This window comes from Aplidium turbinatum, chromosome 11 (genome assembly GCF_918807975.1).
Source record: "Aplidium turbinatum chromosome 11, kaAplTurb1.1, whole genome shotgun sequence".
In the NCBI taxonomy this organism is placed as follows: Eukaryota; Metazoa; Chordata; class Ascidiacea; order Aplousobranchia; family Polyclinidae; genus Aplidium; species Aplidium turbinatum.
Genome location: NC_137482.1, coordinates 23,942,860 through 24,014,948, shown reverse-complemented (window position 1 = coordinate 24,014,948; position 72,089 = coordinate 23,942,860). Strand labels below are relative to the sequence as shown.

The window sequence follows — 72,089 nt, the reverse complement described above, 5'->3', positions numbered from 1 at the left end:
GATCGCTAGCCTCCCCGACCCAGCTGGGTGAACCTGCCTCAACGTCTGGCCAGTGCACATCCGTGCTCGCCGAATCAAAGCTTACTCTTCTCCAGTGAGTAGGCCTATGTATTACATTCCCACGTATATTTTTTGTTTCTATTGATTAATCGAGCCTCTGCTCCACATTTTTATTGAATTTCGTCTACCACGAGAGCCAAATTATCCTTAAATAGTTAACTCTCTTCCTCGTGGTAGACCCCAATTTTATCCGCTCTGCCTACTGGCAGACCGGGTATAAGAGTCAAGTACCTGCGCCGAGGTCGCGTGAAGGAGACGTGGGCGCCGCCCGGCGGTCAATTACTGCCTGTTCCAGCGTCCACACGCGACGAGTCGCCCGGCCCGTCGCAGGCCATTCTTCTGGGCTATGCAGAAAGAGCCTGTCTCCTTGGCCCGCTCCGCCATTCTAGATTTGCTGACGGGTCATGTAACGTTTTCGATCCACACTCTCCCTCCACAGGTACCTCGACTCCCCAGCCTGGCCCCCGCGACCTAAGCTGGTGGACTTACCCCTCCGGGTGGATCGTCACCCCTAAATCACGCCGCTCCCCGCCGCCGCGGGGTGTGGCAGGCCGGTTTCCTAAAGTCTTCGACCTAGCTATGTTTGTTTGTGCTCTCTCTCCGTGTCAATCCTTTGTACTCGTGCGCTGTTGATGCAAATAAAACAGTTGAACACTAGTGGTGCGGTACTGATGAGCCAGCCTAATGGGCGAAACACGTGTCTATCGCTGAGTTCCTGCTACACTCGACTGCCGAGAAGTTCATGGGTAGCTGGTACAAAGGTGTGTCTTAACTTTAATCGCTGGGAAGATTCTTGAGATGGGACGCTGAGGTTTGCGTAGAGAAAGTGGTCAGGGTTTTCTGACTTGCGAGCCAGAGGATAATGGCTTGGGACTCATGTTGTCAAACTTCTCGTGGTGAGTCTCGGTAACTGAAAATATCAAGCTAATGACAACAAACCGAGACACGTCAGGGTATTTCTGTGGTGGTAAAAGCATAAACCCTCTTCCCCAGAGATCAAAGAAACAATTTGATAAACACAGATCACTGTCGTAAAGCAAGCGTTTTATAAAAATTATTTATGCCTTCTCGCATTTTTTACACGTCAGAGGGTGGTTGCTTGCTATGTGGTCATCTTGCAGCTTTCTGCTGCTCTTTGTATTGTCACTGTTGTCTATGTATTACACTTTATACTGTGATAGCATAAATAAGCTTGTTTTCCAGTTATATTGTGCTTTGAATTATTATTATGCTGTTCATTGCAATGACAAATAAATATCTACTTGGCCTACCATTATTGGACAGGGAGGCGTGTCCGTTAGGCAAGCTCGGTAGTCACCTTGGGAGCAGCCATCAGGAGAAGATTTGCGTTTTATTTTACCAGTTTTGTAACTTTTCAAAATTAGCTTATTTCTATTTAAACAAAAATAGTTTTGTGCTTCAAATACAGTCGATGTACACGCTTTGTCAAGTGATATCACTATCAGGCCTTGAAACAATATAAAATGGGAAAGTCGAAGTGATACTTTGAAACCATTTAGATACAATTTTGTAAATGTTTATGCCGCTTTGATGGTGTTACGCTTGTAGATACTGCAGAATAGCTACAGAAACTCACAAAAGTAAAGGAATTGAAAAGAGGTCTTAACATGAGTGTATAAGTGACTAATCACTGTGTACTGTGTAGTATAGGTACCAAGTCCTGCTGCAATAATTACAAACTACTCACAGCCACAAGGCGGCACGACGTTATCAAGCGCACGTGACTCAGTGTAATGCACTAACACTAAGGCAATAACCATAACGCAAAACTAACGTTACTGAATTGTATCATTCCTCCCTTTTAAAGAAATAAGACATGACATTCCACCAGTGACGATCGGTGAGGGAAAGCAAGGAAAGCAGTGCTTACCTGAGCGAAAACTATGCAAAATATAATGACTGAATTCTAGGTTTAACTTCTTATTATTTTTATCACGTCTATTTTAACTTGAAAATTACTGTGTTCGTGACTAGAATTACTCGTAACGCTTGTGAGTAGTCTAAGTCCTCACCAAACGGCATGTCTTGCCTATAAATGCCAATTAACGCAAACGCTTCTGTCAGAAACAATCACTGAGGCTCCAGGGAAATCAACTTGCAAAGTTGCTTTCCCCACGTTTAAAAACGTCAAAAAACGCCTTCGTTTTATCCAATTCTCACTCGTTTTGCAAAACGTCACCAGCTGTTTAGCCAATCAGATGTGTTATGGTTAGAGTTGCTTTCCCAGTGACGTCAATGCGTACAAACTATCTCGTCATACGCACAGAATGGCCTCTCGTCACGGTACACAGCACAGCATCATAAAAGCGAAAAGATTGTTGCTGTTTTTTTCATGTCTCCTTGCCATGTACTTTAGCGGTTTAGCCTACTAGCTTTCATAGTCATGCCTTTGCCCTTTTTACAGCGTTGATATAACGTTACTTCGCCAATGAACGTTCAGGTGCGGATGCAATATTTAATTCGTTAAGCTTCTATACGCAGGAGGCAAACTTATCCAGCTTTTTGTACAAATTGCTTGCGGTTGTAATGTTTAGGCCTAAGTGTTAGTTTTTGTAGTGTAGGCCTAACTGAATATCTGAGAATGAACATTCATGACGAATTAAATATTTAGACAACTATTATTCCATGTTTAACTCTGGATTTTGGTCCTGCAACGTTAAAATTAAGATTGTTCATGACTTCTAAACATTAAATGGATGTATGATCACGACATAGGCGAAGCACAATTTGACAGATTTTTATTTTTGATCTGTTTTGGAAATGTTCACAGAGCGCACCAAATTGGAAGTGTTTTTCAAAAATTTCTGGGAGAAGCCCCCCAGACCCCCCGCTGGAAGTGTTGCCTTCGGCAACACGCCTTCGGGCTTTGCCCTACGGTTACGCCCTTCGTGCCTACTACCTTGCTGCAGCATATTTCCAAGTTGCTTTCCCAACGGTTTAAGCCACCGAACGTCACTGCATTCCACCATACGTAGACCTACACGACACACGATCTCGTGTAAAAAACATAACATTACAGCTGAAAGAAGGTGATACTAACTAAGCATTCACAGCTTAATATACACAACAATATATACTGTAGTGCTTTTAACAGATCACTGTAATAATGGTCATATTACAATTAGGGTCAGTGGGTCACAATCAGAAACACATTCGACTTACAAACGTATTGGCTAAGCTTCATAGAAATTAGATTTGCTTCTGTTTCGAACTAGAAAGCGTCTCTGCTTGACAGCTTTACTCTGCCCAGAGTGTTTTGGTATCAATCGGTTCAGACTTTTTTTTAGACTTGGTGCAATCTTATCGTTGCTTGAATCAGAAAATTCATTTTTACTTTCAGTATAAACGTTTTGAAACCTGGTCTAGAGTTGATTTATGTGTCTCTTCCAAACGCCTCGTATCTTTCGTACGTTGTACAGGACACGTACCGGTCTTTTAATTACCGTACCCGGTAGCCACTTCGAACCAGATGCATGGTTTTGAGCATAAACTAATGAACCCTCTTCATAGCTTCGCTTGTTGTGAGATGCAGGTCCTTGTTTTGAATTACTTTTTTCGACTGGCGAGAACAAGGACAATAGCGTTCAATAGAGAACAAGGACAATAGCCCATGAAGAACTTCATCTGGAGTCTTCCAGTCGAGGAATGGGTGAGGTGTGCTTCTGTGCGTCGTAAGTACTAACAGCTGAGCATCTTCCTTGCTCACTTCTCCCTTGCAGTTTTTGTCCATTGTCCTTTTCAAGGTTTGTACGAAGCGTTCTGCTTCGCCATTTGAAGCTGGATGGAACACCAGCGAGGTGATGTGATCTATTCCTAATTCCGAGTAAAATTGCTTGAACTCCCCAGACGTGAACTGACTTCCGTTGTTGGAGACAATCGTGTCTGGGGAACCTTTTATAGTAAAGACCTGTTTTAATGCGTTGATCGTTGCTTTAGACTTAGAGGTTGCCTGTCCGATGTTCTGCATAGAAACCAGGGATATTAGAACACCAGATGTTCTAGATATCCCTGATAGAAACATAAGGATATTTTGAGTGTGCATCAATGCAAATCATCCACATCTTCCCTAAAAAGGTCGAGATGAATCCGCTGCCACGGCTTTGTTGTTCTCGGCCATGCTTGGTACTATTTGTCCGAAGCTTTTGCGACAAGCCTGCAAGGTCCGCATGATTTGACCATCTCTTCAATGCTTTTGTTTCTCCGGCCACAACGTGTATCTGCGTGTCATCTGCTTCCTTCGGGTGATTCCCCAGGAACCTTTATGCAAGAGTTTTAAAACATGCCTGCAAACATTGCGGAATTACTGCTCTTGGAAAACCCTCACGTTGTAAAAGTACTAGATCGTTTTCTACCCACATCGAGTCTTCATACAAAGCATAGCAACGCAATTTATCATTGTCAGGAAGGCTATTCAGGTAATCTTCTTGGCCAACCGTTCGTAGAGCGGCGAGAAAGAGACAGGACGGCTTCTTCGCGACGAATCTCAGCTGATTGGATGCCTGCAAGGACAGGGAGATTGTCCGATGGCGTAAGTCGCAGGCATCCTGTCACGATAGGCAAAGCGTCGTTTATGGCAGGGTCAATTTGATGGCAGTGGGCACTGCGGCTCCAGACAGGTGCACAGTATTCTGCTGGAGCATGAACTAGCGCAATGGTGAAAATGCGCAGGGTGTCAACTCCGGCTCCCCAGCTTGAGCCGACCAGACGCCTTAGCAAGGCTGTGCGAGTGTGCATGTTGAGATCTTTTTACGTAGTGACCCCAAATGTTGGCGGTAAGTGAGTGACCTGTCCAGGACTACCCCTAAATATTAAGGTTCGAGCAGAAGGACAGGATTTTTCCATCGGTGTTGATCTTGAGCTCACGCTTCCATTCCCGGTTGTTTAAATGGAAGGCTGTCGTCACTGTTTTGGTTTTGCTGATCTTCAATCTCTACCTCTGGAGGTATGCCGAATGTGTCGACCTGTCCAGGCTTAGGGTCCCTTCTAATGTTTCCCAATGATTTGACAGGTGTACAATGGCCAAATCATCGGCATATGCATACTTTGCGGATACCGTGTTTGGCAAATCGTGGGTATAGATGTTAAATAGAAGGGGGGCAGGAAAGATCCTTGAGGGACGCCATTTTCAAGGCGTCGTAACCTGCTTGGTTAACCATTTCCGGTACTGAGGGTAAAACTTCTGGTGCAAACGAGCTCCATGGGTTCATCTCCATGGTCCACGCAGAGTATGATATGAGCACAGCAGCACTTCAATATTTTACTGACTTCGATACCAAGGTTTTGCAATAAAACCTCGCAATCGCCACGCGATCTGATATCTAAAAATCGATTTCAGACTTGAGGTTTTCTATTTTGGAATTAGTCAATGCCGCCAAACAGTTCATTTTACATTCCTTTGCTTTAGCTCCATTTGCACCACCGTTAATAATGTTTTTAACATATCCCGTGGCTATGAATCTTCTCTCACCACTAGGTTGGTTCGCTGGTTCGACTCTCGGGTGTGCGCTTGAGCAGCGCACTTTCTGGACTACTCTCCGTTCAGCGGCACCTTGTGAATGGAACAATTCTGTGGCAACAATAACACTTCAACAATCGGAAACTTCACTCTGCCAATCTCGGTGACCGGCTCGCGAAATTTTTTTTCCCACGAGATTTCTGTCATTTGCATATTTTGGTAAAAGTTTGTATTAAAACCGTGTGAATGCAACATTTTCTCGTTAGCACGGTTGGTTCAGTGGTTTCATGCTCTGCCTAGTGTTCGCGAGAACGAGGGTTTTACGCCCGTCGAAGTCGAACTTTTTTTTTCTTTAAATTAATTTTGCGGTGCACAAGAGCTTTTCAAAAAAGTAGGGTTAGGGAAAGCTTATATTTTATTATCATTGCACAATTTCATTGGCAAATAGTTATTTCGCAATCTGAATCAACCAACTCTCAAAACACTTTCGGAAAATCTTACTTTTAGAGTGACTATAGAATCAATGAGACAGAAAGCTCGTGGGAAAAAAAATTCGCGACCGGCCCTGCGTCAAGAGCCTCTGCAAGTATACGAAACTACAAGGAATAACCTATCAAGGCTTTGTCAGTCCGAGGATCAAGATTCAAAAACCAAACCAAAACCAGGTCGTGCTACAGTTATACGATCTGCTACAGTTATACGTCGTAAAAGTGGTGGCCAGCAGCTTTAGTAGCAGCCTATCATCAAGTCCGATCGTAGGCTAATGACTTTATCTTCCTGGTTCAGTATCAACTGAGCCACACGTTCCTAATTCAGGTATGATCCATCTTCCAAGTAGCGCAAGATTGTGCTTCGAGTGGGAAATGTATAAGTCAAGTCAGATTTATGCTTCATATCGGCAGACTCCTCATCGGCTGTCTCTTTCTCGTAGCCTTTCATCTTCTTTTTCTTCTTCTGTTTCATTTTTGAGTTTTTAGTTTTGACGAAAGACTATGTTGGCTACTCTGACGATTACTTTAGCAACTTCGGCAGCAGTGGCCGAGTGGTTAGCGCGTTGGGCTCACAGTCGAATGCCTGTATGTTCGACTCCAGCCACCCGCACTTGCTGTTGTTTCTCTGGGCAAGAAACTTTACGATAATTGCCTCTACCCAGTGATCGATTTCGAATAATGGGAAGTAACCTACCAAATTTAAGTCATAAATAGAGTAGACAACAGGAAACTGACATTGCAGTCGGCTGCAGCGTGAGTCAGGTGTACGTCGGAAGGCGTACACCGATGCATAGCGCTCAAGTCCACTTTCCCGCAATGCAGGATAAAGATAAACAAACAAAACAAAGATTCTATAGTCTCAGCTACACACTGTGCATTGTGCAAAGCACCTCATCAAGTTTTCATTGAAGCTTCTTCTACCGGTTCTTATTTAAATTTCCGGAAGCATGATGCTACTTCCACCCCATGCAGTACCAGAATCTTCATCATCAATCATTGGACGTGTTTTAAGATTACTACTGCAACAAACTTTTACGTGACGTTGTTGGTTCGAACGAAGAATCACCTCGATTGTCTACTACACGTGTGACAAAACTTTTGTCATTTCGAAGCGTCTATATGTCTCTGCTCTGTTCTTTCGGTCGATAGCTATTCGTTTTTTTTCAGCAGATCTTTCTCGAATAGCTTTGCTTTTCGTTTGTTTCGTTCAACCAACTGTCACCGTATTCGTACATATCACCGTGTATGTTCATACACATACATGATATGTTCATAGTTAACCATTGTCGTTGTGAAATTGTTCCTCCTCAATAGTCATCTTCGCTCCACATTCATCGTCAGGCTGCCGTTGATATTCTTTCTGATCAGTTTTAATGTTGTATGCATTTAATGTGAGCATAGCATTAAATTTTCTAGCATTAGCATAACATTCATCACTTTTTACTTTCTCTTTGTATCGTTCATTTTTTCTCAACTGATTAAAACGTTCATAGTCTTGTTTAATTTTTTTCGCCGCAGAATTTTCATCCATGTGCTAGGCATTCTTATTTATCCAATCACGACGTATTTCGCTAGCCATTACTTTACTAGCTTACTCTTTTGCCATAGATTTTTTCTGTTCTTTTAAATCCTTTTTACATAGTTCAAAGGTTCTACCAATCACACTGCACCTAGTGGTAATTTGAAAGTCGGCTGATAGACTGAATGTACTCTGTGAGTTTCACCGAAGAGTTCGTTGCTGATCCCACTACGTGTTCCTTCGTCATTCATGTCTGTAGTTCAGTTAGTTATATAACATAGTTGGTATCATTAATAGCACAAGGCACTGGTTTGGAAGTTTACAATAAATTATCGTAGGCCATGTCAATGGCATATAAACTGTGCAGCTGCGGATTCGTCCAAAGTTTTAGCTGAAATTTATCGTTTTTTTACTGAAAAAGTGTGAAATTTCATTCAAATCTAACTATCCAATTGCACAAGAATGTTTCCAACCGCCTCGTACTTTTTGAGGTCAGCGACCCTGAAAATATGTAAAACGATTCGTATTCGTATAAAACAAGTCGTATAGTTATGAATAATCAAGATGAACCCTGAAAAATACGTCATTTTTGACATCATTTTGAAAAAAGTCACGGAACCGAAACAAAAATTCATTTTGAGTCAAATATGTCATCATATTCGTGCTCAGTGGACAAAATGGTCATAAAAAACACTCGTTTTGAAAAGATGAATTTATTTGCCCAATTTTACTACTGGGTACGATAACGTAACTCTTTAACACCAGAGTATCTTTGACTAGTTAAATAGTTTTTAGACTGCTTAAAGAAATTAAAGTTGATACAAATCACATAAAAATCTAATGAAGATACCGCGTCAAGTTTTACAGATCAGGTATACAGCCAGAGAATATATATATTTTTTATATTCTTCCGATCGCTTAATTGATTTCGTCCGACTTCGTGCACGAAGAAACCTCAAGATCAAACGGCGCTAGTTCGATTCTCGGGGTGTGCGATTGACCAGAGATGGAGGAACCAGTTTAAAAGTAGGTGGACCCAGAGGCGCAGCAGTCAAAGTCAATCCAAACGTTTGAGTTTATTTTCATTATGTTATATTTTTTGTGTGTAATAAAGTATGTTAAACCAGCTAAGGTTACTATGTTTTATTCTCTATGCTTTATAGTGCTGTACAAAATATGGCGATGAACACACAAATAAAAAAGAAACAATACACACACAGTTATAATACCACCTGGGATAAATAATCTGCAGCATTATACAGTAGGCTGTGCGGCGTGCGCGTATGTAACAGCCGCAGCACCAATATGCAAATATAATACTGGCACCAACAATGTACAGCTAATTACCACAAAGTTTCAATACCAGGAGTACCGGTACTGGTATAGACACATACTTAACGGTTAGCAAAGTTATCTGGGAGTAACAGCCTGCAGTGTTATGTGCCTACACAACAACTGCACCACCAATATATAAATATAATAGGCCTACTGGTATCAAACAACAACAAGGTTCCTTCAACTGTCACTATATAGGTGACTGCTACTGTATTACACTTGAAATTTTTTCCAAAAAAAAGTTAATAATACGATCATTGAAAGCAATAAATTCTTGACAAATTGAGGTGAGATCAACCTGATCGATCAAGTTTTTGTGAATGTGTTCAACTGATCATCCTATGGTTCAGGTGCTCTTGGGTTGATCTGCTTTTTAAGTAATTTTTTACCAGTCTGTGGCACGAAAAAGACCTTTTTGCAGTAGCATTAAACATAAGGATTTTCAGGTAAAACTGTATCAGTTTTGATAGATTTATGTCAATGTTTTATCTATTTTAACAGCTTGAGTTCGTTTTCGAGAGATTAACATCAATATCCCCATCTACCCTGGTTGTAGTGCCTTCTTTTAGAGACAAAGTTGTTGCATCCTCTACCCTTGCTGCAGCTGAAATTACTTTCTTTATATCACAAAAAACTGCAGGTTATCTTGGTCAAATCTTTCGCTACCTTTTCAAAAATATTTAGCTTTCAAAAGTGGGTGCTAGGCCAGGCCCACCCAGTAAATAAACTAGGTGGGCCCAAGCCCACAAGGCCCACGTGGTTCCTCCATCCCTGCGCTTGACCAACGTACTTCAAGGACTGCTCTTCATTCAACGACACATAGTGGATGTAATAACCTACTGACAACCAGAAACTTTACTCTGCCGATTTTGTACCGGCATGCGTCAGTGGTTTAAAGCCTCTGGAAGTAGTCTATGCCAAACTGCCAGGAATAACAACTTTGTCAGTTCGATGATAAAGATTCAAAACAGGTACAGTCTGAGAATAGTTTTTTAAGAACACAAAATGTAGACAAGAATTCGACAAGCAGAAGCAATGAACGCAGTTATCTATATTCTTCCGATGTTGCCGTATGGCAACAGGCCGGCGTAGGGTCATCACTGGAAAATTAGAAAAAAGCAAAGTCAGAGTTATATTTCTCGCACCCAATTAAAAATGTTCAACATGATAATTATTCAAGCATATGAAACAAACATTTTCTTAATATGAAAAATGAAATAGTTAGCCTAATGCTCTTTTTGATCAAGTATTTCTCTTAAAATGTATGAAATCGTTGCAAAGTTATAAACGTTGTAAAGCTACGTTTGCTTGTTGGATTGCTGTGAATAAAGGTCCAGTTGAGCACGCGGATATAGAGTTGAAGACTAACGACCCAATTTAAACCTTGGTGCGATACTTTAACGTAAATGTCATCTTGCTTCCTAATTTACCTTAAAGAAATTTCATTGAAGAGAAACCGATCGTTCAATGCACAAGTTTATTTCTAAGCTGTCTTCACAGTTTTGTTAGTGTTTGTGTTGGTGTGAACCAAACATTTTTCGTATAAAAAGCGATAGGCCTACGATACTTTTGCTTTGATGTGGTAAGACCGTAGAGTGACCTACTTGTAGTATTAGCCTAACAATAGAATCCAGTATTTCAGAACGTAGTACGACAATTCGTGAGTCGAAATTTTGCTATGAAGAGTTGTAATTGTTACGGAAAACACTGAGATTTGACGAAAAATTTTTGGAGACACATTGCACTGACAATATTTTAGAATGCTATTGGAGTATTAATTTTTAAAGCGGAAATGACGAAATTTGTTAGACGGCCCTAGCAACAATTGGCACTTGGGCAGACAAGCCGAACCGACAGGTAACCTCCAAATGAATCATCGCGTGCCAGCCACGAACCTCGCTAGAGCACTCCATGAATATTGACACAACACATCGTTTAATACAGAACAACCAAGTCATAAAATAAAACATTTTCACTTCCACCGCTTCTGTTCTTGAGCTGAATATAGACTGGAGTTGTTGAATTGTTTCGATACTGAGTAAGATTCTTCACCACTCAATATCACAAAATATTGATTTATTACAAGATTAACTATTATCATAAGTTTTTGTTGCAAATAACTTTTAACATTGCTCTCGAAATCCTGAGCAGAAAATTAAAAAGCGTTGGAAATAAATATCAGAACATATCCAATTCTACATATAAGCCTAGCTGTTGTGCAATACGTGAAGGTTTGTTTTAAAAAAAATCGAAAGAAAATTATAAGTTGGCTCACCCGTATTTGCAAATAAGAAATGCCCCTTCGCGTCTGCTGTTTATGACATCGACATTTTGTGTTGAAATATTTGACATTAATATTGTCCGCAAGAGGGTGCACAACTGCACAAGTCACGCATACTGAAAATGTTAAAACGTCTTGGACATAGCCTATCAATACGAACACCTTCCTTCTTTTACAAATCCCTCGTTCCACCACTTGTGATATTTCATGCTCGATAGATGCCAAGAAGTTTTTGCAACAAACAATGGCAAAGAATCTGACAAGAAAAATACAAAAACAGACCTAGCTCCCCGCGTGCTGGCGATGCGGTTATGAAGAGGTCTGCCGATCTGGAATTCAGCCAAGACAACCTAAAGTTGCCGAACATTTACGAAAAGCGAATAGTAATAGCCTAGCTTACGAGCCTACAACTGAAATAGCAAGGTCAAAATTCTTCTCAGATAATCCCTGGCACTTCTTATCAGTGAACTGTGAGTTTCGATTTTGTTTATTTTGACACATTCTTATGATCAGGGCGTGGTAACCCCCCCTCCCCGTACCCCAAGCCGGGGCTCACATCTGATTAGGGGCCTAGTCAATTTATTCTTTCTAATGCTTCTTGAATGCATAAAAAATAAAAAAAAATACTACAGAAGCTCGATAATCAATAGTTCATTAAATCATGCAAGGCCGTATTTACTGCTTTTCAAACCCCGGCTGGTGGCCTACCTCTAACTAGGGGCCCACTCATATTTAGTTCGTGCAGCGTTTTTCGGCTTGTAATTATACAATTTTTTTTTTTTTGTAAAAGTTTTTCTCTGGTTTTGCTCGCTCAACCACATTTCGTTCATCTCGGCGATATTGGGCAAGCATTGGGCTCGCAGTCGAGAGCCTGCATGTTCGACTCCAGCCACCCGCACTTGCTGTTGTTTCTCTGGGCAAGAAACTTAACGATAATTGCCTCTACCTAGTGATCGATTTCGAGTAATGGGTAGTACCAAATTTAAGTCATAAGTAGAGTAGACAACCGGAAACTGACATTGCCGTCGGCTGCAGCGTGGGTCAGAGGTATGTCGGAAGGCGTACACCGATGCATAGCGCTCAAGTCCGCTTTCCCGCAATGCAGGATAAAGATAAACAAACAAACAAACAAACAAACATAGTTGAAGATTAAGGGAGTGAAAAGTTTTTTTGTATCTAAACAAAACTAACAAAGTTATGCTATATTTCAAAGTAAATACTGCTCACTCAAACAACTTAGTTAATTAATAATTAAATTGATAATTTCAATGTGAATCGAGATAGGTTATGAAGTGAAATGCTATCAGTGAAAGTGGGAACATCTCAAGAAATAAATTATTAAAATCTTTCTGTGGCTGTGAATAAAACATTTTTGAAATTGTAGGTTAACTTAAATTTTAAACAAAACTTTTATCCCAATTCAGTTTTAATTTGATGAATTTGATTATAGGCTACACAAAATGTGCATCTTGATAAAAATATATACTGCTCCTAAAATGCCTAAAAAGTGACGAAAACAAGATTATATCTGTCAAAATTTTCTGGGGACCCCTACACCCTCTTGCTGTTTCATTTATTTGGAAATTAAGTTTTGCATTGCATTGTTCATTTATGTTATAAATTTTACTTTGTTAAAAGAGCAATCACTAAACATAGGGCCCACTAGTGGATTTCGGGGGAGAAAAGGCCCGAGATGGTGCTCACACGGCCCTGCTTATGATAATACTGATCATTGCAATAAATAGAACATTGTTTTTTCTAAACGCTCAGTCGTTGCATATTCACAATAGTTTCCAATAATAACAAATGAAAAACAATCAAAAATCAAACAAAGTTATCTTTAATCAGAGGTAAAAGATAATGTCTTTCAATGTTTGTGCAGACTTCTCACTAAAAAAACGATAAAAATACAAAAGGATCCATACTTAGATGCAAGGAACGGTCACAGTCATTGAAATCAGCCTTGTTTAGTTACTTGATTCATTTTGATAAACTTTCTACCCTAGTAAAGGCTACTTCCTCAGCAGTCTCTCTGTCAGCAGTCCTCGCCTTCAATGCACAAGTAATGATATAAAACAAACCAATTTACTGCAGTAAAATGTATATTAAAAACAATGATAGGCTAAACCTTTTATAAAGCAAATTAGCATCATTTATAAATGCTGCATAGTTTTTGTCGCAAAAACTACAAGAAAACTGCTTAAAAGTGGTATTTATAACTGAATCAAATTCTTTACAACTATGAAGGAAAATTTTTGCAAAATTATTATAAATATCAATGAAGTTAATTAACTCTGTCAATGAAGTTAATTAACATTTGTTAATTAACAAAATCAATAAATTGTGATAATACTAAATAGAGAAAACAATATTTGAAAAGTCTGAATTTAAGTTGTTGATTTGTTTCGATTTAGTGCTGTCACAATATAGCCTACTAACTTATTTAAAGCAAGTTTTTGTTCTAAATTGCATAAATATAGTCCGCCCCGATAGCTCAGTTGGTTAGCGCGTGATTTCTGGAACGAAGAAGCTTCAAGATCAAGCTGCGCTATTTTGACTCTCGGGGTGTGCGCTTGAGAAACGTACGTTAAGGACTGCTCTCCATTCAGCGGCATCTAATGGATGAAATAATTCCTCGGCAACAACACTTCAGCAATCCAAAACTTCACTCTGTTAATCTCGGTGACCAGGCCTGCGTCAGTGATTCAAAGCTTCTACCAGTATGCGAAACTGCCAGGATTAAGCTTTCAAAGAAGCTTTTCCAATCCGTGGATAAAGATCCAATCAATCAATCAATCAATTAATCAATCAATCATTGCATTTGTCCAGGTCTGGTTCCCAAACAGCTTGGTGATACTTGTCACAATAAATATTACGTGTTTCAATTCTTAATTAAGTTTGCTTTTTAAATAATGTTAAAATTATTCGGACAGTAGTTGATTTTCTTAGTTGTGGTTTATACTACGTATTTATTTACTTGAGAATCCTAGACAGCGAAAAACAGCTTTTGAGGTAACGATAGCAACATCAAAATACATCACAAAAGTTAGAGAACATGACTGAAAGTTATCTTTGTCTTTTGAATGCAATCTCTTCTACCTGTAGGAATTCATTCACTCACTTTGCTCAAACAAGCGAGCTTGGGCATGACAACAAAAACTCGAAGTTACTTTAGTTGAGCTTTATTGGCTCAGAGAGCGTAAGTTGATGGAAAGAATGTCATGCCTCGTCCGATCAATTATTAACTTATCTAATTGGACAAAAGGTAATACAGAATTAACGTATCCAACGCCGAACGAAATGTAAGGAAAATAGAATGATTTAAAAACTCACAAGCCAAGCTGAAAAGTTTCAAGGCTGTTGTCAGTTCTCATATAACAAGTCAGTTTTATTTTAAGTGTTTCTAAGTAGGCTTCAGTTGGGAAATTGTTGTGTTATGTATTCAGAGCCTCATTACCTCAAATCAGCTTTGTAGGCTGAGTTTAGTGTTCTCTCTAACTCTTGAAGCGAACACTCAGACTTTGGCTACAACCTTAAAACTTTCCATCTACCGTAATTCAATAACAATTCTATTGTTATGAGGTAGAAGTTTAGAAAAAGAAAATTTGTAACGTCGTTACATTAAAACCTGGCAATTTAAAGTCGGAAAAATTGCAAACATTCCATAAGAATAACTAAGCTGTTGCAACTCAGAAATAGAACAAGGATCTAAAACAAGACAAATTTACAAAGGTAGCCCAACTAAAATTTACTCTGATAAAAAAAAAATACAACTTTTAAGTCTACGAATGGCCTGAGTAGGCTAATTAAGTAGTAGTTTAATGCAATATAGGCCACATTTTCATTGGACACATGAACGTGTTTAGTAAACAGTTACTCAAATTTGTAGTCAAGTAAGATAAGGAGAGCAGAGAAAGAAATAGATCTGGAGTGAAAGAATATGTATAGGTCATCTGGCAGGATTGTTTAAAACCCTGTAACGCCGGGCGATAAAAACAAATTTTAACCCTTAGAAGGTTGGGCTCTCTGGAGTCTTGCTCAGTTTGGGGGGGGGCTGTCGATTCTTCTTATGCTTTAGGAGTGATATCTCTGTTATTTTTTAAAGCACGGTTTCAAAACTTGGGATTCACTTTGTAAAATTATTCACGCTGAGCATATCCGAAAATTAAAACTATATGAGTTTTAGAACTGCTCATATACGTTGAAATGTTGAGGTGACTTAGGACGTTTGGTTTATTTGGTATTTTTTGGTAGAGTAACGAAGAACATGCATTGCAATGTTGTGATTAATTTTTTTTTACATAATCTCAATTTGAATCATTTGATTAACGAATCATTTGATTAACGAGGCCAAATTAATTACTTTCATCCAGCTGGTGGGAAAAGTTTGATCAATAGAATATGAAATATTTCAGAGGATGTGCTGAGAAATGCCTTATATCTCTCAATTTATAACCTTTATTCGCTCAAAATTTTAGCTCAATAGAGGTGAATAAAAGTTAGGAAAAGTCAAGAAGTCTCATAATCGCAGCCTCAGTGGTTTTAGAGATACAAATATTGATACAAAAAAGTTGAATTGACAGCCCCCCCCCAACCTTCAAAGGGTTAAGAGTTTGATTTTTAAAAGTGTAGTCCAACCAACAGAATATTTAGTAGTACAAATTATTACAACATTGAACTGTAGGCTATGGCTCAATTGAGATGGTTTTTGTTCTATTTTTTTCACAAATGCTCATGTATTTGAACAAAAAATATATTGTTTCTTTTCGATTTTTAAAATCTAGCTTTTTTCAAATCGATTTTTCAAGTTCAATTATAAATTTTATTTCCAGATTTAAATTTTCTGCTTCAAGTTTTGGTCTTGTCAGCAAAAACACCAAAATATTTGAGTTGAGGTTGTAGGCTAGTCCAGTAGCGTAGCCAAGAATTTTGAAAGGGGGGGGTTTTCGCCTAAGACGACACCCAGCGGCGGGGGATCTGGGGGGCCTCCCCCAGAAAATTTTGAAAAATTACATTGAATTTGGTGCATTTTGAGAGCATTTTCAACAAAAATGTGGGTATGAATATTCCTGTAAAATGGTGCTGTCCGGTGGCATAGCAAAAGCATTAGATCATGTTTTTTTTCGGCATTTTTCGGAAATAAAGCTAAGTCTCTATGTTTTCTTGTTGTTACTTCCAGGCTGAGATATTTGAGTGTTTGGTATTGGCAAAACTCGCTCTTTTAATGCAGATTTGTTTAAAATTAGGCAAATTTTTTTTAGACTGAAAGCATCATTCTCAATATCGTGACGTCACACGCGTGCCAAAGGGGGGGTTGTAACCCCCAAAACCCCCCCCTTGGCTACGCCACTGGGCTAGTCCTCATCAGTAGGCTTCTAGTTTGCGACATCGCAAGGACAGACATGAGCTTCCATTATCGGGATCTTAGTTTAACAAAGATTGAAGTCAGGCTTGTTGCAATATAACACTACAAACATCAAACAACTTATGTGGACATGTGATATTCACATCGCAACGAGATTCCACCTTTGAAGGCAATAAAATCAAACTATTACCAAATAAGGCATTTGTGTAATTTGCTTTCGAATCTGATTTGTTTGAGAACAAAGTTCAACCACAGGAAGAGTTCACATATGCAAGGCTCAATTAAACGTCCGGTAATTGGTTTTGTTAATAGAACAACAACCAAACAACGACCAATCATTGCTAAATCATGAGACGAGACTATTATATCTATTATCCAGGTCCATGGTGTAGGTTAACGATTTAGCATACGGGAGGGCAAGGAAGCTAATCGTATTAACATGTCATTGTGCCTTACCAAGACACAGCTGCTTGCTTTCCGTAGGTGTCGAACCTGCGTTCTTATGGAGGGCCTGCAGATTTGCAGAGCCTCATGATTTGCCCATTCAAGTTGCAGCCAAACTGTGGGCCTCAAGAAGATTGAACGACTGATTTTTTAACGCAATGAAGAAACGTTCCGCTTCCATCTGTGAAGAACAAACTTTCTCCCTTTTGCAACGACTCACACTACGCAACAAAACATGCCAATCACTTAAATGGTCTCTATTTTTGTGTGGTAGACGCAGGTGTGTCCTAGCATGGAATAAGAGAGAAGAAAAAGCAATTACATATCCCAGCATCCACTCTGCAATTGCTTCAATTCCCCAATTTGAAGATCTGCCAATGTCTGCGCTACCCATGTTAGAGTCATCGTTTATTGCCTCTACATCTAACTTAACAGAGATGTAGATATCAAGGTACATCAAAATAAGGAACTATGACGTAAGCTTGTTTGAACAACATAACTCAAAGGCAACTCAAATTTCTCGGTCACATCATCAGAAAAGACGAATTCGAAAATCTTTGTCTAAGCGGTCGCTTTCTTGGGAGACGTGCTCGTGGCAGGCAACGAACAACATTTATATTTAATTTTCAACAAAATACATCTATCAGTCAACGAAGAACACTTTGGGACACTGCACGACAAAGGGAACATTGGAAAAATTTACGAACTGAGCATCTAGTTCATCAAAGGCCGCATCGGCTATGATACTGTTGATGAGATATCAATAAAGTCAGTACAACTAAAATGGGAAAAGCCTCATTGTACAATGTAAAAAGGCTAATCTATTTACTAAGCCAGATAGGATGACATCTTTACGCTTTCTCTGCCTTGCATTAAAATGATCCGCATTACATAAACAATTGAGTGATCCCTATAAAACAAAGTAACACCAGGTGCACACAAGTTTTGGTTCAGAGTGAAAATATTTCCTTGTCAATGACGTGGGCTACACAAAGCAAGAGCTTGTAAAGCAGTTCTGAAAGGTGTTGAATTATACAAGAGAAGTTTTCAATTCAAGCATTATCCGTCTACTGTCTAAAAAATTTTGGAAGAAAAAGTATGAAGTGGAGTATCTGCAGCTTAACTGAATAGAAAAATACTTGGATCCAATAAATTAAAACACCAAATGTCGGCTTCAAAAAAAAAAAAAATTTCTTAGCAATCATTTAGAATAATTGTTGTACGTAGTAAATCTTTGTGGTTTTCGAGACAGAAATAGAGGAATGCAGTTTTAAGAAAATCTGTTCGAACTCTCTCTACAAGCATATTGCAAGCTTGGATCCAGTTTGTCACAGAAAATGTATTACTTACATTCACATTTTGATGTTTTCTTACCAAATTGGCAGATGGGAGCTAGGTGCGCTGTAAACTAATTCTCCAAGATGCTTTCAGGTAATTGAGAAAAGATACCAAGAAAGATGGGATGACGCTTTAATGGAAATTATGTGTGAACCTTAACTCGAGATGATAACCAAAATTACAAAAGAAATGGCAATCAAATCTCCACTTTTTGTGGATTATATTGATTACTGTGTGCATTGCTGAACATGTGTTGCAGACTCAAATACTGTATCAATAAAAAATCAACCAGGTTTGGTAACTACAAAAATTTATTGGTAGAGCTTTCGCCGCCGTAAAGGCGGCTTCATCAGTACTCTATAAAAGCACAAATAAAAAGCATTCAAAAAGAATATCTAAAAAATATTATAAAAACAATGAAAACTATTAATACTACAAAAAGTGCTCAATGCCAAGCAAAAAGGCAAAGCAGAGCGAATTAAATCAAATATAGTTATTACTATCTGAAGCCTTTACAAATTGTTTCACCTAACGGATCATCAGAAGGTCTTATTCAATTAGAATCATTTATATAGAATTCTATTTGAATAAGACCTTCTGATGATCCGTTAGGTGAAACAATTTGTAAAGGCTTCAGATAGTAATAACTATATTTGATTTAAAAAATATTATAAAAGTAGCCTACAGGGTAACACTTCAAAAGGTAACGTTTGAACCATAAATAAATAATAATTTAAATTAAATGTAAACAAAGTCTAGGTTTGAAATAATTTTAAGCTGACTTGAAGCTTTCCGTTAACAATTTAAATGCTGTTGTAATACCAATCTTTCTACTACTGTACTGTAACAGCTTAGCAACGTAAAAAAATAACATAAAAATGCAATGGAATAATGACGTCATAAAGTGAATTGTAGTATACAAAAATTTCATTTAATTAAAAAATCGTAAGGAGGGGGAAAGCAATAAAAAGTAAGAAGGAAGTACGTTGAATCAATCAATCAATCAATGTTTTATTTGTCAGTAACATAGGTACATGTTTGAAATATGCAATATACACAATACAAAAGTTACACAAGTTCCCATACCGACAGAACAAAAGATTGAACAAAAGTATAATTAACCTTTCTTATTTAAACCGAATGGTTCAGTGGCGTTGAGGATATTAATCCACCACGTTTCCTTTTCTTTTCTGTAGGTTGTTTTCTTGTATAACTTGTCGATACCAAAGACTTGAAAATTGTGAATACTGTGGTCGGGTTGGTTAAAATGAGCAGCAACGGTGTAATCGACTTTTTTCTTTTTGATACTAAGTATACGTTCTGATATCCTTGTTTTTAATTTACTGCCGGTTTCACCTATGTATTGTTTGCAACATTTCGAACAGGATATTAAATAAACAACATTTTCTGAATTACAAGTGATGTGTTGAAAAATTGAAAATACTTTTGTGTTAATGGAATTGTTGAAGGAGTTTGTAGTGATCGAATATTTGCAAGCGGAGCAGTTTTTTCTGTTACAGTGATAAAATCCATTTGGTTGTGTTGTGTTGAGAAGAGGTTTCAGTTTCGAATTCATCAAAATGTCCCGTAAAGTGGAACATCGTCGATAATAAATTATTGGAAGACTGAAATACTGTAGCCTACATACAAGAGTTGCTATGCTGGTCTATTATGGTTCTTTCAAAATAAACTGAATTGCCAAGTTATTAGCCACCGTAGTTATGGGAATGACGAAAATTTGTTGTTATTTCAAGAAAAAACATTTTGCCGATTACATGAAAATGGCAGACAGTATGAAAAAATTAAGGTCGTTTTCGGACTCAGCGTCCCAAAAATCATTGAAATATGGAAATAAAAATACAAAATCAAAAATTTGTTGCCCAGTGTAATAAGCATGCAAATGAATGCAGTGCCGTAGGCCAGGGCTACTCAACATTTTTCGGTTTGTGATTCCATGTCAGAAAATAATTTTTATGCGACCCATATGCACAAGGGTTTGCATCTACGCTACTGTGGATAATAAACCACCATCACAATACAACTGGACGAAATCATACACGGAATATATTGCCTACCGTACCGTATTGCCTACCGAGTTGAATCTTTCAAGTAAACTGTTATCGCACAGTATTGTTGCAGATTGTTGTTAACTTTTTATTTGGCCAGATGTGTATGTTTATATAGAACTTCTAGAAGAAACTATCAACTTGACATTGAGTGTAGCCTGACAATGGCTAGTAGGCCTACTAGTTTCAACCAATCAGAAGACAGTGGACAGGGAGACGACCTAAAAGATGTTGGTATGTTTTACAAATGGCCATTAGCCTTTGGTTTACAGTCATTCTATTGGGGCTACAGTGCAACCTGGACAACCTTCGAAGGGAGATTCTCAGCTGGAATGCATTCATTAATAATGTTCAATGTTCGATGTTGTTTGGTTTCTTTGACTTAAAATAATTTTGAAGAAACGCAGTTATCGATCACATTTTGCCTTGCGTGAGAGCTGAGGATCTATACCTAACATAAATAACGGTGATGATGGTTGCTATGCTAAATTGTTCATGGATGAGAAATGAAAAGAAAACGTGCTTATAACTTGCTTCATGTAGCCTAATGGAAGCAAAACGAAAACATTTTTTTTGTTATTTTGGCACTAGCACTGTAGCCTACAGTGTTACACTCTACACTGCTTTACTGCTTGCAATGAAGACAATAATTGAAAAATATTATATTCAGTGGTGGATTTCCAGAAGATTAGCTTCTGGAGCGCTAGTTTATTACTTTGCTAGTTTATAGATGGTATAGCGTTGTTCAATGCAAATATTCATATTTTAGTGAAATAATAATACAAAAAATACAAGTTATAGCCTAGAAAAAAAAGAAGAAAAAAATTTGTTTTTAGTTTTTTCCACTTTTGATTTTTGATTTTTCAAGTTATAGCCTACAATTTTTAAGACACTTATCGTATTCAAAATCATAAAACCTCTGGCGACTTCGGGTCTCAATTGCCGGGTTACGTCCATGGCGTAATCAGGATCCAACATACTTCGCTGGTTAAAAATTTCTCAGTGGAAGACGGATCATTCGTATAAAGAGTAAACTTGAAACAGTTATACAGTGTGTAGAAAAGCACGGTCAGATGTCAGTAGCCTATGAGGTTCATTTGTGAAAATCCGCGCTCACACTCGCTCGATGAAATTGGAAGAGATTATAGTGACGTTATCAAATTTTGAAGACTCTGGGATCTTCTTTTCGTAGTTATATATTTACGAAGTCCTCTTACAGCAGTTGCTTCGCGTTCATCTAAACGCAATCTCTCTGCCACTTCAATGATTTCGTTTTCTCCGTGTGTCATTAGGCTACTGTGCCCTCTGGCCAAATAGTTGAATCAAGTATTTTTCAGCTGTTAATAAATGACAAGTCTGTTGAATTCAACAAGCGATCTTGAATGGAATTTCCTAAGTGATTATACACCCTTCTCTGTTGGGTGGAAAATATGGTACCCGGTCATTTGGTCGACAGGACGTTTGGTCGACAGACATTTGGTCGACAGGACGTTTGGTCGACAGGACGTTAGGTCGACAGAACGATTTATTTTAGGGTTAGGGTTAGTTAACTAACCATAACCCTAATCTAACCCTGACTCTAACCCTAACCCTAACCCAAAAATGAATCGTTCTGTCGACCTAACGTCCTGTCGACCAAATGTCTTGTCGACCAAACGTCCTGTCGACCAAATGTCTGTCGACCAAACGACCGTGCACCGAAAATATCACCCTTTGGTAGGGTGGAAATGACCATCTTTCCCAATAGGCTATGGGGTGGGAATGAAAAAGTAGAAGTGGAATTTTTAGACCACCCTTAGAAGTGGTTAAAACTACACTTTTTGATTTACAGTGTAGAAGATGCGGGGATTGATTAGCGGGCTATTTCTGCAATTGTTTACATGTAATTCTACACCTTTGAACTCTAAGTTTTTTTCAGCATCCTTAGCAATGCCATAATGTCGTCCGGGTTCGTTCCTTCGTGTTTCAAATAATTTTGCAAATTATTAATTTTGTTATCTGCATCTCAAATAGTAGCCTACATGCTCTGTTTTACAATTCAAGGCTTAGGCTATTTCGGATAATTCTTGCGAGTATTCGTACATCAAAGCCAAGTCCAACAAGAAATCCCTAGATGTTATCTTCGACAAGAGCCCTTGATATTTCGCACGTTCCCGAGAATCTCTTGTGTCGCTAATAGCGCCCTTTTTGAAAAATTCGACAAGTGCTGGGAATTCATTCCAGACGGCACTAACTGTGCGGAAACTCGAGGCTACCCAACGTGTGTCCAGTACCCTTCCGATTTTCAACAACTGCACTTCAACAGCCGCTGCACATTCATCCATTCCCTGCTATTGTTAGGAGAAGAAGGCTATAGCGTTTGTCTATAAAAGATCGAAATCGATTCAAATTACTGACTGATTTTACAGCATGACGAACCGATAGTTCCAATCTATGGTTGCACAATACCACACCACAATGTCAGGAAATTCATCACGAAGCAATTTTGCTACACCATTTTTGCGACCTATCATCACAGCCGCGCCATCACATAGGTTACAACACCAATCAAACAAGAAGATAAAAATGTTGTAGACATGCCATATGATTTTAGGCAGCTTTTCAGGGAATCATAGATGCCATTTGCTGTAAGAATAGCGAGCTCAACAAGATCTACAAAATTAATACATTCACAGGTTCGCTTCCGTCAAGACTGGTACGAAGGTATATTATCAGAGTAAATAGTATCAGATATTATCAGAGTAAAATAATTGACAAAACGCATGTTAGACAAGTAATTTTAATTTTTAGGGGCTAAGAAAAAGTTCAAACCATTCAAAGCAATACGGCGAATAATACGAGATGGTAAAAAGAACGTTAAGGTGCCTGCTATCTTTAAAGGACAAAGCTTGCCTGAAGAAGACCCTGAATTGTAAGTGTTTTGTGAGCTGTTTCATCCCGTACATAAATGTTATGAATAAGATAGTTAAGCAATTCAACGGTTTGATTTTTTGATTACGTAATGAATGATAGAACTCCTACACAAAATTGTAAGTTTGTTTACAAGTTGTCAAAACACCATCTTTTTGTGGATCAATTTAAATTTACTTCTAGACTAAAATCAGAGTTTTAAACAACTTTTTTTTTTAACTTCAACGAAACAAATACTAAAATCTTTCACCAACTGAACAATTATTTATTAACCAACGATTGTAGTGTTGCTTTTCTTTCACAGCCCACATAGGCCTAAATGTTTCCTCTCCAAGCAGTGCGATGTCCGACCTATAACAACAATAATAGGCTATCGTGATAGAATTAGAAAATAATAAGATTTCAAACCTTAAGAACTTCAGAGCAAAACCTGGATCGACGGATCAGTTTATCCCACGACAGCATATTCAACCCGGACCCAAGCTTACTCGAAACCTCCATTCGCCATGCCCCAAAATCAGCACCGAAATCTATTGTGAAGCCACCCAATAAAAGCACAATTATTGTCTCGGATGATGAACTGCCCTCTCCCAATGCAGTGTTAAGCTTCAAGGTGCTTTGATAGACTTTTGGTAATATTGATGGATTTTACATAGGTAGTGTTACATACGAACATATCTTTGGCCACGTGTAGCCTACTTTAAATGTGATTCTAGTTTTTTAGTCTCAAACGCTGCAGCTCTATAGTTTCCTTCAACATTTGGTCATGCACGACTATAGCCGATCTAGGTCAATAAACACTCGATAAGAACTTTGCTAAACATTTCATACAAAATCAATGTTTTCCTGCTGTTCCATGGTGCGTATCATGTTCATATCCATACCCATATCATAGCCTACTAAAATAATTTCCAAAGTTTTGTCCTTTTTTATCATTTGTTTGATAGTCGTTCTTTTGTTTATCCTGATGATTTTTTTACTTCCTCCTTACTGTACAAACTTGGATCTGCATCTTCCATCTTCTCGTTCGTGCAGAAGATTCTTTTATATTTTTGAGAGTATCGTATTCAGATGAGACTTTTGAAAGCAAACCTATTCGATTTTGTTTGGATATTTGATAGCTCATGGTGTAGAAAGCTTCAACAAGGTCAAAGAATAAAAATGTGATAGTTGTTTCTTTTGATCAGTTAGTTAAAGAGTTTTTATTAAGAACTGGATTTCCGTTTTTCCATTTCTTGATTAGATTTCCATTATCTTTTCACTATTGTAAACTATTTACAACTTGTCAATTAAATATTTTTGTTTGGTGGAGCATCGAAGATAGCTGCAACCTACCAAGTAAAGATAGAAGATATTTGTATAGCCTATCCATCGAAGATAGCTGTGTAAATTGGTCCGTGGATGCATTGAGTTTTTGTTTGCAGTGTGAAATAAATAAAAATAAACTTAAGCTGTTTGATTCTTACAAGCGGCTTAATGCATAACCTGTGAACAAATTATCAAATCTCCTTGTGGTGTGTTTAGGATGAATTAAACAAGAAACTCAATCTAAGTCCTCGAGCAAGATCACCAACCATTCCTGGAGATCATTTGCTCTCCACCAGTGCCCCATCCGGCATCTCCTTCTTTTCTGTGGTTAGTGACGTTTGATCTGGAATATGATTGTTTCTAGCATCGACAAATAAAAGACCAATGGAATAGAAACTAAGAAAGCCTGCGTTGAGTAAATTTAAGATCTTTTTTAGATAAATTTTAGATAACCAAACTTTTTTTCTCTGCATTTCCGAGGTGGTTTCATAAACTGGCTTTCCTTGGCAAATTGATTTGATATTTCTTGGAGGAAAAAATACTTTTTGGACAGAAAATAACTTTCCTCGGATAAAATTAAAAGTTCTTAATGTGGTATTTAAATGACTAAGCAAAATTACTCACGTGTTGTCAAGTAGAAACTTTTGGTGTCAAAGTGGTTGGCAGCTACAGAAGAATGCTGTAAAAAGGTCTAGTTTATGTTACTCTGTCATAGCCTATTGTATTGCTTTGACGTAGGTTTAGTAAAACGTTAAAACTTCAAAGACAATGTTTGTACAAATCTGTAAAGTCATTGACGTTTGGTATTGAAATAAACTATTTGTTCAGAAACCGCGTGTCACCGTGAAGCAAATATCTACAAAAGATCCGCAAAATGAGGCAACGCAATTTCAAATAAATTCTCCTACAGGTAATTGACAGAACGACAACGACTCAAACAGAAAATGGAACGTATTCAAACTAGTCAATCGGCTACAAAGGTGTTGCTTGACGTATTTTGATTAGATCGCTACCATTCGCTACCACCCTTATTGTGTCACTCGTATTCTTTAAAGCGACTGTTGTTGCAAGTTCATTTCTCCAGCTCGGCACACCAGGCGACCACATGGAGATGCTTGCTTTGATAGCTATCCGCCCCGCAGGGCCGTTGACAGGATTTCTCGGGCCCGGTACCCATTTGTTTTCGGGCCCCCTTCATCCACAATGTTATGAATATAATAATATCAGGTTGTGTAGAAACGTTTGTTGATGTACTGTTAAAATGAAGATGACACATGTCGTTCAAAGTAGAAAATTAAGAGGAATGTCATTTATATATTCTCAAAGATTTGTTGTATCCACGAATTTCCCCAACTGTGCAATTACGCATTAGGGATTTCTCCATAAACCGCAAAATCCTTGCTCTCAATCACGATCTTCGTCAGTATGTTTAAAATTGTTGGAGTTTTCGGCTAAAATTAATTCTTTGTAAAGTAGCCCTAGGAGAGTAAAACATTTGGGGGGGGGGCAAACATAATTTGCCCAAATTTTGTCTTGGCGTATATATTTTCAAAAATACTAAATTAGGCTACTCACAATCTCTGAGAGTCATCAACTTGGCCATGTACGAAACACAAGCAAAAAAAAAGTATATACAACAAGGCTGAACTTACTTTAATCTACTTTCATAGACCTGTCTGTGTTTCATTTAAATAAACCATCAAATTAAAACATTCTTGTGTATCATAAAAAAATATTCAATATTAAGCCTAACTGGATTCAAAAAAATTTGAACTGAGACTTCACCAATAACTGGATAACAATAGTTGCTGAATATTCATGTCACCAGATTATATGAAAATCTCCAGACCAACTTCAATAAAAGGCTTGACCAAAAGTAGCTCAATCTTTTTAATTCAAAGATTCAATATTTGTACATTTGCATTGAAAAAAAATAAAATGACAATCCGTTTACTTATCAAACCAGTAACATTACTTAATATCCATGCTGCTTCAAATCCTACAGCCTGAAAAGAATTGGACAGTTTACCATGCTATGTGCATCAAACTTCCACCTTTGAACAAAACTAATTTTGATACCAAAAATATTGATATTATATTACAATGAAATAGTCATAGTCAATGTTTTTTCAGAAGATCATTACAAAGATAATCTTACTTCACAATGAAGCAGCTAGGCCTACTCAAATCACAAGCATTGAAGAAAAATCACTCCCAGATAATAACTTCAAACTCAATTGTTGCCACAAAATACAGACATTACCAAAACATGACACAAAAATAGCACTGTTTACATTGCCTGATATATTAACTGCATAAATTGGATGACAAAATAACATAACATGTGTCTTTATATTTGATTGTTGTTGCTCTAATACTGTGTTATAGATAATAAATAGCTGAGCATATCAACCTTGGGACTGGCAAAGACAAACAGCAGTTTATACAAAAAAATTCAATGCTGAAAACAGTTAAACCATAGCTCACAAAAACATAAAATTAAATACAGGAAAATTCACAAGTTGTTTTCATTTAATATACTTTTTCACTTTGTACATAACTATAGTTAGTGGCCGGGATCAATGCTCACAAAAGTGGTGTATATGTGGCCTCACAACTGTTGATTATTAAAGTTTATAACAAATGCTTATTTTGTATATACAGTATATATATCTAAAAATGATAAGCTATCTTTGTAGTATTTAAGTCAAGTTTTGCGAGCATAGCATAACTCATGGTAAAATTGACTTATCCAATAATTGGATATTTTTACCCAAATAGTTTTACAAACAACTACATTAGTAGGATATAGAGAAAAAACAAAAACTTTATAAGCTCACCAGAACCCAGCAAGGTTTCAAAATTCTACCAATGAAGAAATGTAGGCTAGTGTGATGATATTCTAATGAACATCTGTAATAAGCTTATCTTAGCTTGTCGAAGCATTATTTTCTGCAAATACTGAATTGAAACTTAACATTCTGCCCAAATTTTAATACCAAACATAAAAGTTTTCAAAATTGTCGATACTCTGTTTTACATTCAAAGCAAAATGTTTTTTATACAAAATGCAAAACTATAAAGTTACTAAACTGGTAGAATGTTGAAAACTTATGGTAAGAATTGATTTGTCCAAATAACTAGACATTTTTGCCCAAATGATTTATATAATCAACTACATAAGTAGGATATTGAGAAAAAACAAACAATCGCATAAAGTTACCAGTAACCAGTAGGCTTTTAATTTTTACCCATGAAGAAATGCAGCATACATGTTAGCGAATATCAGTAATAAGCTTACCTCTGTTTCCCAACTGTGCTTTTTTACAGTTCTATTTTACAGTTGTCGAATCGAAACTTATCATTCTGCCCAGATTGCAATACCGCATGCAACAGTTTTCAAAGTCGGTGATAATACATTTACATTCATTGGAAAATATAAATGTATCTCATAAATTACAACAATTATGTAAAGTTTCTAAACAGGTGAGACGTCGAAACATTGTGGTAAGATTGATTTGCCCAAATAACTAGACATTTTTGCCCAAATTTGCGACATTTTTTTTCAGCGGGGGAGCGACTGCCCCCCATCTTCTACGGCTATGAATTGTAGATGCAAGTAGCTAGAAGGGATTACCACCAAAAAATATATATATTCAGAATTAAAGAGTGGGTGAAGAAAAATATTTCGTGTTTTTGAAAAAAAAAAATCGTGGTTAGGGAAATCACTAGGCTATACCCGGAAGGAGGCCCGGTACTTTACCATCTGACGGCTGAAGTGGCTGTTTTAACCTCTGGTCGCAATTCCTTTAGATTTGATTATAGTAAGATCTTGATAATGTTTGAAGTCGCGGGGAATCTTTTAAATCCGGGCCCCCTAAATATTCCGGGCCCGGGTCCAAAAGTACCACCTAGACCCCCCTGTCAACGCTCCTGCCGCCCCGTCAGCTCAGTGGTTACGCGCCGGCTCAAATCAAGTGGCGCTGGTTCAACTCTCTGGGTGTGCTCTTGAGCAACGTATTTCAGGACTGCTCTCCATTCAGCGGCAAGTAGTGAATGGAATAATTCCCCGGTAAAACAACACTTCAACTATCGGAAACTTCACTTTGCTATTCTCGGTAACCGGCCCTGCGTCAAGAGCCTCTACAAGTAAGTTATTCGAAACTACCAGGAATAACTTATCAAGGCTTTGTCAGTCCCAGGATAAAGATTCAAAACCAACCAACTAACCATTGGTCAAAGTATTTGAGAGATTCAAAGTCCTTTACCATATAACTTGGAAAGGAAGGATTGTCTCCGTACCATTTAGAGGGGTCACGGTTGGGTGATTACTTTGCTACAGGCTACATGCAGTAATGCATGGAAACAAGGCAACGACTTTTAATTTTTACGTTTTATGTAAATATTAGAAAAATATGTTTTACAGAAAAAGATGAAGATATTTTGAAGCTGAAGCACAATGCTGCTTATGCTAAAATCGAAGCCAGGCCAAAACATCGCAAACCTCGTCGAAAGTTGAAGTTGTCTAGTGAGATAAACAATGTACGCTATGACTTAAACCTTTTTTTTTTTGACATTTTATCAAACCCATCTTGCCCTTTCTTCCATCTTTTATCTTGGTTGGGCAGTGGAAGTTTCTTCTTTTTCAGACTTTGCTTTTAAAGTAGGCTACTGCCACGTAGACGTTTTCATCCTTTGTGCGAATGTTGACCACAACATTGCCTTGATCGACCTGATTTTATCTGTTGAGAGCCAAAAAAGAGAGAAGGAAATTTTAAATTACCAAATGCAGTGGCGTAACTACCCATTGGATCTTGTGGATAAATCTAGGGGCGGCACGTTGCTGGAGGGCGGCAAAATGTGATAACCTTTTAAACGAACAAAGACAATCACATTAATTTATTCTCAGAGAGACTCAGACTTTAAAAGACGTAAGTTAACACTGATCTAAGTGAAGCTAAAACATTACACAAGTTATGCCTCTAAACTAATTTGCAACTTTTTTTATTGTGACTCACCCTGTGGTATTTTTATACGGTAGGTCTGGTATAATGATACTCATGCTGTTGAAATCATCATGGAATGTCGGTTGTAACTTGTTGTAAGCTATAGCATTGTTAAGTCAATTTAGTTTTGGTAGTTAAGTTTAGATTAGTTTTAAGTTTATTTCACTTTCGCGAGGAGACAGAAAGGAACTGTGAGGTTATCGTGTCAACGGCCACCTTTGCTATCTGTCTGTGGTAGATAGACGGGATTCCTCCATCTTCATGTGTGAAGATAGATTAGGTTTGTAAAAGGTTTATAGTTTCAGGTCTGAAATAGATCACTTAGCTTAACTCAGCAAATTTGCAATTAAGGTTATTGTTTTTTTAACTATGGTGCTGCAGATTCCAGAACAAAATTTAAGTTGCAAAGTTTTTAAGTTACTTTTGCCTATGAAGAGAGTAAAAGAAAGTGGAGCTTTTTTTAGAAAAAAAAATAATTCTAAGCTAGAGAAGAAGAACTAAAAAAGAATAAAGGGGACATTTTGAAGTTTGTAACAATTGCCTCTACTAAAGAAACAGAAGAGCCTGAAGAGGTTAGCAGCCACAGTAAATCGCTACCTCAAGTTGAGACGGAAGAAGAAGTGTACCTCGAGCAAAACAATAACAAAGTGATCATTGAAAGAAGTCAGCCTATGAATGAAACAATTTCAGATAAAGATAGAACAGACAATATCTATTATTCTCATAACGATGTGGCTACTTGGCCAGATACATTTACTCATAACATGAGAGTTGAGATGATCAAATTAGGGCCCAAAAGGTTTCAGAATATAGAAAGGGCATTCAAGCCAGCGATTAGTGTAGCCTACGGTATTAAAGAAGGAGACAAAGAGAAAGAATCTTTCAGCTGTCTGAGTAAGGAGTGGTTTTACTTTGAACTTTTAATAAAATATAACAAACACTGTTTTAATTCTTCTGTTGTGTGAAATTTTAATCAGCTTTTACGACGGTGTCAAGGGAGGGCGGCATTTCGAGAAAAAATCCAAGGGCGGCATATTGCGTTGCTACGCCACTGACCAAATGTATTCAAAGTGAATCAAACATGGTGGAACTGTTTTTGTTCGTAACCTTCTAACCTTCTGTTGATATAAGGCGTATCCTATGATTGAATTTTTGTTTGCAAACATTTTTGGCTGGAGATGAATTTTCGAGAAACGATCGTGATATATTTTTGATATAATCTGATATAGAAGGTCTGGACGTGAACTTGGCTATTCTATCCTTTGCATAAGTAGTTGTGGCTACGTCTGTGCACACGAGTTTGTAAATGAGCGTGTGCATGATTATTTTGCAATTCGTTACTTATTTCAAGAGTTATTTGCTCAAATGCTTGTTGGAGCTTTAAGGTGATTGTGTGTAATGTTTGCGTTATAAACAATGCCATGCTAGGCATGTTGTCGGCAACGTCAAATAGATGTATGACGATGTTATAATCAAGTGACATTGTTGTTTGCTTTAAAGATTTCAGTGACTTGTCCGTTTTTCCGACTGTCAAAAATATGTTGGTGTCCAACAATGTTTATAAAATGAGGTGGGGCACAACAGATATGTTACACCAAATCTAAACGTTACGGACACCATGGCTAAACAATATTGAAAACGAATTGCCCATTGACTTCTTTGCTTGCTCTGTAAGTTCCCCAGACAGCTAAAACAATTTGTATATAACTTATGCATGTTGTAAAGACCCCAAATGGATTTTTGCAAATGAAGTACATTTCTTTTGAAAGCCCTGTTGTTTAATGCTGTAGCGTTGTTAAGAATAAGAGCCTTAGTGCTAAGGCTAAATTGGGCAATTGAGCGTTCATAGTAGCCTAACGTTGGCTAAATCCGTTTCTGTTTTTGCTTTTTTAGCTGTAAATTGTACATGATAAAGAAGTACATATTCTAAAATGCTAACCCAATAATATTTTTACAGCAGAATAACTCGGTGGATCTAGAAGAATCCAAAAATCTACATGAAGTGTCTCCTCTTGAACAAAGTAATGCCAATCAGCATAGTCTAATCCAGACCAGATGTATTAGGTTGAAAATAAAGTTAAAGATTTTGTAATTCAATCATCAAAAAGTTTCACTGTCGGCAATAGTGATTATATAAAGTTAACCGAAACCAGTGTACATACCAAATACTGTATAAGTGTTTTTTTAAAAAAAATTATAGCAACCATTCCTGAAACTCACCATTTGTTAGTCTTTTTGTGGTTTATGTTTTTGCAATCTTGTTTATAGTTATTTTCTGTTATTACTTGTGCTAAAACATTATACGTATATATTTTTGTGTTATTTAAAGGCTGGGTTGCAGCTGACCTTTTGCTGTTATCCTTATTGCGCAAACTACATGTCATTTGTGTTTGCAATGATTGTGAAGCTTCAACAGAAGAAAATAAACTGAACTGAACTATCGACATAATCCATGACGTAGTTAACTTACTTATTGTCTCATTTGTAGACGTCACAGTCACAACAAATCATGAAAACGTAGATCAACCAAAAGAATTCTTCAACAAAGAAGCACACGCTGAAGACAAAGAAGATGTTGGCGAACTGCAGCATTCGATTTCATCAGAAATTCCTACGTCACCGTCTAACGACACTATCTTACCTTCTCAATCTGACGACGCTAACAAACTAAAAAAGTACGCGAGGAGTCACAGCGAAAACGAACCACGGCCGGTCACCAGTGTCAACCAAGGACTGGTGAAAGCTTTTAGTTACGACTCAGACAAACGATCTTCAAAACTGTCAATCAAAAAAGAAAAACCAAAAGATGAAAGTTTTTTTGAAATTTCTTCGAAAACGAGGAATAACCACTCAAAAAAAGAAAGAGAGAAAACTTCGGTAAAAAAATTAAACCCAATTGGACAAGATCAAGTATCATTATCTCAGAACAATGAAGTCTCTGGAATGTCTGATGCAAACGCAAGTGCAGGTTCAAAAGAATCCAATGCAGCGATTTACCGGCAAAACTTAAAGAAAACTAATAGCATTTACGCTTCAAATAAATGCGAAGTAAAAGATGATGATACATTAGATTCGTCAACCAAAGCCCATGTCACAGCCGACCCTTTATTGAAAGGAGTGATGCAACAATTGAGATCTCCCAACCGAGGATCTGAGATGGATGAAAACAAACTAAACAACAGATCTCTTTCTCACATCGCTGAGGAAACATCTAAAAGTGGAGTGAATATTCTAAGTAATTCAAAACAAGGAAGCGTCCTGAAAAAACAACGAAACTTGAATCAAGTCGACACGGAAAACCAAAATTATGCTGAAGGAAAAAGCAAGTCAAGAGTAGGGAAAAGTTCTACTAAAATTGTGACAAATTCAATACATGAAGAAAAAGTCTCTGCAAACAAGGACCCCTCTGCTGAAGAGAACAGTCCAAAGACAGCAATGTTGAAAGAGAATATGAACGTACAACTTCAATCAATGCCACCTGCAAAACTTCGAAAGAAGGGCCCTAAGAAGCAATTGGCTGTTCACAATACAAATTACAACGAAGAAATGACACAAGAAAGCGTTAAGCAAAAAATAAACCAAACAAGTTCCAATACAGTTGAGTATAAAGCTGCGTTATGTAATTTCTCTAATATAGAAATAAACCAAAATAAAAACAATACGACCATAACATTTTCATTCAGGTATCTTATTGGAAAGAGATGAGCAAAAACAACAACAACAGATACTCTGATTTCTTTGACCCGAGAATCAACGCTTTGCCGGATTCTCCTACCATGAAGCAACCGACAGTAACAAGGTCTGCATCTACCAACGTCGAACACAAGAGCCTGTCTGTGGCGAAAGATATTCATTCTGACGGTAAATACATCCAAAAAAAGTGTAGCCTATATTGTAATTTTTGTGGCAAGAAATGGCCTCAGTTTGATTGAAATGATCAAAAGCTGTGGCCTACCTACTATCGGCCATTAATCAAACAACTTTGAAACTTTAACCTGTAAAACCTGTTTTATTAATCGATGCGCGTTTACATCCTAGTGGTTGACGAATACGAGGAAGCTATTGTTCAATAGCCAACTCTTTGCTCCCCTATCCAGAGCTGCCAGACTCCATCAAGTAGATTGAAAATGATCACCGAAATTTGGAATGCGATTGCAACAATATTTAACTTTATTTCAGAGAAAGATGAATCTTTGCTTAATCCTTCAGCACCATCATGGGTTTCATTGGCAAGAACGCGATCAAAGAAGTGGGGACAACTTGGCGCGTCTAATGGCAGCGTAAGCTCTATGCCATGCTTTCTTTCTGCTTTAGCCTACATTATGACAACAATTAGTTAGTTATTAGCAGGGAGTCGAACCGTTTGATTTTTCCGGTTCGGGTCCGGTTCTGGTTCAAAGATTGTTTCAAAATTGGGTTCAGTTCCGGTTCAGGTTTGAAGAAACTTAAAACCGGTTTTATAAGTTCCGGTTCGGGTCCGATAAAATTAGGCCTAGGCCTACTATTGCCCAACTACAAACTAGCCCAATTGGGCGTGAAAACCGCAAGGTTGGCAACACTGATCTCAACACTGCTTTGCTCAATTAACTTGCCTTTGTTGTTTGTTGCACAAGTTACAATCAAACTATATTGTCTATGAAGTCACAGAACAGAAGTTGTTTACCTCAAAATTCCTCTCCAAAGCATCGATGATAGGGGATCGTGTGTTACGGAATAGGCTATAATTCATCCGTACAATGTGGCCTCCAAGATAACAACATGCTACGTACAACTTCACTTACCACAATGCGAACAATGACGTAATGCTGGAGTGAACCGCTTTTTTCAACCGGTTCGGGTTCGGTTAGGGTTTAAGCTAACTCAAATTTTTGGTTCAGTTCCGGTTAAGGTTCAGACAAAATCGCACCAAAACCGGTTTACAAAAATCCGGTGCGGGTTCGGTTGGACTCCCTGGTTATTAGACCTATAGGCCTACAGCTAGTCTAGCCGTTGTTGAAACGTACATAGGCTAAGTGTTGTTTTATTGCTTTATAGCTTTAAGGATTGCCCAGCCACCAAAATCAGTGGCGGATATGGAGCAGTACACGCATGTGGTGACATTTTCTAACAATGGTGCAAGCGCCAAAGACACTGCATACGAGATGTGCACACCAAACGACTCTACTACTATTGCTTTATATGATGTAGGTTGTGCTTTGTTCTTGTAAATGCTGATGAAAAATTGAAAATATATAACTTTGTTTTTTAGATTGAAGAAACTGGAGAATCGAAAAAAGCAAACTATACCCCATTGTCAAAAAGTGCGGCATCAGGTGACAGTTCTACGGCTTCTCTTTCGTTAAAAAGAAATAAAAATTTTCAAGCAGCGAACTTTCGTAATACCGGCGAAACTCCAGAAGAAAGATCCCCAACTTCAAATAAATATCGCGGCATCTCGGGAAAAGACCAAATCGAAAAGCAACTCCTTGAACAAAGAGATGACCCACCTTGGCTAGCTGTAGCCATGGCAAAGCAGAAGAGGTGGTCCTATGGGGAGACAGTGTGACTGTTTAATTTTTTTTTTGTAGTAATAGGCTATCGCAAAAGCAGTAAGTTAACTTTCAAAAACAGTATTTTGGGATGTTACTATTGATAACTACCTTTATGCATTCCTTCAACTTATACATATTTGGTTCGAAATACTTAATTCCAGTGATGTACGCGCATACAAAAAATATTGACGCCGTCAGCGTAAACGCAAACGTTCGAAAAATCATACGCCGTATGCGTCAACGTAACTTGTAAAAAAAGTTGGCGGCGTCAGCGTTAGCGCATACACTAGCGCAAACTCATTTTGTTTGCTAGGTGCCAAACATTCACACGGTATAAACCACTCGAAACAAACAAGTTTTATTTTGAATTTCCACGAAGAAACACAAGCATCTGAAAGTGTTCATCTGACATTTTGCTGTGTTTTGGTTCCAATATGTCTTTGCCTATTGAAAACATTCTTTCAACTGCAGCGCTGGAAGGTATTGGAGTGTTGTAACGAAAAAAAATACATTAAAAAGTATGCGTTGACGCTATGCGCTAAAAAACCGCGAAAACTTTACGGCGTAGCCTCAAGCGCAAACTATCCAAAAAAATGTGGCCGCAAACGGTAGCGCAAACAAAAAGTCTACGCCGCAAGTATGCGGCGTAGAATTTGCGGCGTATACGTACATCTCTGCTTAATTCACTGATTAGCCTCAGACTACTGTAACTGATCACACCAGATTTTTATATCACAACACCCACCGGCACGTAGGAAAATTTCATTTAGTACAACGTTAAAGGCATACTAAATGAAATTTTCAAACGGAATTAAGCATTAAAATGCGTAAACTGAACATTCAAGAATACATCTCAAAAAAAATTTGTTTTCTATGGCGCTGGCAAGGCCCAAAGTCCAATGTTTCATTTATTTTTAATTTTTTTCAAAATGACCAAAAAGTGCAAACACTGCTCGAGAATACGTCACAAAAGACAACAATAACAAAAGCCACGTCACCACATCTGATGTTTTAACATCAGATCTGAGGTTTTGAGCAAACTGTTTGATGTTTTGATGTTGAAATCTGATGTTTTGATGTACCTACATACAGTTAAATCATACAGTACAGTTATACAGTTAAATAGCCTACAGTTAAATCGCCGGCAGTAACAACTGTTGCGTGATCAGCTGATTGCTCGTCTTTTGTGACGTAGACTGTACATTCGCACGCTTCGCTGCTCAGGCCCATTCTGGTTTTAAAAGCTCTGACAAAAGTACGCGCGGAATGCTGATCAGACGGCAATGGGGCAAAATTTTATTGAAAATCGTTTTATGGTAGCAAGTTAAACACAAAGAACGTGGAAAATCGCGTGTCGAGTCACATGACTGAAATCAGCTGAATCGCGAGTAGGTACGCTTTTCGACGAGTGGATAATGTTAAAGTGCCTGCCGCATTTCATATACCAGATATGCTTTTATTGAATTAGCTTGTGCAGGTTTGGTATCAACATTTTTCGCCACGTTAGCTCAGTGGTTGCAGAAACATGGAAACTGTCATCACAGATGGTTAAACGACTTGAGGCATTTGAAATGTGGATTTATAGAAGAATGCTTAAAATTTCATGGAAGGATAAAATCACAAACAAAGATGTACTATCCAGAATACAAACCAACATGGAAGTTCTACAAACAATTAAATCAAAAAAATTGAAATATTTTGGCCACATGATTCGCAATAATTCTATTCAAAGACAACCACTAGAAGGAAAAATGAACGGCAAACGAAATAGGGGCAGACCACCAAGAATTTGGACTAATGATATTGAAGACTGGTCAGGACTTAAATACAAAACTGCAGTAGAAAAATCTTACAACAGAGAAACTTGGCGTCTCATTGCCTCCAACCCTCGACGAGAGGAAGGAACTTAATGATGATGATGCGCTCAGTGGTTAAGCGCCTGACTCAAGATCAAGCGGCGCAGGTTCGGTTCTCGTGGTGTGCGCTTCAACTGTTGTGGAATTTATTTGTTATGGTGCTGATTTTTCGCATTATGTACTGTGTAGCCTACTGGTTCATATTATACTTTACCGTAGGCTTACTAGGCTTCTTACAACAGACCAAATAAGTTTTTATATGTCTACTCGTTTAATTTCATTCTTTGTGATCATTAGCAAGCATAGCAGCTGGCTACCTAGGCTGGGAGATTTTTTATTGCAGCTCACTTTTTCAAATGTAATTTAGCATAAACTGGTTTATTCCGAAGTTTGATACTTTTTGATTTGAAATTCAGTCATACTCGTTTGGCGAAATAATGAAGATTAGAACATCTCTTTCGTAACGTTGTGTAGTTGTTTCAAGAACACAGGCTAGATTAGCCTACCCTGAAGAATGGCTCTTGCTTCGCATTCAGCCTACTTTCCATGCCGACTTATAGGCGTCATCGAATCGAATACCGTACTGTTAGATCAGTGATTTTCAACCTATGCTGCGTGTAAATCACTGATGGTACGCAAAGACATTTTAGGGAACGTTCAAATATTACGTAACGCGTTTTTTCCGAATTTTTGACCCCCCCTCCCCCATGTAACGCCAACGTAACGCTTTTTTCAATCCCCCCCCTCCCCCATGTAACGCTTTTTCACTACGAATTCAGCACAAAAAACTACCATTTCGTACTCGAAAGCGTTACGTAACGTTTTGCTTGAACCCCCTCCCCCCGATGTGACGCTAACGTAACGCTTTGCATAAACCCCCCCCCCCTCCCCCTCGAAGGCGTTACGTAATATTTGAACGTTCCCTTAGGCGGTATCCTTTGTTTTGTTTATCACCACAATAACTGTATTTACCGAAAGTGAGTTATCAAAATTGTAAATTTCATCAACAGCTCGGCTCTCGTGTGAAAATTTTGGCTTTGTTTGCAGAGTTGCGTTGGTTCTCTCGGGAAAACATGGATGAGTTTCTTATTTTGAGCGAGAACTACAATTATTAAAAATATCTCCGCTCCGTTGGTTAGCGCTTAACTTCGTGGACGAAGAAGCTTCAAGATCACGCGGCACTGATTCGACTCTCGGGGTGTGCGCTTGAGCAACGCATTATAAGGACTGCTCTCCATTCAGCGGCACCTAATGGATGGAATAATTCCTCGGCAACAACACTTCAACAATCGAAAGCTCCACTCTGTCAATCTCGGTAACCGGCCCCAAGTCAGAAGGAAAACAAGGCTCAATGTCGCTTTTAATGAAGGATGATTTTCTTATTTTGAGGGAGAACTAGAATTATTGAAAACCGCCTCGATAGCTCAATTGGTTAGCGCGTCACTTCTGGAACGAAGATACTTCAAGATCAGGCGGCGCTGGTTGGACTCTCGGGGTGTGCGCTTGAGCAACGCACGTTAAGGACTGCTCTCCATTCAGCGGCATCTAATGGATGGAATAATTCCTCGGCAACAACACTTCAACAATCGGAAACTTCACTCTGTCAATCTCGGTGACCGGGCCGCGAAAAATTTTTTCCCACGAGATTTCTGTCTCATTTACATATGTTGGTAAAAGTTTGGATTAAAACCGTGTGAATGCAACATTTTCTCGTTGGCACGGTTGGTTCAGTGGTTTCATCCTCGCCTAGTGATCGTGAGAACGAGGGTTCGACGCCCGACGAAGTCAAACTTTTTTTCTTCTTTAAATTAATTTTTGCGGTGCACAAGAGCTTTTCAAAAAAAGTAGGGTTAGGGAAAGCTTATAAATTATTATCATTGCAGAATTTGATTGGTAAATAGTTATTTCGCAATCTGAATCAACCAATCTCTCAAAACACTTTCGGAAAATCTTACTTTTAGAGTGACTAGAATCAATGATACAGAAATCTCGTGGGAAAAAAAATTTCGCGACCGGGCCTGCGTCAGTGATTCAAAGCCTATACAAGTATGCGAAACTGCCAGGATTAAGCTCTGCAAGAAGCTTTCCCAGTCCGAGGATAAAGATTTAATCAATCAATCTGACGGACGACATTAGCCTTTTGTTGCCAGATTGACTTTTCAGCCTGACATTGTTGTTGCCAACCACTTCATCAAGCTTGGTGTTTCTCCCGAAACATCAGGGTCGACCAGTTGTCTACAGCGACTCATTTATCTCCCTCTGTTGGCATCTTCAATTTTCAGGTTTCTTTTGTTCATGTCATCTTTTCACGGTGTCATCCCAAGTATTTTTTGGCTTTCCTTTTCTCATTTTTCCTGCCACTACTTTATTATCCCAGACTCGCTTTGTCAAATTGTTCTTATCCATTTGTTCAAGATGTCCAACCCATCTCAGACCACACAAGTAGGCTACTCTTCAATATTGTAAACATCAGTCCACTCTCATTATTGTTAATTTTGTCGAGAAGTTTCCAACCCGCAAGTATCCTTGCCGTTAGGTACTGCTCTGCTAGTGCAATTATCTATTTGTGACACATCGATGCCAGCAATTTAATCTGTAATTTCAAGAACAAAACTGTTCTGTAGGCCTATTGAAGTTTAAATCTGTGAATGTGTCTCTGGATATTGAGCCTCAGTATAAGGACAGTAAGGAACAAGCGCTGCTGAAGTTTGAAACTCTTGACTACCTTTAAGAAGATGAAATCAAGGAACGGGAAGCGGGAAGCTGGCGAGTTCTTAATCCTGATCTGACTTGGGCGCTTCAAATACGACGTAAAATGAACAAAACGGTTTGCATTCTTCAAGATGTGGCCTACAATGTACAGTAGGGTTGTTTAAAAAAACATTTTTTTGTCGAATTTCAGTGGGGACCCCCTGGAATTGTTAGGTTGCATCTAAAAACCCACAAACCAAATCTGAGCACGTTTGGTTCAGTATTAACCGTGCAACGTCAATTTGAAAATTTAGATTTTGATTAAAATTTTCGAAATTTTTTTACCCCCCCCCCCTGAAAAAAAAATTTTTTTTCAACTTTTTTTGCATTGCCTGCAATGAAATAGCTGTAAATAAACCTGTTCACTGTTTAAAAGCGAGTAGTCATGGTATAAATGTCACATTTTAACAATAGTTGTGAGGTTGTTTTATGCGAAAATGGCTTTTTTGCATGTTTTCATGAACTTCGGATAGGTTCTGAATGTTGATACAATTGTGTGAATATTAACTGCACTATTTTTTGATCTTTGACATCACAGATCATTGTGAGTTGTCTCTTTCTTGTATTACATTATGTCGAACTTCAAGTCTTGTATGTAACTGATAAGCTGTAGTCAACTAATCTTTTTGATTTTCTCATTTAGAGATTATTCTAGAACAAAAATTTGTGAAAATTAATGCAGCCAAAACATCATTTAATGCATTACTTGAGATCTTATGGCAATCAGCAGCTGCTATGACTTGTGGCAGTTTAGTTATCTGTCTTGGCACTTCTAAGGAAACAGATTGTGGTTTCGCCGGGATGTTGGGTGTACCTTCCCAATCTTCTCTGCTCACACAGCTTGAACTGGCATCAGTATCACTGTTGCTTAGGAAATCAAGGTCAGTCTCCACAGAATTTAACACTTCCATCTCCTTCACCGATTTGTTTTTCATTCCCAGTTCAACTTCTTCTGCTCTTCTTTTCCGTAGAAGGCGTTGTTCCAATGCGTTAGCTTTGCATCCAAATGTAGACTTTCGCTGGCCTTGTTGATCTTTCACGAAAGCATAGTCTTCTTCATTAAGTTTTTCTTTAATATTTGCTTTTGCTATATCAAAAAGGGTATCCAAATCAGCGTCAAACTGTTCTTTTCTCGTATTACCTTGTTTGGGATGTTTACGAGCCTGTGCTCGTTCCACAGTTTGATTGTTTTCTTGGTCTGAAAATAGGAATATTCAGGTGTGGATCCTCCAGAGATCTTTTTCCACAGGAATTCCATCTCACTGCATGTAGTGGCCACAGCATCCTGTCTTGGCTTTATCTGAATTTTCAAATAGAAAAGAAACCTTTGTAAAACAGCTCTTTTTGTTGGCAATTGTAACTGAGAGAATGGTTGATCTTTGGGCTTTCCGATTAAAAATACTTCCACATCTTTTGAACGTGTGGAATGCATGGCAGCAGGTAAACAAATTTGCAGAATTACAGCAATGTACACTTGTACAGTAGGCTAATTATGCAATCAGGAACAAACTCTAACTATCACTTTTCACAAATTTTTGTTCTAGAATAATCTCTAAATGAGAAAATCAAAAAGATTAGTTGACTACAGCTTATCAGTTACATACAAGACTTGAAGTTCGACATAATGTAATACAAGAAAGAGACAACTCACAATGATCTGTGATGTCAAAGATCAAAAAATAGTGCAGTTAATATTCACACAATTGTATCAACATTCAGAACTTATCCGAAGTTCATGAAAACATGCAAAAAAGCCATTTTTCGCATAAAACAACCTCACAACTATTGTTAAAATGTGACATTTATACCATGACTACTCGCTTTTAAACTGTGAACAGGTTTATTTACAACTACTCCATTGCAGGCAATGCAAAAAAAGTTGAAAAAAAATTTTTTTTCAGGGGGGTGGGTAAAAAAAATTTCGAAAATTTTAATCAAAATCTAAATTTTCAAATTGACGTTGCATGGTTAATACTGAACCAAACGTGCTCAGATTTGGTTTGTGGGTCTTTTAGATGCAATCTAACAATTCCAGGGGGTCCCCACTGAAATTCGACAAAAAAATGTTTTTTTGAACAACCCTAATGTACAGACCTGATATATTCATTGTAATATAGACCTTCCCTGAGCAGCAAAGAATATGAGGAAGGATACAACAGGGTCAAGCGATACAGTAACACAACTATCATAAGCACGTATTCAATAAAATAAACTATGATCATCATTCCTTTGATGCTTTAAAACATACAATACACAACAGTCGTTAACGGCAAAGAAACTCCAAGCCAGAATCGTAAAACCGTCGAAAGCATCGTATGGGTAGCGAAGAATATACATCTGCCATCTCCGTGATGTACTTCTCACAATCGCAAGAACACCCATAAACTGGTTTATGAAATGAATTAAGTTCCAAATTCAAACATTCTCATAAATATATTTGTAAGTCGCACAAATTTTGAAACAGTCGCCACGAGTTGGAATTTGACTTCAGGTGTACGTAACAACCATCCAACCAAGAATGAAGTAAAAAAGACATATTGGAAACACTGCCAGAGCTTTCCTTCCTTTAGGTTGACTTTCGCCGAGAAATGCAATGGAAGCTGAAAAGAAAAAACAGGGTGAGCAGAAAAAGAAACAACAACAAAACGTGCAGGTTCAGCACAATACAAGAAACTGTTGTAGAACTAAAACAAGTCCTGCTATGTGGTTGCTTCTACAAGATATGAAACAGAGCTGCTACAACGAGACCTACAAAAACGTTTTTTAACATCAGATTGCAGATTGTTTACATCGAATTACCAATTAAATTTTACTAAAATTCAAAGACAAAACTTTGTCACAAAATGTTTTATGAAATATCTTCCTTTCAACATTAATGATCTAAATGAATGTACAGTAGGAAGCATCATTTCCTCCTCATTTTAGAAATTCAACTTGTGCCATTGAAAAATGATGACCATTCCAGGTCAGATTTAACTAAAAAAAATATGGGAGTCACCGGATCCCACCAACCATCACCTCCTCACCCCCTTAAATGTGGTTTAGTAAAATCGCTATAACTTAAACACCAAACAAAAAAATTGTTTGGTAGCCTACTAACTTTTTGTAAATACTGGATTTAGTTCAAATATGCGCATGTTTTTGGAAGTGTTGATGGCTAGTGTGGAGGCTACACCAGCATGATTAGCCAAACACAATGCTCGCTGTTCTATAATGAGTAGTGATTAGTGCTGACGCCAGGAAGATCGCTCCTTCTCAACTATGCATATTCTAGGCGATAGTTAGTTTAGTTTTCTTTCCACAAAGATAAGAATTCAATTGACTGACAAAAGCAGCGGTTGAGAACTATGTGGCATGAATTAGTGGTGCGGCATTGACGAGCCCAGCCTCATGGGCGAAACACGTGTCTATCACTGTCAATTCTTGCTACACTCGACTGCCGAGAAACAAATCTGAATTTATCAATGTAGTGTGGGGCTTGCTATTTTTTTAACTTTGAAACTTTAAACACAAAATTAGAGGTAATCGAAAGTTGAGAACGTTTGTAGCATTGGAGCTTCGTGTGTTCTGTGCCATTCTAGTGCTGAAAATATGAAACAAAATTATGAAAACTACTGGGTGGCACTTAACATACCCACGAGACTTAGTGCATGGTTAAATAGCACGATGAACTTGCGTATGACGCTTAGCCAAATGTAGCAAACCTTGGCACGTTAGTTGCACTGTGAGGCGCAATAGTGTAATAGCAACAACCGGCAAGCCAAACACAATAAAAATATGAAAACAATTTTGCGTGCCACAATGAGCAGTCAGTCGATTTCTTGTGTCCCCTCCAGTACGGCCAACAGATGATCGTCTTCTTGTGATAACTATAAACTTCTATGTTAAATACAGAGATAAACCTTCTCCACAAAGGAAAGATATTACTTGGTGGGTCTACACATAATGAAGGTTTCATTTAAATCGCTTGACTATTAATAAAATTCGAAAAAAAAACTTGCAAATGTAAATCTTGTGTAACAAAACAATTGCCCGCGATAGAATAAAGAATGATTTCTTAAACTTGCACTTACCGTATATTGACCAGCCGTAAGCTGCAAGAGTTATCAGTAGTCGAATGACGACGGTAATAACTGACAGCTTCGCCACATGAACGATCACCCAAGACAGCACCATAGCAGCTACCAGCGGAAACATGCAGTAACCAAGGACGCACACACTTTGAAAGAAAGATCTGAAGTTTCGAAATACAGAGTTGTGTTAATTAAACTGCGCAATAAACCAACACGGTTAGAATCAAAAACTAGTCTAACTTCACACTTGCAATCGATGGTGATGCACCGAAAGCAACATCTTGGCCGGAAACTGAATGTTCCCTTGTTCCGGCTAGAGCAGTGGTTCTTGAACCTGGAGGCGTAGCGATTCTCCAAGAGGGGTGCGGAGGTGGTCGGCTGTTGCTCTAGCATTCTACTATATTGTACAAGTCGTGAACAAAAATGTTGGTAACACCTTTTACCTTGTGTCACGATTATTGACAGGTGATTTGACCTAGTTTTCGCTGACCTAACAATTGATTTGACCTAACAGGTGATTTGACCTAACAATCGCTGTTTGCGACGTTCTTTTGCGTTAAAGTGACTTTTCTGCACTTACAAGTGTGAATGAAGACACAAGCTCGGAACAAACGTAACTGTGAACCTGACAGACGATGTATGTACTTAGAATCTATTTGAATAAGAACCTAAGTACTGATGATCCATAACAAGGGTGAACAAGCTGTGAAGGGTTTTGGAGACTAGTAACTGCATTCGATGCAGGCTACAATTTATGTACTTTCAGTTTTATAACTTGAACGAAAAAAGGGGGCACAAAGTTTCACAAGTGACGTCAAGGGGAGTGCAGACCAAAAGTTTAAGAATCTCTGGGCTGGAGAATTGCAACTCTGGCCGGAGATTCCGTCCTTGGTCATATTTACATTATATAATCAAATATAGTTATTACTCTCTATCATTTCTACAGCCTGTTTCACCCATCAGCGGTACACGACAACTGGGCGAGACAAAGTGGGCGATACCCACTTGGGCGAGACCAGGTGGGCGACGAGACAAGTGGGCAACGGACCAAGTGGGCGACGAGTCAAGTGGGCGACGAGTCAAGTGGGCGACGAGCCAAGTGGGCGACGGACCAAGTGGGCGACGAGCCAAGTGGGCGACGGCCAAAGTGGGCGACGGAAGCGAAAGTTTAGCCGTTCGGAAAAAAAATATGACTTTTAATTTTTACTTTAAAATACAATGATTGATTTGTGGAAGGGAGGCAATGAGAGTTCTCACGCTGAGTTTCACGAAGCATTGGAAGCAACATTTTCATTATTTTTTGTAGTCTAGTAATAGCGCTTGCTGTTTGATGTTAATTTGCATTGTGACATCATCTTGACACATTATTTTGCAATTTGCGGCGTCAGGGTTTATCGTGAAGCTTAAGACTCTTAAGAGAAACCTCTCAGAAAAGAGACAAACAAATGGCCAAAGAGTAGTTGAAGTCAGTTATGAACGCTCCCTAACCGTTATCAAAGCTTGTCAGTATAAAATATTACTTTTAATTTTTACTTTAAAATACAATGGTTGGTTTGTGGAAGGGAGGCATTCACGAAGCACTGGAAGCAATATTTTCATTATTTTTTGTAGTGTAGTAATAGCGCTTGCTGTTTGATGTTAATTTGCATTGTGACATCATCTTGACACATTATTTTGCAATTTGTGGGGTCAGGGTTTATCGTGAAGCTTAAGAGAAACCTCTCAGAAAAGAGACAAACGAATGGTCATAGAGTGGTTTAAGTCAGTTATGAACGCTCCCTAACCGTTATCGAAGCTTGTCAGTATGAAATATGACTTTTAATTTTTACTTTAAAATACAATGGTTGATTTGTGGAAGGGAGGCAATGAGAGTTCTCACGCTGAGTTTCACGAAGCATTGGAAGCAACATTTTCATTATTTTTTGTAGTCTAGTAATAGCGCTTGCTGTTTGATGTTAATTTGCATTGTGACATCATCTTGACACATTATTTTGCAACACACAATCCAGTCTCTGAATATTATAAACATTTGCGGTAGGTCACTAGGTCAGCCAGTGCTGAGATCTTAACTACTAAGTAGCTGGTTTGGCAGGTACAATGGTACATGCATTAGACATTGGAATGTTTGTAGTGATTTTCAAGCGAAACAGAAGTTTTTGTTAGTTGTTCGAGTGTGTTATTGTTTAAAATACATGTAAAAACTTACATACGAATCATTAACTACGGAGATTAGCATAACTTTGATGCTCTAAAAATAAAGTCATATTTTTCAATTTTTAGGTCATAAACAAAATGGCCCTAGTAATGACCGTCAGTCACAATGTGTTCTGTAAACTGCTGATGCGGCTACGCAGCGTCTAGACTAGAGCATTCGGATTAAAAATATCAGTTGACTTTTAAGTGCCCAAGTTAAAATTATGACTTATGCCTCTTGAGAAGTCCCACATAGTCTGTGGTGGATCCTGTCCATTAAAGTTTTATAGGTACTTTCACATACAACATTGTAAATGTAAGTTAATATCAAGTCTCTATGAGACATTGGATTTTCCGCGCACATACTATTTATAGCGTCAAGAACACTAATTGTGCGCTGTTTTTCTTTTCCGAAACAAATATAGTCAATTCGGTCAAAATGTCCAAAAAATATATAAATCAACCAATGTATTTTAAAGTAAAAATTAAAAGTCATATTTTATACTGACAAGCTTTGATAACGGTTAGGGAACGTTCAGTATAACTGACTTAAACCACTCTTTGGCCATTCGTTTGTCTCTTTTCTGAGAGGTTTCTCTTAAGAGTCTTAAGCTTCACGATAAACCCTGACGCCGCAAATTGCAAAATAATGTGTCAAGATGATGTCACAATGCAAATAAACATCAAATAGCAAGCGCTATTACTAGACTACAAAAAATAATGAAAATGTTGCTTCCAATGCTTCGTGAAACTCAGCGTGAAAACTCTCATTGCCTCCCTTCCACAAATCAACCATTGTATTTTAAAGTAAAAATTAAAAGTAATATTTTATACTGACAAGCTTTGATAACGGTTAGGGAGCGTTCATAACTGACTTAAACCACTCTTTGGCCATTCGTTTGTCTCTTTTCTGAGAGGTTTCTCTTAAGCTTCACGACAAACCCTGACGCCGCAAATTGCAAAATAATGTGTCAAGATGATGTCACAATGCAAATTAACATCAAACAGCAAGCGCTATTACTAGACTACAAAAAATAATGAAAATGTTGCTTCCAATGCTTCGTGAAACTCAGCGTGAGAACTCTCATTGCCTCCCTTTCACAAATCAATCATTGTATTTTAAAGTAAAAATTAAAAGTCATATTTTTTTTCCGAACGGCTAAACTCTCGCTTCCGTCGCCCACTTTGGCCGTCGCCCACTTGGCTCGTCGCCCACTTGGTCCGTCGCCCACTTGGCTCGTCGCCCACTTGACTCGTCGCCCACTTGACTCGTCGCCCACTTGGTCCGTCGCCCACTTGTCTCGTCGCCCACCTGGTCTCGCCCAAGTGGGTATCGCCCACTTTGTCTCGCCCAGTTGTCGTGTACCGACCCATCAGAAGGTCCTTATTCAAATCGAATCTTTATTTTGCAGGACATTGAGCACTTTTTGTAATATTAATAGCATTTATTGTTTACATTATATAACCAATGTTCCAACCGAGTGGTTGTTGGACGTTGGCACACCACTCTCACCAAGCTGTGAAGTGTGAAGCGGTAACCAATCAAATGTTTTAGACAAGCAACATACATGTGGCCTCCAAGCAGCTGTGAATTCAAGGAAACGATTGCAGCTCCAACCCACACGACGATGAACACTTGTGCAAACTTCGGACCACCTGCTCCCGATTCCACATTGGCATTCGCTGAAACTAAAAAAAATCTTGAATATTAGAAAAAGAAACTACTTAAATGCAAGAGATAAAATCCAATTCTATTGAAGACAATAAAATGACGCATGACATCGATGATTGGATTGACAATCTTCTTGGTTGAAACGATGAGACTTTGCAGCGATAAGCTAAAAGTTCTGCAAAGTGCAATTCAACTTAGGTTAGATTCCAGTTTCTGGTTCAGCGATTAGCTTGAAACTTTGATATAAACCAGAAGCTCCCATAGTTCATCGAGGTTCGAGGTACAATGCCGGAAAACACCACAAAACGTTAGTTCAGTTCGACTTCTTCATGTTCGTTTATGAAGTCTTTTCCCAATATAATGTCAACACAAAGTTTTGGTCCCACTTCGAAGATAATGTTGGAGTGCTCCAACTTGATGATATTCTCACCCAAATGATACAAATCTTTTCTGCAACATCATCATTCATCATCCCACCGTTTTCTCTTTTGTCTTCCTCCAGTTCTCTTCGAATCTCGTTGAGTCCACTTGGGAGTTATTTTATCTTACCTGTTGCCGTCATTCCTACTACACGACCAACCTAATTGCCATGTTTAGTTTCATGCTATTTCACTAAGTCTTGGTATAAATGTTGTTTTTGATAATGTCAATTCGATGTTTTTTTTATTAATCTTCGATATACTTTATGTATATTTGTTTGGACTGCAGCCAAATATCCTGTGTGTTATTCATGACATTCATCCATAAACATACATTTGTTACGAAATAATAGAAATACCGTTGCTATAAAAAAAAAAGTCAAATTGACTAAATCTTCTCTAACTTCGTGATGTCAGCTGCATAGTCAAGTGGTGAGAGCCAAAGTACAGAAATCGAAAGGGCGCCGGTTCGACACCGCTCACGAGCATGCTACAGTGTCTTTGGCAGGACACTTAAAAGCATGCCTGAAGGCGGATGCAAAGATTGGCTTTTTGCCTTCCCAGCCACTTACTCCATATTTTTACCACCAGGTGTAAGTTTAGATGCGACAAAAAATGATATCGAATTCAAAAGAGCTTATCAAAAAATACAATGTAAGCAACAAACGCCATCAAGTTAGTTGGTAGCCCACTAACAAGACGTGAAGGACGTCATAATCTTCTAGTGACGCTCTAGGTGATTGTGTTTATATTCAAGCAACCTAAAAGAAGTGCTCTGCGCATAAAATGGAAAACGCATTACACAAAGGAATTGTTGACTTGCAATTTCTGATACATTTTTGGACCCCTGGATTTACCTGTTGGAACCGAGTTAGTTACTCAAACCAAAATGCAATTTCCTCTATAACATGTTTCTAATTTGGATCTCCATCTACAGTATCAAATTCATACACAGCTGTTAATGTAGTACATATATTCGAGAATACACAAGTCACAATTTAAGAAAATTTTGTTCCTCAAAAATTGCTTCTTCTATTCTACCTATTCAAAACTAGTTTTCGATGATAAATCTCTCATTTTTATTAGACAATATGCTTGTAGTTGGTAAGCTGCTGTCACCTTTCAAGCTAAAGCTGGGCTAAAATTGATTTAACACAATATTTAAACATTCAACCGTTATGCTATGTCAACCAAATATTATGACCTTGAAGCAGCTCATTTTGCAAATGCTACAAACCTGGTCAGACAGAATTTACAGAGCTCCAGCATTGTATTTTTGACATGAGTTTTGACTTAAACATTGGTCACTTGCTGCAAACCAATCAGTTAAATATTATGCACACTTTTAATAATACCTGAAACATATAGCCTACTGAGCAAACTGTTATTCGATCTGAGCCTTCTGAGGAGGCATTACATGTCAAAATGTAACTCACTTTTAAAGACACCAATACAATACAATTTTAGATTACGGTAGTTGAAATTTCCTCTTACCTTGCAACAGAAATGCCATAATGACACACAAGATCAGTGGACCCCATAAATCCCCTGTAACAGAAAGTGATGGTGGCTAAAATCTTGTCATCACAGTTTGCTTGGTCACATAGACACAGATTGAATGAAACTTCACACTTAAACACACTCATTTAAGCCTTCGAGTTGTATAAAATAATCAGAAATTACCCTGTGTGGAATTGCTTAAACGTTAATAATAGAAACAGACAATTCTGTCATTTCACTTTAAAGAATCATTCCAAATACAACATTAAATAATCCGGATTCGATTTGACCGGCGATTCCATCCGGATTAACCGATGACGGTTCTATCAAGCCTAACTCATTTGTACTTCCAGTTTCATCCGGATAAGGTGAAGATCCGGATTAACCGAGTTTTACTGTACCGTATGTACATAATATACAATAGTTATAACTCACAGTCACACAGAAGCACTTTACTTTTTCGAGGAAAAACAATGTGGCCAAACTTTTTTCCCACTGCTTTCAAGTCACGAAGCTGCAAGTAACCATGACAAGTAAGAGACTTACAAGACAATACAAATTTGACACTTCAATGTTTAGTTTCAATTAATCAATGGTATTCTTAACATTGCCAACTGCAAAACCAGGGCTCAATTGAGTATTCAGTACAAACTTCATGCTCAAGTAACATACAAAAAAGATTTCAATTGCAAGATTTTAAAGCTTTTTTAGTGGTCTTGCCAAAAGTATTAGCAGATATGCCTTGCCATAGCAAATCGACATAAGAAAAATATCTTTAAAACACTCATGGAAATGGGAAAAGAAAGCAAACTTATAAAACAGGCTAACTAAAAGTAAATGTAAAAGATATGGTAACAATTAGTTTATATTGTGAACATTACTTATATCGTACAATACATACAATAGTATCCTTGACAGGCTCATCAAGCGTTGATAATTCGTCATCGCTAGTTTCTTCTGCTGGAGTTATATTGTCATCAATGTTTCCCTCAACTGGCACATTGTATGAAACATCTTGAAAATCAGTCATTTTTCAATTCTCAGCTCTTCTTTTTCTATTCTTAATTATTAGTGTACTGTGATGTATTATGCAAGCTAACCCTAGCAAATGAAAAATTTAATTCATTTTTGCGTTACACTTCAGCTAATCTTTTTAACATCAGCCTCTCATTTTGATAGTCCACCTATCATCATGTTTGCCCCAGTGGTTCACTTTAAGATTAAACTCTTGACTAGTTACGAATACAGTAACGACAATACCAAGCACCATTGGATTGGCTATTGGACAAGGTGTGCACTTATTATATGGAATAACTCAGACAACAAAACTTTAACAAATGAAAACTGCACCCAGAATCAGTTTATTTGTCATAAAACACAAACATAAGAATAATGAGATATGCCATGAACTGTTATGTGCCATACCACTCTGTCAATCTCAGTGCTTGTGTAATGCAATAGGGTTCAAAAGCTTTGTAAGTAGCCTAAGAGAAACTGCTAGATTAAGCTTCAAAGAGGTTTTCTTGGTTCGAAGATGGGCAACACTAAAAGGCGGAAATGCAAAAATAACCCAGGCATGAAATGGTGTATTGTCCGCAGAAGTAGCGCTTTAACACCAATGTAGAAAACGCGGAAATACGATCTTGGATTCCTAAACAGGAAAAAGGCGGAAATGCGATTTTTAACAACAACTCAATACCGAATATTTTCTCATGTTGAAATATCATTGAAAGATATTGTTTAGAAGCAATTGTGAGGTCATTAAATACTTTGACTGTTTTAATTCCACAGTTATTGGAGTAAATTTCGAAATAAATGGAATTTATTGAAATATAGGAAAAAGGCGGAAATGCGATTTTTAGCCACAACTCAATACCGAACATTTCTTATGTTGAAATATCATTGAGTTATCGCTATGTTAAACAATATGGACGCCAAGATCCTATTTCCGTGTTTTCTAGATCAGCATTAAATCGCTACTTCTGCAGACAATACGCCATTTCACGCTCGGCTTATTTCTGCGTTTCCGCATTTCCGTCTTTTAGTGTTGCCCTTCGAAGATAAAGATTTTCACAATCATGAAAACAAAACCTTGATATTGTTTAAATATATTAGAGTAAAGAGAATTTTTTTTGGCAGTGGCTATTTGACCGAAGCCGGTCTTTGAATCTGAAACACTATTTGACCGGTCATGACGTCACTATATAGGCACTTCTTTCTTTTTCTCTTTCAAAGCAAAATACGAGAAAAGTGCCTATATAAGTTCTAAATCCGACAATTATGTTCAACTGATTGGGTGGCGCATAGGATGGTCTCGGGTTGGTGTTCCAAAGGGAATGAGTTCGATACTACACGGAAGCGTTTTTTTTTTCAATTTTCAACTAAATTTTGACCCGAAGTGACTCAATCGTAAAGCTGCTGCATTTTTGTGGTCAATTTTTAATTTCAGAAGCCTACAGCCCAATTTTTTATGTCTTTTCAACTATGAGTAATAAAGTCAGAGTTTTTTAATTTTCTTGAATTTGAGAATTTCTCTGAATAATTTTCCGTTTGTCATAAGAGGATGTGACCATGTTTGCCAAACAACGCAAAAATGTAATGCGTCGTTCGGCAAACACGGTCACAGATCATCTGCCACCTAATGCCCCGAAAGGCCATGTGACCTCCGAAATCGGCAAAAATCCGATAACTTTTCAACCCGTTAAGCTAGCTCAGAAGGCCCAGAAATTAGCATATTTTTACTTCGCAAAAACGTTGACGAGGCCAAACGGCAAAAGTTGAAATTGCCTTGGCAATTGCTGTGAACGTTTATCACGAAAAAATTGTACCAAAACATGTAAAACGAGAAGAGAAAAAAATAATCGAATAGTCTATCACGACCGCACTGTTTGATTTGTTGTGATGTAATAATACCAAAAGTAGCGATAAAGCGAGCAACGCGTTACGCACGCTGTTACGGTGATTCACGTTAAATAAGTCACGTTAAATAAGCACTGTAATGCAATATATGCTTCAAAATGTACCATACCACAGCGATCACATATTGGCAAAAACGCAAGCAAACACCAAAACAAGCACCAATATAGCCAAATTATTTCTTTATATTTGAGTCAATATCTCAGGTAAATTGTGTTTTTGCCAATTTTTAATCAATGTGGTACTATCAATTTATCCTACTATCAAAACTATCAGGCCTACTATTACTATTCTATATTCTAGTGCCACCAACAGACGAAATAAATGTTTCTCTCTTCAATCGCTATTCTACTTTACCAGTGTTGTCCAATGCTGCCACAGCAAATTTGGAAAAAGCACAAGATTAAAGAAAAAAAAGCACAAGATTTGGATATAAAAGCACAAGATTGCAAAATTGAACCTTTGCGACCCATTTTGTGCCAATTTGAAGAATAACATGACTCTGAAATCAACAGTTTAGAGAAAATACATGCTTACCGTACTACATCACTGTTCTCTTTCAATTCGTGATCTTTAATTCAATATCATAAATCTTACAAAAGGCGACATATCGATCAGTTTTGTCATATTGTATCAAACTTTTAAAATCAGGATCATTCAACCATTAACGATTAAAATGCTGTTTATACCACTTTTTTGTTTTGGGACTTGGTGAATGATTGTCATTATTTGATGCTGAATGCTGATATACCGGTATCTAGTACTCTTTTCGCTGCTCTTGTTATCTAGCAACACAACCTCTGAGTCTGGCGACGAGCACATATCGTACTCTCTTGATCTCCTCAGATCAAATTTTTAGCTAATCTCGTTAGGCTTGATAACTCAATGTGTAAAATTGGTCAATATGCCTAAGTACGGTACCAGAAACCTAGTTACCAGAACCTTTTAGTGCCAGTCCTTAATTCTCTACTAAACTCAAACCCTGGTAGCAACTGTTAATTTGACTTTGATTAAAAAACACAAGATTTAGCTAAAAATCGATCGGAAAGCACAAGAGCACAAGATCAAAAGTAAAAACACAAGATCTTGTGCTAAAACACAAGCCTTGGCACCACTGGTGTTGTCGCATAAGCAGCGTTGCCAGATGCTGGGAGCTTCTTGGCACCAAAAAGTAACTAAAATTTCACCAGATTGCATACAATTTCACAAGATTTTTAAAATACCCTAAATAAAGCAATTTCGCCTGAAAATACAACCATTAGCACTTCAACAATCGGAAAAGTTCACTCTACTAATCTTGTTAACCGGATGTCAAAATCGAGCCTCTAGAAGTATGCGAAACTTACAGGAATAACCAATCAAGGCTTTGTCAGCCCGAAAATAAAGATTCAAAAACCAAACCATGCCTGATTGACATGTGTTCAATACTGCACACTTTTTGTGGCTACTTCAACCACCATCTAAAGACGTATGACCAACACTACCCATAAGAACCATAACTCCTCCGAATTACCAATAAGACCGATCGAATTACCCAAAAGTCACGTCGAATTACCTGAAGCGGCTTATGGGTAATTTGACCTCAGTTATGGGCAATCAATTCCACGCGACATATGGGCAATTCGACATGGGTAAAACGTACAATCAGATAAACGTATGACAGAAGGTTCAAACATAGAAGAACGTATGGCACGGACGCAACACCTCGTCTTTTGACAAATTTAGGGTCACTTGCTCAGTCCACAACTGATGACTTATAGGATTCTTCTGGCATTTCCTGCTAGAATGACTGAAGTCAGCTAAATTTTAGAATTTTTGTTAAACGCTCAGTAGGCTAAAGCATGGTTTCTTTGAGTCATTACCATTACCAGTCCCAGGTATACAAGTCCCCCCACCCCCCTTGGTAACTCATGACAAAGACAGGACTCAATTCAATTTTCTCTTTCGCCTTAGTTGTGTGATGTTCTAGGCGTTACCGGTCTATTAATCATCCCTTAGTTAGGCCTTAGTGGCGCAAACTTGCAGACAGGCAAGAAATTTATCACAACAGCGCAAAACAAAACTTATTGCGTTTTTCGACCTTTTAAGCACTCACTAAAAATCCGAATTGGAGTGCAAGGCAAGTTTAGAAAAATACAGATAAAATTTGGACATATTTTGGAAGGTTGGACAAGTCATCTGCATCAAGTGACAGTTTAAAACAGTGGAAAGCATTTAAGGATGGAAAGGCACAAGGAGTGATATAGCCTATAGCAGTAGGCCGACTACTGAGACTAGTCGAATATGGTGCTAAGACGAGCGGAGGATTGAAAATATTGTGAACGTAATTTGGAGCCACTTGTTTACATCTGCGATGAAGTGATTATGAGATTACGGTGCCGGTACTCTGTGTTTTTGATAAAAATAGACGCGTAAGTTGAAATAGACCAAAAATTTGGGTGGAGCTTCAGTTTATACTTTATACTATTCAGCAGGGACGTGCAGTCAGGGGAGGTGAGGCACTGCTACTGCCTCACCTGCCGACATCTGGCAAAGCAAAAGTTATATCAAAGAAATGGTTATCACTGAATAAATATTATTTGTTAAAAAGTAGGCCTAGTAACTATGCACGATTTTAGGTGCTTTAATTTGTGTGAATTGCTGTAGTCGTGCCCCTTTTCCCCAAATTTTACGTTTCTACATCCAAACTGTGCTTTAATTTTTTCTGTTTCTGTGGCGATATTCAAATCGAGCGTTCACGTGGTCAAAATCGTTGAAATACGCGAGGAGAGGCAGCGCCAAGCTGTGCCTCACTTCAGATCAGAAAAATTCCATAGGCTACACTGTAGCCTATTATGCGTGCCTTTTTCTTTCGTAAAATCGCCCAGACATCATCATGAACGATTTGAGGGATGCCTCAAATGTGACGTCACAGCTATGAAACCTTTTTCGTCAAGCTGGAATGCGCATAGTACATGGTATGTGACTTCTTGCAGTGTAAAGGATTATAAAATGCAACTAAAATGGAGGAAGATTTAGTATCAAATCTGAGAGATTTTTAAAAACTAAACTTTCAATCCAAAGTTGAAGTCATAAATAAAGGAATACCTGTACCAAATTTATAAGGTTTGCATCAGACGACTGAACAAAAAAAAATGACTCGCAAATTTCAAAGAGATTGGTACGGTACTCAAAAAAGAAGTGGGGGAGCGTTTAAATATTACGTAACGCTGTTTTTCCGTATTTTTGAACCCCCTCCCCCATGTGACGCCAACGTAACGTTTTTGTCAACCCCCCCTCCCCCACGTGACGCTTTTCCATTACAAAACCCTTTTTGCCAGTTTATATCAAAATTATGACGTGAAAACACGTGGTGATAAACGTTTGAGACATGAAATTTTAGCTATATTCTTTTTTTGGAATTAAAACGTTATGTAAGGCCTACCTACTGAAAGCGTTTACTGGGTAGAGACAATTATCGTAAAGTTTCTTGCCCAGAGAAACAACAGCAAGTGTCTGCGTGATGCTCAGCATGATGTTGTTCAGGGTTACCAGATACTCAAGCTATAGTAAGGCCAAATTCATTAAGGCCAATTTTTTTATTTACTTCTATTAAGGCTAAATAAACGCTAACAACTTAATTAAAATATTTTTTTGTAAATGCCATTTAACGATCAAGCATAACAGAAAATAATTTAACACTGTCAGACGTTAATGGCCGGTTCGTTTGCATAATCTGTTTAATAAACAATTAGGCCTACTGTAGTATAGCAGAAAAACTAGAAACCATTATCACTTTAATTCATCATCAGTATGCCTTACTTACTGTATAGGCCTACTTACTCATTTTCAATACTTGGAGAATAGGCTATACCTTAACCTTTCAAAAAAATGATTAAAATATAACTGTTTCTGATAAAATTGGTTCTTTCTATTATTATTACTTTGCTTTTTTCCCGCGCTTTTTACAAAGTAAGCAGCAAATATTTTGCTCTCCATGTCTAAATATATAAATTGGATTAAAGAAAAACTTAGGTCTGGAGAATAGCTAATTTTAGACAAATTAAGAAAGAAATTTAATTGTGGTCATTTCGGTCCAAAAATTTTTGAAATTGGTAAAGAATTCGCAAAGACAGAACAACTCAAAGAAACCCATAAAAAGCATCCAAGTCTGCGGTTGCCGCATGTAGCAAACAAGCAATTGACTCGCCAGCCTCAGCTTTGGAAGAATAGAGATGAGGAAAGTAAATGATTATCCAGTGAAGCAATTGAAGTACAGTACGGTAGAAAATTTATCAAACAACGATTAGTAAGCCATGTGGATTAATTGTTTTACATTCTATTGTGTAACATCTTGTTTGCTGCCCATTGTCAAATCGGTTCAAAGTTTGTCCTAAAATTTTTTGTTTTAAATTCAATTGTTTTTTTTAACTTTTCTGCATTAGCGTGTGTTGTATCGGTATAAATCAATTTAATTAAACCAGCGCAAGAGTTTTTAATGATAAATTACTTAGTTTTTGACATAAAAATCGAACGTTGGCCAGCACTCAAGCCTAGTCAGTTTTTAAGAAGGGCTGCCAGACAAGTTTGGATCAATCGCACTTAGCCTAAATCGACAAAAATTGTTTTTTTTTTCTTGCTTTTATTTCAATGCGAAGTGTTTGATTTTTTTTATTTGAATTTAAATTTTGTTGCTTTATGTCAGTGGAAAAGTGTCATAAATTGTTATTTTGGGCTCAAACTTTGTAATAATACGTCGCCTGGATTTGATTTGTTAAATTTCATCTGAAGAAAACATTATTGACCTATTGTGTCATTCGCGGTTACTTACATTTACATTCTATTCAATTTGTTTGTCAAATTATACGGCCTACCTTTTTTTAAACTGTGATTATTTTTGTATTGTAATGTTTTTACTCGTAGCCTTGTACTATTTATTGGCTTGAACTTTTCTTGGTTGCACTGAAGTTTAAACGCCCTTGCTACAAGAGTTTATTGATTTCAAAAGTTTTTCCTATTTTTAATCACCTGGAATAAAGTTTATATTTGAATAAAACCACAGAACTTCACTTGAGGATCGCAGCAGCACATGATTTCTTTTCTTTTATTAATACTGTATTACTGAACATCAGCCTATCTTGTTTCAACGTAATTTGCCGATGCTTGACATTTGTCACATTAAGAACTGGGAAGCAGCTGATTCGATGACTGATATAGTCTTTCGCTGCTTCCTGTCTGTTGTGGTATTTAGATAGCTATGGTACTATTTTATTCGTATTGTGTATAATTGTACCGTACTATTGTCGCAACAGACAAAATAAAAGGTTTCTCTCTCTCTCTCTTACTATTACCCTGTAATCAGCAGGTCTATGAAGTTTTTAGATGGTTTACAGGATCAGTTGCTTACACCTTACTATGTACTGACTAAGCTAAGAGACTTCACTAACTAGGCTACTTGGCAATAGTCCCGAAACCCGGTTCAACTCAATAGAACCACCCTGTCCACAGCAAACACATTCTCTACTCTCTATATCTCTACTTAGTATTTAAAACGGATATAGTTCAGGCTTTAAGTGATACTTTTATTTGCAATTTACTTAAAATAATACTTTCTAAACCGGTCAAAATTTGCAGCCATAAAAAGGGCCAAATAAGGCCAGTTGCATCAATTTTTTTAAGCCAACTGCAATTTAAAAAGGCCAGATTTTTGGAATTTGGCCTAAAAAAGGCCATCTGGCAACCCTGATGTTGTTCACTCACATCGAAGCAAGCTTTGTGATGTAAGAATGCTGCCTGGCAATTTCGCAATGCGAGGTTTTAAAGCACTTAGAACCCGTATGGAATTAAAGTACCATAGTTGATACTTGATAGAGATTTTGTTGGTGCTGTTGGATATGATTTCAGCTTAATTTAGTATTCAAACGACGATACCAGCCAGCACAAATAAACTACCGTACAACTCCTCAGCTTACGAACAAGTTGCGTTCCGAACGGCCGTTCGGATCTTAAATTGTTCGTAAGTTCAAACTGTAGCCTACTGTTGTTTGGTGTAGCCTACAGAACTGCTTAGGCCTATGTCTACTAGACATTCGTCCATCACATACGCAACATACACCTAAGTTCTTTCTAATATTAAACGCATAGAAATAAAGTGGGGGCGTGTTGTCACAGCACGATTTCCATGTGATAACCCAAGCGTATAACCACGAGTTTTCAATGGAAGGCATAGTTTTCAGTTCTCTTTCGTACAAGCAGTGAAGATTAATAAATTTGTCACCACAGCAGAAATTATGAAGAGTGCCATTGAATTTTGGGCAAAATCAGGTTTTTTAACTAAACTAAAAAATAGTCTGGCAAACTAAGGTAAGATCATAACTGATCAGGAAAGATACCTTTCGTTAGCTTTAAGCCTGCTCCTTTCATCATACCAAACAGATAAGACATGCAAGTAGAGATGTACACATGGTTGTTGAAACCACGTGATTTCATATCACGGGGCGTGTTGTCACAGCTGTGACCACACGCCCCGTGGTGTGCATTTTTAATATTAAGAAACATAAAAAATTATTTATTAGCTTATACAACGAGGTAATATGCGTATTTGTTAAAATGCAACGCTATTTTAGGAAATAAAAATTAATATTAGATAATGATACACACATATATTCGATAGTGACACATAATTCTCAAGATGACATTTTTATTGTTTTTGATAATAGGCATAAAATTTTTACCAATATGTTGTCAATTAAATTTGTTTGCATTTTGCATATTTTTTTATTCGTTCATTCTGTATTAAAACCAATTTTTGTTGGTTTCTGTCATATTTTAGTCATAAAGCACATGCAGAAATTTTGTGACAACACGCCCTATGCTCTGTGACAACACGCCCCGGGGTGGGGCGTGTTGTCACAGTCCATTTACTTGCATTAAACATGCATTTATGTAAAAACGAAATAATCCAGAAAAACTTTAGCTATAGCTAAAAGAAGTCGAATGATACCTCTTTCAATTGCACTATCTAGCATTTCGATACCATTGGTACAGAACAAGATAAAAATTGTGACAACACGCCCCACTTTGCCCTAAAACACAGCAAACATTGTCTCAAATCATTGCATTGTATTTACATAAATATACATTATACAGTGTAGTGTGCAAAGTAGCCCACGTAGGCTACACTGTTTTATGGATTTAAGCTGTCCATCGACGTTGCAATAGAAGGGGGGGGCGTCTGACAAAAAAGGCAGCTTATTCAAAACACATTAGTTGTTGAGTTTGAATGCAGTTATTCTACGTTTTCTTGAAGACTTTCTACAGACTCGACGTTCTCTTGCGGTCAACACGGTTTCTGAAGAATTGGTTCAAGGAAGATTGCACTGTCTTTTGTTTCTTTTCATCATAGATAATGTTTCTTTTCATCATAGATAATCTTCTTGTCTTTGCATGGCTTCCAATTCCATTAGTTCCTCATTTGTCAGTTCCTGTGTGTGTGACTCAAAAAGCTCTTGAAAGTCATTTTCCTATAGGTCAATATCGAGCTTTTTAAATATTTCAATGAGATTTTCAAGAATCTCTTTCTGCTCTTGCTGAAATCATTGAAAGGTGTTTGCAAACTGTGGGCACAACGCCTTCCAGACACCATTCATTGTGGTTTGGGACACTTCACGCCATGTAGCATCAATGTGCTCTACAGAGACATGATGCAAGTTTGCTCGTTTCTTGAAGCGTTGGAACCATCCAGAACTTGCAGCAAATGTTTCGTCTTCCGCACTATTACCAGCTTTTGTCTTTAAGTCTTCGAGAAGTGACTTAGCTTTCTCTTGAATTAGTGCTAGGCTAAGTCTTACACGCCGCTGCCACTGGTGTTCCATCCATAAATGCAGAAGCTTTTCCATTTCTTCTACAAGCTAAGCCTTCCCCTTTTATTGCTAATGATGGTAGACTGCATAGGCACTGCACTTTTCGCATGTTCCATAATACGCTCTTTGTAATACGCTTCCATAAAATCGTGGCAATAATGGAACGATTCATGCCGTAAGAGCTTGCTACATTCACTATTTTTCACCACTATCAAGCTTAATTGACACGTTTGTTTCCATTGAGATGGCTTGCCGTTTTCTAGCGCTACCACTCGCATTACGCTTCTTACTATGCATCTTTTTACTATCTTACTATAAATCTCTACGTGTGGCAACATTGATTGAATCTTTATCCTCGGACTGGAAAAGCTTCTTGCAGAGCTTAATCCTGACAGTTTCGCATACGCATAGCCGTACGAGACCAAACCATTTTGGGGGGGCAGAACGTAAATTTGCCCAAATGTGCACGCTTTTATACAAATTGCCCAAATATAATGTATGCGGTGCGTGATAACAGCGAAAAACTATCATAACAAGATCACCAGCAGTGGCGTAGCCAGTAATTTTGAAAGGGAGGGGTTTGACGGCGTGTTGCGCTTACGGCGACACCCAGCAATGGGGGGTCTGGGGGACCTCTCCCAGAAAATTTGAAAAATTACTTTGAATTTGGTGCATTCTGAGAGTATTTTCACCAAAATGTGGTTATGAATATTCCTGTAAAATGGTGCTGTCCGGTGGCATAGCAAAAGAATAAGATCATGTTTTCTTCGGCATTTTTCGGAAATAAAGCTACAAGTCTCTATGTTTTCTTGTGGCTAATTCTTGGCTGAGATATTTGAATGTTTGGTAATGGCAAAGCTCGCTCTTTGCAATATCGCCGAATAGTAGCAGAACCTTTTATAAAAGTAAATAAACAAAGCTAAGCAACACCTTAACCTTCTTTTAACAGGTATAAACATGTTTTTGTTAAATGCTGTGGTGTTGCTTAGCTATGTCCGTTTATGGTTAAAAAAGTACTGTGACCTCCCCACCCGAATTGTTTTATAAAAGTAGGCTATTCACCAGATTTATATAAATTCATATTTTGTAGTTGCCCAAATCAAGATGATGCATTTATGGATATTATGAAAAAAATTAAAGACTTTGAAAATTTTGATGCCGAGGCAACTGCATCATGCCAATTTGGGCAGTTTTATAAATAGACTATGATCAGATAATTTCATATTTTTGTTGCCCAAATCTAAACGACACAGTTATGTACATGGAAAAAATTAATGAATTTGTTCATTTTGGGGAAACTGCCTCATGCTAATTTGGGCAGTTGCATAAACAGACTAATCAGTTTCATCAAATAATTTCATGTTTTCAGCTGCCCAAATCAACACGATGCATTTGTGAAAATTAATAAAATTAGCTATATAGCAAACTTTGCGTTTTGATTTGGGCAGTTTCACAAAAGTATTAGAGACATATTTTGGTGGCTGCCCAAATTGGCATGATGCAGCTGGTTAAATGCATTTCGTAGTACAGTTTGATCACCATGCTATACAATACATCAATACGGGTGTGCCAAATGAAAAATTTGCGGCACATTTCTTGTGCAAATAAGAGGCTGTAGGCTACTTAGTTTGATAGGTAAAAGATACTACGGTAATTTATAGTTTTTCTTAATTCATGCAATTTTGTAGCTTTTTATATAGCAATTTTTGCCCTAATAATTTCAAGATTTTGCCCGAATTCGCGACGTTTTGAAACAACAAGGAGGGGCGGCTGCCCCCCCTGGCTCGTACGGCTATGCGCATACGTGTAGAGGCTTTGAATCACTGACGCACGCCCGGTCACCGAGATTGACAGAGTGACGCACGCCCGGTCACAGAGATTGACAGAGTGAAGTTTCCGATTGTTGAAGTCTTGTTGCTGGGGAACTATTCCATCCATTAGATGCCGCTGAATGGAGAGCAGTCCTTAACGTGCGTTGCTCAATGCTCAAGCGCACGTCCCGAGAGTCCAACCAGCGTAGCTTGATCTTGAAGCTTCTTCGTTCCAGAAGTCACGCGCTAACCAACTGAGCTATCGGGGCGGACATTGGCATTGCGGCAGTGCACTCCACTGGCCGGAATACTGACCTAGCCTACTGAGCGATTGTCGTCTAAACAATGACCATTGTTGGATCACGGATACGAAAATCTACAATGGATTTTTATATCCATGTTGCCATTTTGACGATACAATTCAATTCAATTTATTTTTCTTTGCTGGCGCGAACATGTAGAGAACGATAAAGTAATCACACGAATTTTACACCAACAAAAGGAGAAGATGACAAAACCAAAAGGTTTAAAATATGCATCAATAAAACTGTTTGAAAAACATAATCTTAAAAATGCACAGCCACCAAACCTAGAAAAGAAAGCGAAAAAAGAAAACTTTTATTTCTTCGATAATAAGATAGACCTACAACACTTGCTAGAGTAGCAAGGGCAATTTAACACAAAAGAAATTCAAAAAGTTACAAGCTTCCCGAAGTTTTTACTTTGAGAGTCTCGCATTCAAAACTTGGTTGTGATGTCATAAAAGACTCAAAAAAATAAAAACTGCAGGAAACCGGCTCAGTGTGACCATGCGGATTCAGAAAAAAGTAAATAAAAATAGAGATATAATTAAGCATAATAAAATAAAGACATACTACTTTCTGTTCAAATAAACTTTGTTCAATCAATTTAACTTTCCAAAAGTTTTACAAAAGTTACAAGTGAAATAATTTATGGCGATTTAAATCATAAATGCAATTATATTTCCACCAAAAAGGTAGTGATAAAAATGCAACAACAAAAAAATTGTAGTCAAAAGCAAATTAACGAGAACGATTATAGTTGCAACAATTTGTATAAAACATTAAAGCTGCAGATGTAAAATAATTTTGATGATACGAATTTTAGTACAAAAAAAAGATCTGGCAGCACTATTTCTAGAAATATAGTTAGGCTACCTAAAGCAAAAGCCAAGCAAAAGCCAAACCTTAAGCAAAAGCCAAACTTTGATTCATTCATGGGGCCTGCTTTAGAACAAACATGTGCGGTATATGAAACTGATGAAAATGAAGTCGAATGCCTAATAAACAAACTAGATGTTAAAAAATCGGATGGACCAGATGACATCTCTTCTCGAATGTTAAAGTTATCAAAAAGTATTATTGCACCTCATTTAACTAAACTTTTTAATGCATGCTTGAAACAAGGAATATTTCCTGACGCTCTAAAAATTGCAAAAGTTATTCCTATTTTCAAGAAAAACGCAAAAGCAGATCCAACTAATTACCGTCCTATTTCCTTGCTTTCAAATATCAGTAAACTTTTAGAAAAAATTATTTACAAACGCTTGATGAGCTTTCTTGACAAATTCAACGTGATTAATGATCAACAATTTGGATTTAGGGAAGGTCATTCTACTACGTTAGCAATAAGTAATCTTCATGAAAGACTAATTGAACTCAAAGAAAAAAATCATTACGTTTACCTGTTATTTCTTGATTTAGCAAAAGCGTTTGACACCGTTAACCACCAAATACTTCTAAAAAAGCTGGAGTTTTATGGCCTGAGAGGTTTAATGGGAGGCCTTATAAAATCTTACTTACACAAGCGCAAACAATATGTTTCTGCTGATGGCTTCAAATCAAAGCATGAAAATATCACATGTGGTGTTCCTCAAGGATCTGTACTTGGACCATTGCTTTTTCTGCTTTACATAAATGATTTGCCTCTTATAACAACTTTCGATTCTCAGCTATTTGCTGATGACACTGTTTTTTTTACTTCAGCAACATCTATTTTGCAATTGCAGCAAAGCACTGAAATTGAGATGCAGCGTATCACTGATTGGTTCAATGCAAACAAATTATGTATCAACTACTCCAAGACATTTTACATGTTACTTGAACGAAAAGGAGGGTCAACTTCAAAACTAAATGTAGTCTTAAACAACACAAAAATTCAAAAAACAAACAACATCAAATATCTTGGCATATTTCTTGATGACAAACTAAGTTGGAATTATCACATTGAAGATCTATCTGGGAGATTGGCAAAAATATCTGGAATATTTTATAAAATTAGAAACTACACAAACAAACAAAGCATGTTAACACTGTACTATGCTCTTGCACGATCAATAATACAATATGGCATTTTATGTTGGGGTTCAAGCACACAAAAACTGCTCAAGAAAATTTCGACAATGCAAAATCGAATCATTCGCACAATAACCTTTAGCAACAGAAGAGCAAAACTTTCACTACTGTACCAAGATCTCGACATACTTCCCATCACTAACTTGTATCAATTAGAAATTTCTAAATTTGTCTTTAAATTTAAAAATATGCTATTGCCAAGCTACTTTGAACCTTACTTTAAGGAAATTACTGAAGTCCATTGCCATGGCACGAGAGCTTCTCAAAAAAATAACTTTCACTTACGTAGTGTCAGCTCAAGAAAAGGCCAAGGCAGTTTGAAATTCTTAGGCCCAAAAATATGGAATGATTTACCTTCAGAAGTAGTAGGGGCTACGAGTATAAAAACTTTCACAAAAAAACTTAAAATTTATTATATGAAAAAACTTTGTCTGTGACTGTTTTTATTGCCACAGCATTGACGAGTGATATCGCAAATTTTTCGGATTGAACATTGTTGATACTACGTAGACCTAGGCCTACTACTCACGAACTGGTGCTAAGTACTATTTATTAACGGCTGTCATCTTATTAACTGTATTCAAGTCGGCCTATAAACTGACTGATTTTGTTAAGGTTTAAAGTTATATACTATGATTAGGCCTACTTTTAGTGTTCATGCTTCGTCTTTTATGCTAGCAGTTAGAAGTTGTTGTTTATGCATAGTTTTTTTTTTTTTTTTTTTTTTTCTTATAACTTACTACTTTTGTAGGGCATGATTTTTTTTTGATATTTGAATAAAACCACAGGAATTCACTTGACTGTCGCAGTAGTAAACAACTTTTTGTGTTCATTTTTTACGGAACGTAAGCTTATCCTGTTTTAACGCATATCTTGGTTTCAACGTGATGCCGATGTTTGACATTTGTCACATTAAAAACACGGGAAGCAGCTGACTCGATGACTATTATACTTATAGTCTTTCGCTGCTTCCTGTCTGTTGTAAATTCTAGTTATGGTGCTATTTTATTTGCATTGTCTATGTTTTGTACCGTATACTTTTCTCGCAATAGACAAAATAAAAGGTTTCTCTCTCTCTCTCTACCATTCAACATATTACAATTTAATGAGCAATTTGATGACAAAAATAACTAATTTGCACAATTTAAAGTTGTATTTTAAGGATAAATAATCACATCTTAGTCCAACACAAGCAGTTTTTGTTATTTGACCGAATTTCCATTGGAAAGCCTACTTCTTGTCTTCTCTTTTTTTTCACATTTTTCTGACATTCCACTTCGTAATTTCCTTGCAAACGTTTGAAGAAGATGAAATTGTAATTTTTCCTTTATATTTTCTTGAGTTTAGCTTATCTCCAGGTCTTAAATTTGCACAAATCCAGTTTTTAAACTTGGACCTGGAGAGCAAAAATCTTGCTTCCGACATTCAAAAAGCGCGGGAAATATCGGAAAATTATTATACGGAAATTATCATAGCCTACGACGTAAAGAGAAAATAAGGATTGTTTCCAACACATACAAACCCGCCAGAGATGCATTTACGAAAATATAAATGTTCGTAAGTCGAGAAGTTACTCGTAAGAGTTACGTAACGTTTTGCTTGACCCCCCTCCCCCCCGTTGTGACGCTAAAGTTACGCTTTTCATACCCCCCCCCCCCTCGATAGCGTTACGTAATATTTGAACGGTCCCTGGCCGTGTGGCTATGCTTCAAAAATCGCCTTTTCTGCTTTCCCTGTCTCTTGTTTTTAATATCTAGTGATAATGTTTGGACTAAAGGGTCTCTACAACTAAGTCACAGATGTTTTAGTCCAAAAGAATAGGCGCATGGATTTTATTTTTGATAAATGTGAAAGCATGCTGCTGATTTTTTTGATTACAGTAGTATGATATCGTTTTTGTTGTTAAAAAATTTTATTGTATAAGTGACTTGAAAAAATTAGTGCCTCACCATCTAGAAACCTCACCGCACGTCACTGCTATTCAGTTTTATGTTACTTTAAAGACAAAACTGCACTGACTGTCATTAACTGCATTCGACCTTTCCTATCCAGAAACTTCTGCACATAAAACATTTCCTACACAATGAAAAAGCAACCATTGTTATAAATTTATTAGCATGGTCAGCTACACAGACTCTTGCACAGGGGGCTCATATGACTCATCGGCCCTGTCCACTTTGCTGCCGGTCCCAGAACTTTTTTTCGTCGAACCTCCTTCTCCGTGCATTTCCATCAAACGTCCAACTGAAACGCATAACAGTGGTTAGCTGGTAAAATCAAGCCTTGAGAGAACTCTATTTTTCAAGTTAAAAAAGGCTGCTACCAGACATCAAACTGCTGCAAAAATGTTTTTAAATTTGCCAAAGTGAGTATGTATAGAATAGTGACTCACTGTCGAGCTTCGGCTTCTTGAGGAGTTTGACCTTCCTGATGTGGACATCGTGAAGTGGGTAAATCCCTTGACAAGCCTTTTCAATGTCTTTCGCAATGGAATCCGGAATAAGTTTATTCACGAGCATGCGAAGGTCTCCCATGCTCACTTCCCGGGTCATAATCTCGACCATCTTTGCTCTGATGTTAAATACCTGGCAACAAATACCATTTGTTGGTAATCAGCTCATCTCAAATACAAACGAATCTAACTTAGGCATATGTATGAAATGTCAAAAAGTTAATGAAAAAAAAACAGTATCAAAACAATATAAGCCACAAATGCAAAAAAATCGCTTTCTGCCACAACTTTGGTACCATTTCGAACTCCACGAGGTAGAATATCTGCTGGAATGTTCAAGCTATTCGTGCTTACCAGTGAAAAAATAAATTGTTTAAATGTAGAAACTGCTAAGGCAGTATATTCCCAGTGAGTATTAAAAACGAAGATCTAAAAAACAAAATTATCCCAAAATATTTTGACAAGGAGCCGTTGCTGCCAAGGTGGTTTGCTCTGTAAGGTACCTGAGTGTGTTGAGCGTAAGAAGTCTTCTTAATTTGATTGTTTCGTCTGTGGGTGAATCCAATACAGAACATGCGAAGCTTATACCCGTCAGTGGTTGTAACATCTACAGATGCTTCAATGAGGGTCTGCCACTTCTTTACCATGGAACACAGTTTATCCCTGGGAAATAACTTATCAGTAAATTTACAGCAATTTGATTGAAAAACAAATGTAAGACAGTATAATGAAACATTTGCTAGAGCCAGATGATCTTGCCTCAAAAGTTGCACAGCTGAAGGATCCAGGGTTCTATTTCACGCAATGACAAGGTTGTTAAGACAACTAAAAAAGGAGATTCATGCAAAAATCTTATTATCAGACATATCAGTTTAGATTAATTCCAGACAACAAAGGTAGTCAAGTAGGCAGATATAATTTTGATTCTGAAATAAGGGAACGTTCAAATATTACGTAACGCTTTTTTTTCCGAATTTTTGACCCCCCCCTCCCCCATGTAACGCCAACGTAACGCTTTTTTCAATCTCCCCCTCCCCCATGTAACGCTTTTTCACTACAAATTCAGCACAAAAAACTACCATTCCGTACTCGAAAGCGTTACGTAACGTTTTGCTTGAACCCCCTCCTCCTCGATGTGACGCTAACGTAACGCTTTGCATAAACCCCCCCCTCCCCCTCGAAGGCGTTACGTAATATTTGAACGTTTCCTAAGCTTAATTTACTTTATATCTCTTTGAAATGATGGTTTTGAGAATTGAAATTGCCAAAATGTGATCACTAAATCACAAAACACTGCAAAACTCTTATTACAGTTTATAAAAATATGACAAATTTTGCCCATTTACCAGTGTTGTGACATAGAGGTAACAATAGCACATATGTACCTCAAAGCCACATAAAACGTACACAATAACATATATTTTAATACTCAAATTATCAACTTATACTTAGCGATTTTGGCTACTAACAGATCAGCCTTCAGTCAAATTTTAAGTTGCACGTTGTCATGGCCTGTGTAATGTGTATAAAAGGTCGCCATGGGAAATGCCAACTGGTAAACTGAAAATAATGAATGGAGGCCTGTGAAATTTTGACTATTATAACCGGCTCGGTGGCTTAGTGAGTCCGCCAATGAATCGGTAGGCATGGGTTCGATCTGGTCCCGAAATTCACGGCCGCAGTCACATGTGATGTCCGCTGGAAGTACTATCTAGATCGGTCATATTTGTCCGCCAAGAAATAACACAGGAACTAGCGATACAAATCGGCATTGCATAGCACGAACAAATGTTGCGAGAATACAATTTCCTGCGCATTCTAGCGCGCATCTACAAAATGTGAATACTGTATCCCTTAGCTTTCATTCAAGCGGGAAAACTTTCGATTTTTACGTTGCTTCAACGATTGATTGAATGTTTATTTTTGGACCAGGAAAGCTTCTTGCAGAGCTTAATCCTGGCAGTTTCGCATACTTGTAGAGGCTTTGAATCACTGACGCAGGCCCGGTCGCGAAATTTTTTTCCCACGAGATTTCTGTCTCATTTACATATTTTGGTAAAAGTTTGTATTAAAACCGTGTGAATGCAACATTTTCTCGTTGTGATCGTGAGATTTTTCTCTGTCTAGTGATCGTGAGAACGAGGGTTCGACGCCCGTCAAGTCCAAACTTTTTTTTCTTTAAATTAATTTTTGCAGTGCACAAGAGCTTTTCAAAAAAAGTAGGGTTAGGGAAAGCTTTTATTTTATTATCATAGCAGAATTTCATTGGCAAATAGTTATTTCGCAATCTGAATCAACCAATCTCTCAAAACACTTTCGGAAAATCTTACTTTTAGAGTGACTAGATCTAGAATCAATGAGACAGAAATCTCGTGGGAAAAAAATTTTCACGGCCCGGTCACAGAGATTGACAGAGTGAAGTTTCCGATTGTTGAAGTCTTGTTGCTGGGGAACTATTCCATCTATTAGATGCCGCTGAATGGAGAGCAGTCCTTAACGTGCGTTGCTCAAGCGCACACCCCGAGAGTCGAACCAGCGCCGCTCGAACTTGAAGCTTCTTCGTTCCAGAAGTGACGCGCTAACCAACCAACAATTGAATCAGCGTAACAAAGGTGAATTCTTCGCTATGAATCGACGGGAGTACCGGTACTTCTACACTAATCACGCGCAACTTAGTTCAAGTCTTACGTCACAATGTCTGGCTTTGATAAGGCAAGGTTGGTTACAAAATAAGATATACGAGTAGTCTATTACAGCAAGATGAAGCAAAATTTGTTAAGTTTTGGCATTGAAAGAAAAGGCCAAGGGAAAATTCACTTTCGCTCACATGACACGCAAAAATAAACCTACAGAAAAAAGCCTAGTGAAACTTTGCACAGCAGAAAATAGTAGCGTTAGTGTAGACTATAGAAGTTTCCCGACTCGTGCCCAGAGCATTGTGACGTAAGTTATGTGGCGTATAAAGCAGCTAAACAGAGCTTTGACTCTTCAAGTGCTCATCGCTGGTCTGATGAAAGCTGAGTGACTTCGCTGAAATTTTAAAAAGCCTTCTAAACCGTAACTATAGTTCTCAAATGGTGAAGAATTATCAAGGTAAAGAGATTAAGCATGACGATCGACGCTAAAACTGGTGTGTCCGCCGTGAGACTTAATAGAGATAGCTGCTCAGACAGGACACGTTTGTCTGCAGTTAACAAAAACGAATTTCGAAGCCTGTTGATACCCTGTCGGGTCATACCAAAAACTTTTTAAAAATGGTATGTACTGAATCTAATTCTGTATATACCATTTAAAGATGTGTGTACCTGGTCAGTGACATTCCATGAAAGTTGGTAAGACAGCTCTTTCCTTGAATATCTTCCACAATTAATTTCATCTTTCTGTAGGTGGATTCATCACCATGCAAATCAGCCTTTATACAAAAATAAATCACCTTTACAAAACTGAAATTTATACATTAACCTTTGATCAATTATAAGATGTTTTGGGATATCATGATGTGGACGTGATGTAACAAACCAGCATGCATAATAAATAAAAGTTCAAAAGCATTATAGACAAAAAAACTGGATACAAGATCAAATGAAAAACAAATCAGTGTAAAATCACTTTGATACACAACACAAAGGACAAAGTTTTTTAAAAACATAAATTAAAAAACAAGGGAGCTGGTGTACAAGTCTTTGCCCTGGTCTACAAGAATATATGTCAAAGATTGGAATCGACCAAGATAGAATGAAATGTCACATGTGCGAACATCGAACAACATTCAACCAAGCAAAAAGTGTTTGCTAATATATAACCTTTATAATATCGGAATGGCCCGTTTCGGTGAGTCCGATCCCTTAACGGGGATTTTTTCAATTTTTTTTTTAAATTATCGGGTACCATAGCCTAATTATCATTGCCGTTTTAGGGTTAGGGGTTAGAGGTTAGGGTTAGGAACTCACCGAATCAGACTCACCGAATCGGACTCACCGAATAGTAGCAGACCCTATAATATAGTTATTAGTTTATTACTATCTGAATTCTTAACAGCCTGTTTCACCTCAAACGGATCATCAGAAGGGTCTTATTAAAATAGAATCTAAAATATATGATTCTATTATAAATATGATTCAAAAATAAATAATATTATAAATATGATTCTATTTGAATAAGACCCTTCTGCTGATCCGTTTGAGGTGAAACAGGCTGTTAAGAATTCAGATAGTATATAATAACTATATTTTGATTTAATTTGCTCTGCTTTGCTTTTTTGCTTAGCATTGAGCACTTTTTGTAGTATTAATAGTTTTCATTGTTTTAACCTTTATAATATATACTTTTAATAACCTTTTATATACTTCACTTTTTTCTAACCCTAACCTTCAGGGTTAGGTAAGGGTTTTGGTTGGGATTAGAAAATAGTAAGGAAGCGGCTGCGTTCACGACGCCGTAAACCCAGCTGTTCCATGCTCTTTTTTGTCTTTACAGCACTTTTACTGTGCATGTGCGCCATGGCCGTGCTAGGGTGAAACCATGGTGAAACTGTCAGGCCACAGGCAGCAGTGAAGGCAGGCGCACTTGGTTTACAGCTTAAGGAAGTCAGAGTTTATTTTGATTGATTGTGTGTTATTTATCCAAAAGAAAAATAACCTTTTTTTTGGATAAATAACCGAGGTAGTTTGACAGCTCAGTGGAGGCAGATGTTACTTTTGATTGATTGTGTAATTTTGCTCAGCAAAAATGAGTTAGTGTATTCAAAAAGAGAATAGGCCGGACTAAGGTAGGTTTACACCATTTTTTTGATTAAGTGTGAAAATTTTATTAATTTGAAAAGGCAGGCGCAGCAGTATCAACCTTCAAAATTTCAGTATATTCTTTGCTGCAAAGTGCAAAATCATTGGCAACGTAAAATTACGAATTGTGAAATGGCATCGGCATTTGCCGACGCAATCATGAAACAAAATAACTGCCTTTTGGAAAATAATATTCACTGCTCAGTAAGCAAATAGAGCTGTTTCGAGCGATCATTTGATGATTGTTGGCTCGTTACAGTCGATCTCAAACATTGGCGGCCAGCATAGAACAAGGATGACAGGTTGGCTAGGTAGCCTA

General features: G+C 37.6%; 3 protein-coding genes across 4 annotated transcripts in view; 1 reads left to right on the top strand and 2 right to left on the bottom strand.

The window, feature by feature from the left end:
• The first annotated feature begins 20,480 nt into the window (after window positions 1-20,480).
• On the top strand, window positions 20,481-37,962 carry LOC145779545 (uncharacterized). Of its 2 annotated transcripts, none has more exons than XM_082591151.1 (11): window positions 20,481-20,609; window positions 23,166-23,286; window positions 23,700-23,898; window positions 24,810-24,920; window positions 25,422-25,503; window positions 29,020-29,135; window positions 31,560-31,620; window positions 32,088-33,196; window positions 33,283-33,460; window positions 33,779-33,879; window positions 34,848-37,962. In XM_082591151.1, exons 1-11 carry the CDS (start codon window positions 20,540-20,542, stop codon window positions 35,142-35,144), a joined length of 2,445 nt encoding a protein of 814 aa, XP_082447277.1. In that variant the 5' UTR covers window positions 20,481-20,539; the 3' UTR covers window positions 35,145-37,962. The 2 variants fall into 2 exon arrangements, with proteins under 2 accessions (XP_082447277.1, XP_082447276.1); XM_082591150.1 differs by having other exon boundaries at window positions 31,557-31,620.
• A 3,944-nt stretch (window positions 37,963-41,906) lies between these two features.
• LOC145779418 (protein YIPF6-like) lies at window positions 41,907-50,690 on the bottom strand. The gene is made up of 6 exons (XM_082591004.1): window positions 50,496-50,690; window positions 50,030-50,108; window positions 49,589-49,642; window positions 47,572-47,692; window positions 43,811-43,971; window positions 41,907-42,337 (listed from the first exon to the last, which is right to left on the bottom strand). The coding sequence occupies exons 1-6, from the start codon at window positions 50,622-50,624 to the stop codon at window positions 42,225-42,227; spliced, it is 657 nt and encodes a 218-aa protein (XP_082447130.1). The 5' UTR covers window positions 50,625-50,690; the 3' UTR covers window positions 41,907-42,224.
• A 15,943-nt stretch (window positions 50,691-66,633) lies between these two features.
• The window catches only part of LOC145779501 (small ribosomal subunit protein eS1-like), a 10,257-nt gene continuing 4,801 nt past the window's right edge, over window positions 66,634-72,089 (bottom strand). Inside the window, exons 3-6 of the mRNA XM_082591104.1 lie at window positions 70,295-70,401; window positions 67,493-67,652; window positions 66,930-67,122; window positions 66,634-66,781 (exon numbers count right to left, since the gene is read on the bottom strand). Coding sequence (XP_082447230.1) covers window positions 66,663-66,781; window positions 66,930-67,122; window positions 67,493-67,652; window positions 70,295-70,401 — 579 coding nt within the window. The 3' untranslated portion in view covers window positions 66,634-66,662. The remainder of the gene's footprint in view (window positions 66,782-66,929; window positions 67,123-67,492; window positions 67,653-70,294; window positions 70,402-72,089) is intronic.

Bases quoted from the DNA above. Each gene is read 5' to 3' on its own strand.
- LOC145779545 (XM_082591150.1), top strand. From the start codon at position 20,540: ATGGCTAGTAGGCCTACTAGTTTCAACCAATCAGAAGACAGTGGACAG. The intron at 20,610-23,165 runs GTATGTTTTACA...TTTAATTTTTAG, and splicing joins AGACGACCTAAAAGATGTTG to GGGCTAAGAAAAAGTTCAAA. The intron at 25,504-29,019 runs GTAATTGACAGA...TATGTTTTACAG, and splicing joins TCAAATAAATTCTCCTACAG to AAAAAGATGAAGATATTTTG.
- LOC145779418 (XM_082591004.1), bottom strand. From the start codon at position 50,624: ATGACTGATTTTCAAGATGTTTCATACAATGTGCCAGTTGAGGGAAAC. The intron at 49,643-50,029 runs GTGAGTTATAAC...TTTCTGTTACAG, and splicing joins TAAAGTGCTTCTGTGTGACT to GGGATTTATGGGGTCCACTG. The intron at 47,693-49,588 runs GTAAGAGGAAAT...GATTTTTTTTAG, and splicing joins TATGGCATTTCTGTTGCAAG to TTTCAGCGAATGCCAATGTG.